This window comes from Schistocerca americana, chromosome 2 (genome assembly GCF_021461395.2).
Source record: "Schistocerca americana isolate TAMUIC-IGC-003095 chromosome 2, iqSchAmer2.1, whole genome shotgun sequence".
Lineage (NCBI taxonomy): Eukaryota > Metazoa > Arthropoda > Insecta > Orthoptera > Acrididae > Schistocerca > Schistocerca americana.
In genome coordinates, this window is record NC_060120.1 from 813,253,300 (window position 1) to 813,325,388 (window position 72,089).

At 37.6% G+C, this 72,089-nt stretch overlaps 1 protein-coding gene across 1 annotated transcript; it reads left to right on the forward strand.

Annotated features, from left to right (window-relative positions):
* The first annotated feature begins 12,850 nt into the window (after positions 1 to 12,850).
* On the forward strand, positions 12,851 to 54,316 carry LOC124594455 (protein jim lovell-like). Its single transcript, XM_047132831.1, is given in 9 exon segments — positions 12,851 to 12,937; positions 16,984 to 17,167; positions 20,756 to 20,927; positions 26,900 to 27,217; positions 30,480 to 30,671; positions 42,601 to 42,786; positions 42,875 to 42,947; positions 47,000 to 47,131; positions 53,592 to 54,316. Coding segments are annotated over 9 exon segments (2,007 nt in total). The 5' UTR covers positions 12,851 to 12,912.
* The last annotated feature ends 17,773 nt before the right edge of the window (positions 54,317 to 72,089 follow it).

Genomic DNA, 72,089 nt, shown 5'->3' on the forward strand with positions numbered 1-72,089 from the left:
ATTTAGTACACAGCCACGGAATGTCAGTTTTTGACAAAATAGCATTGACTAGTATTTTCTTTTCACGAATAAATATTTTGCTTATTTTCAACAAGAGAGCATTTTTGAGAAATATTTGTAAAATAAAGCCAGAAATTTTCGGCTAATATTTGTAGAATAGGTCTGTTACATTGTGCTGCTCAAGTCGTCACCAGTCCCTCAAAAGTTTTGCCACTATTTATCGCCCTCTCAGTTCTACTCTTCACGAACGCAAGTACCTATTCTTTCAAAGTACATAGCATCTGTTAGAAGTCGCACTAATTTCTGTAACATACATTGACTACACAACGAAAGAGTAAGCAAGTCCTATCAATTATTCATTGACTTAGTGAACTGTCAGCAACTGTAGCTTCCAAATATTTTTTAATATTTTAAATGTTGCGCTTGTTGATGTCACAACCATTTGCCCGTAGGTTCCGTAAAAAGCATTTTGTCCTCGCTGAGTATCTCAACGTCTCTAGTAGCCTCGTTTCATGGGAGCATGTTTAGCAGTACTCGAGTCGGACGAGCAGAATAAAGCTGCTGTCAGAGTGACTGACGGGAAAATAAACAAGATGGGAATACAGAAACGCCGGAAACTAACCTTCTGCTCGTCGGCGCGGAGCTCCATTCGAAGAAGTTGAGAGTTTACAAGATTCAGTGACCTGTTTTTCGTATCACGTCTGTGAGACGTGCCTCTATCTTAAGAAGAGAAGCACTGAAAATGTAATACCCGAATTACTACGATTTGAGCTCTCTTTCTTGCGATTACCAGTCTAGCGATTTGCTGCCTCTTCAACTAAGAATGAGAAGACAACTATACCGTTTAGTTCTCGTATAACGCTTCTATTTCATTGTCATCGAGCTGAGATGGCAGACTAGCGGAATCTAAATAATTCTGATAAATATGATCCTGATTTTACAATGACTTGATTCTAATTTAGATTTACAAGCAGTTCTCCATGTCACTATCCGAAAATTATTCACACTTGACAATAAAAGTATTTTCCGTATAAAAGTATCTAATATCATAGATGTTGAAAAGAATAACGACAGCGGAATGGTCTGTTTTTACTATCATGGAAATTACTGATCATCATTCGCTCTTTGTCAGTTTGATGTGCAGTCGCATTTCGAGAAATTTTAACGCGTCCGATAGTTTACATGTGTTTAGTATTTAGTCGTAATCTATTATTCCTAGTACACTATCCCTGACAACTTTTCATTTCCATTAATATTATCCATATGTTCAAATATGTCTTTTAATTTACAGAGGACAGATACAAATGTCGCGCGCTCGTGCGTGTGTGTGGAGGAGAAGGGAAGAGAGAGAGAGAGAGAGAGAGAGAGAGAGAGAGAGAGATGGAGAGAGAGAGAGAGAGAGAGAGAGAGATGCAGAAAGATTAGACTGAGGAGGCAGAAAGAAAACGCTGTTTTTCTCTGCACCCTCAGTCTAATCTGTCTCTCTCTCTTTCTATTTCTCCCTCCCCTAACTCACACACACACACACACACACACACACACACACACACAAGCAGTTTAAGAGATTTTTTTGTTTTGTTTTGAAATCTGTCACTTCCATGACCCCGTGGGATCCAAGAATGTTCGACGCACAGCTGTACAAGAAAAATCGAAAAATGTTGAATACATTTGGAGCTACACAAGCATTTTCTCAAGTCTGCAACCTGTCGGTACACCTCCGACTACCTGGGTAATATCGACAAACTTACAGTATGAAATACAGACAGAACTAAATTCCTGTTCTAAGAATGTAACACGTTTCACTATTTTAACATGTATCAAAATACGCACACGGCATGTTTTCCGAAAATGGTGTTCAGGTTGGAAAAAAGAAATCAACTTCAGTTCTATTGAAACCTCAAACTCTGTTTATATTGTATGTTTTTGGATAGGGTCCACCTTTAACACAACACATTTTTTTGTTTTTTAACCCAAACATGTTTCACTGCAGTTGCACCATCTTCAGTGGGCTTTTATTTTCCATATATTAAAGATAAAGAGTGTTCTTTGCTGTTTGTATACATGTGACTATTAGTTTTTGAATCGTAATTACAGATATTTGGAAAAAAAACACATAAATTACGAATTCATACCTTTTTACCACATGATGTGGTTTTTCTGAAGTGTTGTGTTTCTACAGTGACCGCAACTGCAGTGAAACATGTTTGGGTTAAAAAAACAAAAAATGGGTTTTGCTAAAGGCGGACCCTATCCAAAAACATACATGTTGTTAAAGCAAACACGGAAGAAAAGAGCTTTATCTGTTTATATTTGTTGTTGATGATTTTTTAAGCTTATTTTAGCATATATATCGTTTTATTTGGAAAATTGCAAAATTTATAATGAGATAAAAACCCGAAAATGTGAAAAAAAATTTCCCGTTGTGGCTCCCCTTAAGACGGAACAACGAATAATAATTGCATGTTGAATAAAAACCGCGGAAGCTGTTGTAAATCCTTTATCAGAGACACGTCCGTTTTCGTAATTTAAATTACATCATCAGGCGCAAATATGAATAAATACAAGAAAGAGACAGTAAACAATTCTACGTGAAGACCACATCGCAGTGACAAAAAGTGTCTCCAAGACTGAATACTTACGTTATAGTGGTCAAGCCACTTGTACAGTACAGTCCCAACACTTTATAGTCATTGATCGAAACGGGTCAATGACTATCGCTGCTATCGAAATTTCTCAAATTTTAAAGAAAGGGTTGGGATCGAACTGTGAATGTGGCTTGATCATTGTAATGCGAGTATTCACCCTTGGGGTTACTTTTTATCACTGCGATATGGTCTTTGCGTAGTACTGTTTAAGGTCTCTTCCTTCTGTGTAGCTTACTGACTGCTTGGCGCGCTGCTGTCCCAGTGGAGTATCGCGATGGTATGCGGGACAGGAGTGGTAGCACACTGAAAGATTTTCCTTTCACGCTTCGTGTGAGAGCGCGGGCAGAGCTACCACACTCACGGCCTCGGCGAAAAGCACGTCCGGTGGCGCGGAAGAGGTGTGCCTGTGGAACGTGCCCGCTGCTCCCCGCGACCACACGTGCCACACCGGAGGAGCGTTGCCAGGAAACCTGCGACCCGACATGACCGTGACAAACGCCCCTGGAAATAGCACAAAGGGCCGGGCGGGCATGTGGTCACTTCGAAGTTAAGGACTCGGCGGGCTGCCGGAGGGAGGCAAGGGGTGAAGTCTGCCGTTCTGTTCCCTAGCACGCGGCAGCGGCCGCTTAGGGGAGGCTACGCCGAGGGGAAGGCGGCGGGCTATTGTCTCGCGCATTACCTGCGCACTCTCCGTCTTCGCTCGTATATACCGACAGCGGGCACGCACGCGCGGCGCGAGGGGGCGCGTGGGGTGGCTGCAGACGGCACCGCCACAGCAGCGGTGCTCACATCCAACAAGCAACGACCCCAACTGAACGTCATTTCGCTCTCGTCGCGAAGTCTTCGAGGGAAATTCGACGAATGAGTACAATTATTTCGGGTCAAATTCGTTTCCGCAGAAAAGTCAAGACGGTAGTTTTAATGCTTCAGGGGTTCTATAGTCTTCCCGCACTTGACTAGAACGCACAGAACGTTCTTAAAACCCTGTGAAACTGTCAGAAAAGTCCTTCTTTGTGATGTTCAACTCGAAGGTCACCTTAGTACCTTCTTCGCTCTAAGCGAACGGAAAAGAGGCCCACTCTGCACTTCCATCTACATCTACATCTACGTGATTACTCTGCAATTCACGTTTAAGTGCTTGGCAGAGGGTTCATCGAACCACAATCATACTATCTCTCTACCATTCCACTCCCGAACAGCGCGCGGGAAAAACGAACACCTAAACCTTTCTGTTCGAGCTCTGATTTCTCTTATTTTATTTTGATGATCATTCCTACCCATGTAGGTTGGGCTCAACAAAATATTTTCGCATTCGGAAGAGAAAGTTGGTGACTGTAATTTCGTAAATAGACCTCGCCACGACGAAAAACGTCTTTGCTTTAATGACTTCCATCCCAACTCTCGTATCATATCTGCCACACTCTCTACCCTATTACGTGATCATACAAAATGAGCTGCCCTTTTTTGTACCCTTTCGATGTCCTCCGTCAATCCCACCTGGTAAGGTAATACGTACGTGTTGATAGCCTCTAGTCTCATCACCGTGGCGAGACAAGAATTGTCGACAGGTAGCTTCTATTCCGTGTAAGTATCTCTGCTTAAAAACTGGTAGCCAGTAAAAAATAAATAAATAAAATATAACTACACTACTGGCCATAATACACCATACGTTTTTAGAGTGGTTAGTACCTCCAAGTATATGCGGCAAGAGTAAGCCATTAATACTTATTTTTCCTTCGGCAGCATGTCAGGTGCTGAAGTGTGGAGACGTGGATGACAAACAATTTGTCTACACTACTGTCCATTAATATTACTACACCGAGAAGAAATGCAGATGATAAACGGGTATTCATTGAACAAATATATTATACTAGAACTGACATGCGATTGCATTTCCACGCAATTTGGGTGCATAGATCTTGAGAAATCAGTACCCAGAACAACCACCTCTGGACGTAATAACGGCATTGATACGCCTGGGCATTGAGTCAAACAGAGCTTGGATGGCGTGTACAGGTACGGCTGCCCATGCAGCTTCAACACGATACCACAGTTCATCAAGAGTAGTGACTGACATATTGTGACGAACCAGTTGCTAGGCCACCATTGACCAGAAGTTTTCAATTGGTGAGAGATCTGGAGAATGTGCTGGCCAGGGCAGCAGACGAACATTTTCTGTATCCAGAATGACCCGTACAGGACCTGCAACATGCGGTCGTGCGTTATCCTGCTGAAATGTAGGGTTTCACAGGGATCGAATGAAGGGTAGAGCCACGGGTCAAAACACATCTGAAATGTAACGTCCACTGTTCACAGTGCCGTCAATGCGAACAAGAGGTGACCGAGACGTGTAACCAATGGCACCCTATACCATCACGCCGGGTGATACGCCAATATGGCGATGACGAATACACGCTTCCAGTGTACGTTCACCGCGATGTCGCCAAACACGGATGCGACCATCATGATGCTGTAAATAGAATCTGGATTCTTCCGAAAAAATGACGTTTCGCCATTCGTGCACCCAGGTTCATCGTTGAGTACACCATCGCAGGCGCTCCTGTCTGTGATGCAGCGTCAAGGGTAACCGCAGCAATTGCCTCCGAGCTGATAATCCATGCTGCTGCAAACGTCGTCGAACTGTTCGTGCAGATGGTTGTTGTCTTGCAAACGTCCCCATCTGTTGACTCAGGGGTCGAGACGTGGCTGCACGATCCGTTACAGCCATGCGGATAAGATGCCTGTCATCTCGACTGCTAGTGATACGAGGCCGTTGGGATCCTGCACGGCGTTCCGTATTACCCTCCTAAACCCACCGATTCCATATTCTGCTAACAGTCTTTGGATCTCGAGCAACGCGAGCAGCAATGTCGCGATACGATATACTGCAATCGCGGTTGGCTATAATCCGACTATTATCAAAGTCGGAAACGTGATGGTGCGCGTTTCTCCTCCTTACACGAGGCACCCTCTGGCATGGGTATGTGTATTGTCCTTAGCGTAAGTTACTTTTAAGTTAGATTAAGTAGTACGTAAGCCTAGGGACCGATGACCTCAGCAGTTTGGTCCCATAGTCCTTACCACAAATTTCCAAACTTCCGAGGTCTCCTACTCAACAGGCAGGTCCGTAGGAGACCCGTGTTCGAATCGCGGCCTTGGTACAAATTTTCGTTGCCTCCGTCTGAATGTACGCATCATAGATAATTGTGACTTGAAAACGTCTCTGGAACCATGTAGCTTCATTTGGCTCTGGAGAATGTCTGGGACACTTGATACAGAAATGTTCTGTTTGTTCCTCCATTACGTTTCGTGGAACAAAAACGTTGACACACTACAGTCGTTCGCCCACTACTTAACACTGCCTGCTCGCGACTGACTGGTCGACTGCAAATCTGTTGTTTAAGAGTTTTAGTTTAAGTTGCCACCGTAGTTGCTGCGCAGATGTTACTTGTACGCCACAATAAAATCAGTCTATGAACTGAAACTTCCTAGCATATCAAAATTATATGCACGACCGAGCTTCGAACCTAGGACCTCTGCCTTTCGCAGACAAGTGCTCTAGCGAGCGAGTTATCCAAGCGCGACTTAGGACTCGCCATCAAGGCCTTACTTCCGCCAGTACTTCACCTCCTACATTTAACACTTTACAGAAGTTCTGTTGCATACCTTGCGGGTCTATCGTTCTTGGGAGAAAGGATAATACGGAGAGACGTCTTAGCCTCGACCTGGGAAGATTGTTTCCAGAATGAGCTTCCACTCGGCGGAATATGCACTGACTTGAAACTTTCCGACAAATTAAAACTGTGTGGCGGGCAACATCACACTGAACTGTCCTACAAATATAGCTATGCGCACTAGTAATGTCGAGTCGTATAACTGGCCTGAAGACGGATGCCTCGTTGTAAGCCGAAAGGTCAGATTTCACCATCCGGTTCTAGTTCCGAAATCTCATGGAATACTTACACACAAAACTTGTCGAGATCGTAGTGTACTTGTTACTTTCTATGACACGTTTCGTCAATACCATCATCAGATCTTTTTGAATACTGTCTTTCATCCTACATGCTGCTCTGATTTCACTTTTGATTAACGTAATTTCGAACCTATGTTTTGTATTCTGGGGAGTTTGCAAGAACTAGAGCTTAAATTGTTGTGTAATTGGGAATCACTTCGAGCTGAGACAGCACGTATTAAATTTAGTTCTCTTAATACAACTCATTATGTTCCTTTTAACTTCATAAAACAACTTTACCAGGTACAATTTTCACCGAACAGGATAGGAGATCATTATAGAGGTCGGTGATAGTACTTAAAATTTATGCACAGAATTTGTCTACATAGCAATGTGTTCATTATTTCGTACGTGGCTTGCCAATTCTAATAATGGCTACGGCAGAAATGAGTCGTAAGAAATAATAACCACATTGCAATCCAGACGAATTCTGCTTGTAAGAACTAAGAACTATCGGCGACCTCTATAGGGATATCGTTTCCTACGTAATCTCATAGAATACACATTATCCCGCGGAAATTTTCAAACTACATATCAGACTAGGTGTTGGTCTGTTAGCTAAAAGCAACGTGTGGGGACCTCCATACCATGGAGACATCTTCAAGCGTAAGTCGATAAATATTACAAAGGTAATGGTGTCGAATATGCGCTTGCAGAGAAGGGGTGCACGCTGGAATGCACTAAGGGTGCAGAAGGAAAAGGGTCATAACATTTTCAAAGGACTGTCCCGGCACTCCCTAATCGGATGACAGAGCGGGGATTTAGTCTGCTCCTTCTGAATGTGAGACCAGAATCCTAATCACAGGTTAGACACTCGGTCGTAAGTGGGTACCACTCTCATTGTAATATTTGGGGCAGTCAGTTCGAGCAGTTGAGTGTGATTTTGTTTGTTTCAATTTAGCATTAGTTTGAATAATAGTGCTGTTTTAAAGTTTTTTTGCGTATATTGACGATTGCAGTAGGTAATTTGTAGCTTTTTCATTTTATTTTGTATTTGAATCCCCTTTGCTTCAGATTTCGAAACATTGTCGATTCTTCAAATATGTATTGTTGCTTATGGACTTCAACTGACAAAACGACGCAATCCTCAGGTTTTTTTCTGAGCGAGCGAGGTGGCGCTGTGGTTAGCACACTGAATTCGCTTTCGAGATGGCGACGGTATAAATTCGCGCCCGATTTCCCTTTTCATCCTTCCTTAATTCGAGCTCCGTGTCACCTGATCACATTATCAATTGGATTTTAAACACTTACCTTCTTTCCTTTCTTTTCAGTGTTTTCGTTTTTTTTTAAAACAACAGGGTCGTACTGTAAATTGGATTCGAGTGTAACACTTAGCAAGCTACCTTGTGGGATACGAAAGTGAACCTGACTCGGATCAGCTTGCTACGCGCGCCAGACCAGAGATCGTTGGTCTGGTAGATTGGCCAGCCTGGACCCCGTTTCAGGCAATTTCCCCCTCTCGTCTATGCACACAGCGGACAAGTACTTTCCACAGTCTCAAAACACAACAAACAGAGGCAGAATTTATCGACTCGCAAGCAAATGGCGTGTACGGAGCCCTCCTATTTTACTTTAGAAATGACATTTTGGTGGCAGAAATAGCATCCAGCAATAGAAATATAATAACGATAAATTCCTTTCCCATTAATATTCATTGTCTTCTCGCTCTATGAATTCAAAGTGTTTATAGATCGTTAATTATATTCATTTCACGAATTGCTGTTATATGACGAAATTCTAACTTCGATATATCAATTCGTTCGGTTTATTTCATCACCACTTGCGTCAGTAAAAACCGCGACTCTATTTATACTGCGCTCGTGTAACTTTTAATCTCCAAAACTCGACATCAGCGGCAGAAAATTAATCTGCATTGTCGGTAGCCTTACGTAATTATTTTAGCACGTTTATTGTACACATTTGTGAGCGTCTGAGATTCTTTAAGCATGTTTATTTGCACAATATAATCGAATGGTTTTAAGCCCCAGAAAACTCTTAAATGTATACATATGATGGTTTAAAATAAGCACATAACGGCATTTACAATTGCAGTGTTTTCTGGACGCTGGCTGTGCTTCAGGATATAAAAAGCGGAGAGCGTTTGGCGTAAACGAACATTGTAAATTTTGCTTCCGCAATGAGCGATAACAGAAAACCAACAAATTATTAACCGCGAAAAATTAAGATAGGCCTCTAACAGGTAAGCCTGAGAAAGTAAATTTATTCGTACAACAAAAAAAGAACCGAATGCTAGTCATAGCATGCAACAAGTACATAAAACCATTTTTGAATGCTAATGGACTGATAGTGCCTATGGAGGCTTGAGACGTGACGTAGTACGAAAAAGTATGTTTCTTTCACATATGGCCCAGCTGCTGCGACAGTAAAATGCAAGAAAGTGTTAAATTAGACTGATTCCCGAATCATTGGCGTCTATTATTTCTCTTGTTTAGTCAGTAACGTGACCATTTAAACGCATGTAACTGGTTAAGCCACAGCAATTCAGCAAAATTTTCTGTGTGGTGTCATTCTTCCCGTTAAAATATTTTATATACCACAATGTAATCAAAGTATGATACTTGTAACATCGGTGCCTGTGTAACCACTGACAGGCAGTGTCAAGAACAGCCCAAGGAACAGTAACCACACCGAACAAACAAACATTCACAAAATTTTAAGAATAGGTTTATCTCAGTCCTCCTGACGGGAAGGCAATCAGGTATTCGCGCAGACGTCGTGAATTCATGAAATAAAAGTAACTGATCTTACTTACTTTCCCGCTTACACACCAAACCTTAAACTACTTGAACTTGCCCACATTCTGCGCTAACATATTCGTCTCGACTGTTTATGTTTGGTTTCACGTAAGTTGTGTTCATTACGTCCGAATCCATATTCTGGTCTGTAGTGTGCTTCGCAAAGAAAGTGATGTACGAAACTACCTCCGTATTGATGTAACAATCGCTACAATTTTTTCGTCTTCCTTTTAATTTCTTCAATCATCATCTAGCGATGTCGCTCTGTTGTTTTCTTACCGAGAATAACATCCTCTGATTTGTTAATTAGGAAGTTATTCTACTGTAACACTTTACGAATAGAGTCGCGCATTCTTGTCTGGCCAGTTAACTCTTTTTATTGTGTGTCATTTCATTTTTCTTAATAGTTGTTTGCAGGTCTCTTCATTTCGTTTACTACAGTTGTACTTTCTAATTTTCTTTAAGAGCCTATATATATGTCTGCAAATTCAATTTTTGTTTTCTGTACACACAGTAACAAAAACACTGTTAATTTTTGCCTCCCATAAGAAATTAATTTACTTTTTTTCTGAGTAGGCTTACTGCATTTAATTTTGTAAATTTGGTAAAAATCTCATACATTCTGTAGCTTCGACGTGTAAACTGCGGTATTTATTAGTTTATCTCCGTTGATTCTAACAGATCCTACATCTAGAAACACTGTCCGTTTTTCTCTACTGGTGGTTACAAATATAGTACCATACATACTGATAATTGTTACAGTTGATTAAAAGCAGTAGATATTTTTTATTTTCATCTATTTTTTTAAGCTTTAGTTAAGGTGAGGAAGATGGTCGCTGAAGTATAAAACTGCACATAGTAACTCTTCTGGCTTCTTTTGTTTTCTGCTCAATTTCGGTTAGGAACGTTCAGCGTTAAGTCAGACATTTTACTAATAATGCAGCTAATGAAATATTTTCAAAAGTTTCAGGGTAAATGGATTACCATTAATTTTTTACAGGACTTGTGCTTATAAATTCAGTATTTCTCACAGAATTCCAAAATCTGTATCTAATATCTGTCGAAACGATGAAATACAAGAATTAGATAGCATTTAGTGTTTAGGGCTACGAACTGATCACCACCCGAATTGGAAATCCAAACACTATACTTCATAAAGTCCCTTAACTTCACACATTTCATGTTGGGTGCTGTGACTGCGTTTTCGAATTGAACTAAAAGCAATGTCAATCTTCTAATGTATACAAATAACTCACAATCGGCTCTTATGATTAATGAATGTCTGACAAGACACGATCTACTCGGTCTGATTATTCGATGAAACTGCCGAGAAAACGGGACGAAGTTTTGTGCAAAGGGCTAAAAGTGTACATAATTTGAAATATGGATCTCAATCAATGAGTGGACGAAGACAAGCAAAGAAAGAGCCAAAACATTGAAATTAGCGTTCCGGATGAGGCATTTTTAAAAGGGCAAAACACAGATTAAAGAGCGGTGGTGGAAACTGTGGAACTATAATCCCCGAAGTGTCTTAAACCAAATAATACATAGGAGATGCAAAAAACGAGAGAAAAAAATCTTGAAATATTGGTAAAAAAAATAGGTTACATAAAATTTCATATAATATATCGGAGAAGAAGTAAAATGAGGACTATACAAGCATACTTAAAAGATTACTGATAAAACGGTAACTTGGAAGTAGCAATTCTGTCGTCATTGAGCAATAATGGATGCAAACAAGCGTTTTCGAAAGGATTCTGTATTACGTTATTAATTAAAAGCAGCTACACCGTGGATAAAGGAAACTAAGAAAGACGCCGAAGAAATTTCGACAAACCACAGATGTAGTGGTCGCGAAGTGTCAGGACGCGTTTAGTAGCAAGTAATGTTATCCGAGTTGCAAATCAAGACTAAAGACATTTTCTGGGAAATAGAAGAATACATGAATGAATACTACAATAGTCTGTGATAGTGATAATTCGTCCGCAACACACGGTTGCCATCATTGTGTAATATAACACAGTTTTATGTAGAACTGGATATGTATAGCTGAAGATTGTCATCCATGGCAAAAAACCAGTTGATGCCATTTAATAGCATTTGCATTCCACGGAGCAATGTGGAAAATTTTCTGCTTCGATAAATCACAAGTAAAACTATTTTTATGCTGTGTTAACATTCTTTTGCTAATTGTACAATCTTCATGGGCTGCTGTCAGGTAATTAGATGGAATATTGTCTCCCATTTCGTGGAACTCGTTCTGTTGTTTAATCAAGTCATTAGGCCTATAATGTTTTCACTTTTTGAGTTCGTCGACCTCGCCCTAATAAATTTTCAGTATCTGGTTCTGTCAACAGAAAAACACTTGTAACGTTCTGCTGTCGTTAATGTCTCTCAAACTTAAACTCTACCGAATATTGGAGTAGGTTATACTTTACACTAAGGACATTTGAACTATGTACGCCTGTTACCTTTTGAAAAATAATGACTTTGATTCCATGTATTTCAACTACTATAAACTATACGAAAAGACTGTTTATGTTTTTCTTTTCAGAATGGGCGTTATTACATATGTTTTGCAATATCGGTACCTTTCTCTAACGCACAATCTAAGACTAGAAAAACATTTTCGACTGCTAATTAATCGAGTAATGCGTACGGAGGTTATACAAAATGCTTCCGTAGAAGTTGGCATGTAAAATTTCGTCCGAGATACGAGAGCTAAAGAGCAGACAGTTGTTTTGTGTTACTCACGTTAAGAAAATGAGCAATTATTACGCGATGTGCTTTCACTCTTGATATCTCTGAAACTCACAAATTTAAGATTTGACACTTAGCATAATAATTGAACACGCGGCGCCTGAGTGTGACAATGTCTGCGCTACAACGTATATGCAAAATTAGTTGATTTTTCTCTCCTTTTCTGCATTCGTAAGACACGGCCTGAACTGCGGAAGGGCTGGCGGGGAGGTTGGTGGAGGGGGAACAGGTACACAGGCGCGCAAGGAGGGGAGAATCGAGACAGTGGTGGGGAGAGAAGTGGTGGGGAGGATATATGCGTGGCGCTCCCCCACCACTAATCGACGGCGGTATATCCAAACCTCCGTGGCCAGCAAGACCCGCTCGGAATGCCGTGCCGCTCGGCAAGATTGTGTTTATTGATCAATTCTACGCTGCGTCAGGGCGCCCCCGCTCATTTCTCACGCAGTTGGCGAAACATTTGCGCAGCTTTGGGGAACGGGAAACGAAAGAACTTCCGTTTCGCACATATGCGCCTCCAGGTCCTTGAAGTATACCCTCCCCTCCATCCCCACGGACGCACAGCTTCAGCCGAATCCCCGTGCTCTTCGTTCGCGCTTTCTCGGCTCTTCGGGGGAAGAGAGAGAGTTCGCCGCGGCATGCGGTGGAGGCAAGACGAAGTGACGTGCGTTGTGTTGTGATGTGACGCTCCACAAATATACTGTAGTGATGGTGAAGTGGTTCGTGCATTGGCTGTGATATGTCGTACTATAGTTTTAATACAGGTAAGAATGACCACTGTTTCTGATACTCAGAACCGGCGCGCGTTTGTAAACCTTGTTTTGCCGGTAGTGACGTTTCCGTCTATTGTTTACGTCGGCGCACACAATTCTGTTCAGCACGTAATGAATTCGTGATCATTGATATGCAGGGGTGTTGATAAGTTAGTTACAAGTGATGTGGAAAACAATGAAATTTCCATAATACTTCGGGCTTACCATTTGTTTATAAGATAAGACTTTTCTCCGAAATTGTCGCAGCTTCGCCTTGCGCGCTCTTTGAAACAAGCGACGTAAGCTGAGCATTGTTGCAGTGCAAGAAAAATCTGTCACTAGCAAACGAAGATAGCACTGTTATAGGATTAGAATTACGATTCTGAAAAAGAAGCTGCTGCAGATGAATAGCGAAACTGTAATTAAATGCAATGCTTGTTATCGTTGTATGTCAATAACTACAGAACGCGCTTAAAAAAAAAAAAAAAAAAAAAAAAAAAAAAAAAAAAAAAAAAACCTATGAAAAACAGAATGTTTTTGTGCCTTTGAGTGAAATAGTGATTGCCTCGTACGTATATTGAATATCTTAAAGTTTTGTTTTCTTCGCTGTTGAATTAACATTCCACATAGCGGTATTTTTGTCAAGCGTCGCTTCAATTTGCGTTTAAGTTGCTTTAGAAATTTAATTGAAAAAAAAAACAAAAAAACGCGCGATTGTCTCATTTGTCGTACTACACGTTTGTTGTCCGTGCTAGAGAGCCGTCGCGCACATTTTTAACAAACAATGAAATCCCACGTTTTTCTTGCCGCTGCGTGGACACTTCATAATCTTAAAATTTATGCTAAAAGCAGTTCCTTGCGTGAATTTGATATCGCATGTTCTTTTTCCAGGAGGCGAGACCGTCACAACGTGACGTTTAATATGTAGCAAATGGATCCTATAATTACTGCAGAAACCGAAGGTATTAATTTTAATAGCTCATATTGTATACCAATTTGTATCATACAATTTCGTGTGTCTCTGAGCTGCGTCCCCGAGAGACAAATTTCCATTGGAAATGTGTATTCGATAAAAAATAATGTATAAAACTAAATTAAGGTTTATCCGTAATTATTTTCGAAATTTTTAAATGTGTATTTGTTGATGATACGAACACTTGTTCCCACGGTAGCCCAAACGATGCTGTAATTCTGAACGGCAGCAAACTTTCTTTTGGCTTTAGACAATTTTGTGATCGCAGTACTGTTACAGCTGGATATTTTCAGTAGTGGTGGTGGTGGTTGTTGAGATGTTTAAGGGGGACTAAACAGTTTTTCAGTAGTAAAAAAAATTATAAAGAGAACCATATTCCACTTAACACTGTTGTTATTAACTAGAACACACGTAGTTTTTCTTCGAAACAGTGTTGCTCACTTTTCTACAAAGCCCCACACATTGTTAACTTCTCAGACGAAACTTGTATTTCCGTGGAAGAAACATATAATAACGCGCACTCCGACTGTTTCCAAACTGTAATTCGTGATAGCTTTTTCTCCTACCAGAGCGTCGCGTTTGCGCTTGTTCTAATAACTGTATATTAAAACATATAAAAAAGTTGCCAGTTATTAGCATGACATCGACTGCTTACAAAGCAAAATTATTTTGTAGCTACAGTAGACAGCCTTGTGTTGGGATATAGTGCACCGGACAGACGAGATATTAGCCGTGCATGTCTGGAGATCGTAGAAAATCTCCGGAGATTGACCACATTTTCACGCTTTCGTCAACTCTACCTTTTTTTTTAAATCTGGTTGCTCGTTTTGTTCGCTTTATAAACATAAGCAATGGAATATCCTTGTTTTTAAATTTAGTATACACCCTAATGCAATTACAGCACAGACTTCAGATTCCAGCTTATTAAACTGCTTATCAGTAACAATTGTTACTGTGGTTTGTCATGTTTAAGACATGCGTAGACAATTTTATTTTCACCAACAGTTGCAGTTCACACATTTAGGAAACGTGACCGCTTGATGTGGTTGTAATACTTCGAATCTTTCATTTGTCTCTGTAGTTCGTTCTTGTTCTTTCAATGTATGTTAATTTTAGAATAATAGAGTATGGAACTGTCAATGCTTTTGCTGCATTCGACTATTTATATTTAAATAATTTTTTAAATTAAAATGAAATGGCGCCAATAGTCAACACTTTTCTTTTTTTATACTGACCATACTTTCTCATCATTCATTCCAACATTGTCTTTAAATAAATGGAACATCTTGCTTCATTACCAAAACGAAACTTCAAATTTTTCCATTAAAATATCAATAAGGTCTATATGGCCCACTACGAACTGCTCATCTGTATTATAGTACTCCATGTAAACAACTGTTTCTTACTTGCCCATCTCAGTAAGGTAGTGTCATATCACTTACTTTTCACGGAAACAACTTTTGGAATTTAGAAGCAGCTACATATTTTAAATATCTGGTGGCATGACAGTGCATTGGGTGCATCTTCTTGTTATTACATGAATGCCGTTAAATACTGATATGTTTTTATGACTGTGTCCATAAAAGAATAAAGTAATATACGGAGTAAATCACTATGTCTGCTGGCAAACTGTACAACATACAGTAATTGGTGGCATACAAACCCAGAATTATAATAACCTGAAATGTGTTTAGAGATTTCTTTAGGAATCTCATTCCAGTGCCACCCCTGTTGTGTACATTATTTGGAACTCTGGTGGATTTCAGATAAATTCAGTAGTCCATAGTCAAGATATAAAATCAAGTTACACAGAGACTTTGTAACAATTCCCAGAGCTTAGAAAGATGTTCTGTACTGATCTAAGACTGCTTGAGTTTATGGGGTTTGTAGTTCCAAATGCTTGTCAGTCCCTCTTCTGATGTACCTATGTGTACTTCATGCAGCAGCTGTCATCACGTCATACAGGAGTGTGAAATGCATCCTTGACAAATCGGCAGTTTTCATTGCCTGAAATGATATATCACTTACTATAAAATATAACACTGAAGATAGTGAAATGGTATATAGCATTTCTTATATAATAAATATGAATATTAGTGATCACTGTCACATCGTGCGGAGTACAGACAATTCATTCTCTCTCTCTCTCACCTCTCCTCCCCCCCCCCCCCCCCAACACACACCCTTCAGTCATTCGTTGCATTTTGTAAATGCCATCCTGAAGGAGACCCTTCACAGGTTTGTGGAACAAATGGAGGTGCAGAATGACAGATAAAAGCAACCACAGTAGGAAACTTTCATAATGTACATTAACAAATTTTGGTGAGTGCATATCTACTTACACAGATAATTACAGGAATACTTTTAGGTAGTTAGGTGACAAGAAGTTAATTTGAAAAATGCCTATGTTCTTACTCTTGACACTACTGAACTGCTGCTTTTATTTACAATTTTGTTCTAAGCATTTATGTAATTTTATTGATCTGAGAAAACTCATGTATTTTGAAAGCTAAAAACATTTTTTTACATGCTTATTACTGTTAGCAGTGATTTGCATCACATGAATCCAAAATTTTTGCTTAAACTATAAGCTTAACCAATGAGGCACTCTTAATTATTTTTAAATACTGGTATCAGAGAATTTCCAGTTTCCTTCCTGCAGTGTGTTACAGGTTTTTTCAACAGAATATAAAAGTTCAACTTGATCCCAAGAGATGGATAATATATAGATTATTTGGATATAATTTTTACTTAGTGTTGTGGTTGTAAGCTGAACAGTTCATGTTAAATTCACTCTTAACTATTAAGTAAAAACAACATTATTAGGTAAATATACAAGCATATAAGTGTAAGATACATTAAGATGTGTGTGTGTGTGTGTGTGTGTGTGTGTGTGTGTGTGTGTGTGTGTGTGTGTGTGTGTGTGGGTTATATAGTTCAACTCTTTGTAAAATCATAAGAAATGACTGCTGTAGCAATTTGCTAGAGAACTATTAAAAACTGAAGGTGTTTATTGATAGAATCACAAAAATACTGAAGCGTTGTATGGTATATATATTAATGTACGTGGGTAATTTTGTTGCAGAGAGGTGTCCTATAATTAAATCTGCCATGGCATCTCCACACTACAGTTTGAGATGGAATAACCATCAGAACCACATCCTCAACGCATTTGACACACTGCTGCAAAATGAAACACTTGTGGATGTCACTCTCGTGTGTGAAGAGACAAGTGTTCGAGCACATAAAGTTGTTCTGTCGGCTTGTAGGTAAGCATTTTTTATAAGTACTGTTTTTTTTTTTTAAAGGAAGGTAAAATTTCTAATGATTGTTAAAAATGACACTAGTAGGAGACAGTTGCTTGATAAACAATTCTTCGTGCCTTATTTTGTGACATTTCTGTCTAATATGTGCATTTTTGTCTCATTTGGACATATTAGTAGATCAGAGCTTCAAATCTACAAAAAGCTTTTTTCTGCCTTTTAACCAAATGTGCTGCTTATATTCCATCCCATATTCCACAAAACAGTAATTTTCAAATTTTAGCTGTTACCTGTAATATGACAGCCTCTAATGGGTAATAAAAAAATTGATTTCCTTACGTGAATATTACTGCACTCAATTTTTAGTTTTAGAAACTAATTAGTTAGTATTATGCACTGATAACAAACAAAATCATCTTTGGTTGTCTTCCATCCCAAAATGACTGTAGTTTCTCTCTCAACCCAGTGTTCTGTTGTAGTTATCCTTTCTGTTACAGTTACTTGTTTCACTCCTTTCTCATCCTGTTTTGAATAATTAAAGCAACCATCTGCTATTTCACATTATTTTTTCTGTCTTCATAAGTAATACACCTACAGATCACTGTGTAAATACAGTTTTTTCTAATCCATTGTCTGCAGCCCACAATGAATTCCTCTTCTGCACCAACCTTTTCATCTTAGAGTAGCACTTGTAACCTACCATACATCTCCATTTACTTGTTGGATGTATTCCAAATATCTGTCTTCCTCTACAGTTTTTACCCTTTACAGCTCCCTCTAGTGCCATGGAAGTTATTCCTTGGTGACTTCACAGATCTCGTGTCACCCTTTCTCTTCTTCAGGTCAATGTTTTCCATATATTCCTTTCCTCACCGATTCTGCTCAGATGCTTTGATTCTCTTCTTCATGGTTGTCCCACAGTCCATATTTCACTACCATACTACACTACTCCTAACACACATTCTCTGAAATTTCTTCCTCAAATTGAGGCCTATGTTTGATACTAGTAGACTTCTTTTGGTGATGAATGTACTTTTTGCCAGTACTAGTCTACTTTTACTGTCGTCCCTGCTCCATCTGTCACGGTTTATTTTACTGCCTAGGTAGCAAAATTCCTTAACTTCATCTACTTCATGATCACCAATTCCAATGTTAAATTTCTCGCTATTCTCATTTCTGTTGCTTACCATTGCTTTCATGTTTATTTGATTTACTGCCAGCCCATGTTCTGTGGTCATCAGAATGTTTGTTCCATTCAACACATCCTGTAATTCTCTTCACTTTCACTGAGGATAGCAATATATAAGTGAATCTTGTTATTCATATCCTTTTACTATGGATTTGAATCCTGCTTCTGATGAGAATAACACCATCAGTAACCCACTCTCTGTCCTTCATTCCTGTTACACCATTTTCTTCTAATGTTGGTATTGCCCAGTTCTTTTACAACCAAAAATTCTAGTCTTCTTTACATTTCACTTCACTGACTCCCATTATATCTAGATTGAGCCTTAGCTTTTCCCTTTTCAGATTTTCTAGCTCCCATAACATATTCAAATTTCTGACATTCTGTACCCTGACACATGACACATTTTCAGTTACAGGCCACATGTCCTTTGTGTACACATTGTGCGTCTTTAATGCATTAGTTTCCATTACCTTCTGCATTCTCATGCCATTGATCAATGCGGAGCCTCCGACCTTTTAGGGACAATTTCCCTTTGCAGAATGAGGGTGACTTACACCAAAAGCATACAGCCACCATTACTTATGATTTTTTGTTCAAAATTTAAGTACTGGTTATGTTTGAACCAGGACCTAGGATGTATTGATTACTAGTCAAACACAACATAAAACTGGCATGTAAGATCACCAAAATTATTTGCTGCCGAGCTTAGGTAGCACTTGGATGGGTCACCGTCCAGGGCTGTCGAGTGCTGTTGGCAAACAGGGTGCACACAACCCTTGTGAGGCCAATTGAGGAGATGGGGGATTAAGAAGTTGTGACACTGGTCATGAAAACTGACAACAATGGATGGGAGAACTGTGTGCAGACCACATGCCCCTCTGTATCCGCATCCTGTGATTCCTAAGACCTGAGGATGACACAGTGGCCAGTAGGTATCATTGGGCCTTCATGGCCCGTTCGGACAATGTTTACTTAGTCACTGTCCCTCATCATAATAAAAATACTGAAATATGAATGCAGCCACAGTTAACAGCTTGTCCTAATTATATCTAACCTGCTGGCAATGCAATATGGTTTATTTTAGGTTTATGTAGTATACTTTTCTTTATGTCTCTCTTCATAATTGTGAACTTGGCTGTTTAATACTGAAAATTCCATATGTGTTTTATGGTAACACACTTTAAATGTATACTGAGTGAGGTGGCGCAGAGGTTAGCACACTGGTCTCGCATTCAGGAGGATGATGGTTCAGACCACATCCGACCATCCACATTTAGGTTTTCTGAGATTTCTCTAAATCAATCCAGGCACAGCTGAAAGGGCACAGCTGACTTCCTTTCCCATCCTTGACACAATATGAGCTTGTGCTCTGTCTCTAATAACCTTGATGTTGACAGGATATTAAACCCGATCTCTTCTCATCCCACTTTATATATGTACAATCCAGGAAGGTCAAAATTTTAAATTCCTTAAAAATGTTTCAGCATGATTTTCTATTAGTAACTCCTTTCACTATTTTTATTGCTCATTTTTAAATTTTAGACATCCGTTTTTGCAGAACTTGCATTTCCCCGTAACATCACATGATTCTATAACAGGCTACACACATCTGCATAGTAAGAACATATTACTGTTTCAGTGTTTCAGCAGTCACTAAGCATTCTTAAGTCATAAGAATATTGACTCAACCTTTTGTTCAGTAGGTTGACTTGCTTTTCTCATCTTAAATGACCATCCAGAAACTTTGATGTTTATTCAGTGTATCAAATAATAGTAAAAAGAAGCAAGGAGAAGTATAATTTATTGAGAATTGAAAATAGACTTGACATTCAAGTGACAATCCTTCAGCTTTAAATAAAGGCAATTAAGGAGGACTAGGGATTGGATTTGGTAGTCAGGGGGAGCATTGACATAGGACAGAAACATTTTACAGTTCTAGAAATGAAATCAGTGAGGAAAAAGTTAGGTGAAACATAAAATAATTCAAAAAGAATAATACAAAGATGATAAACTGCAGACAAGATAGGAGCCTGCATCAGTGTTTAAGTACCTGCGTTACACAAATTTCATGCCAGTTTGTCTAATTTGACGTAATTATTGTGTGCTTCACAAAGCATTAAAATTACATTGTATTCAGCGGCTTTTTGTAAAAATCTGCATGCAAATCTAAAAAGATATGTAACATGAATTGTATGTTTTGGGGGTAATGCAGTAGTTTCCCTGTGGTCTTTATCAAGCTGTAGTCCTAGCTGACTGATCCATTTGACATTAGAATTAGTAAAATGTGAATGAATTTGAGCACCATATTCTAAGCATTTCTAATATCGTGAGTATTAGTGTTTGTTTTTCAGATACAGGCACACGATAATCCTTTGACCTACTTTTTGTTAATTCTTCTTTTTCAGTCCCTACTTCCAAAGGATATTCTCAGAGAATCCTTGTAAGCATCCTGTCATTGTGCTGAAGGACTTGCGGGGATGGGAAGTCCAAGCAATTGTAGACTTCATGTATAAGGGTGAAATAAGTGTCATCCAAGAACAATTAACATCGCTTATAAAAGCTGCTGAGTCATTGCAGGTAAGACATTAAACTGATTACATTTTCGGTTTCATATTCTGCAGATAGTTATTTTTAGTGTTTTGTATGAAACTGGCATAATTGACAATATGCCTTCTACATTTAGCTGTTCAGTTTTCTCTTCTATTTCACAATCAATCATTTTGTATGTAGTAGGATTAAGATACAAAATCTGGCCTTTGTAGGCAAGTCTGCCCAGTTGTGTTGTCCAGGTATGACTAACAACTTTTCCTCACAGTTTCTGTTTTTCCAGTATCTTCATCTAGTTTCAGAACTTAACCAAAATTCTCCTGCATGCCTCACTATACTAGCACTTCTGAATCATCATCATCATCAGTGTTCTGGCAAAAGGCAGGTTTTCACATGGTAGTTCTCCAGGCTGTCTGGTCTTCTGCCATCCTCTTCAGGTCTGCATATTTTCCCCTTTATGTCATCTATCATATTCTATCTCCTTCTACCTCTCAGTCTTCTCCCACAAACCAATCCTTCCAAAGCATCTGCTAGCAAGCACTCCCTTCTCAATGAAGGTCCCAACCAGTTCTTTTTCCTTTCTCTTACAACCTTCAGCAGACATCTTCTCTCACCAACCCGTTCCAATACTCTTTCATTACTCACTCTTTCCATCCAGCTTATTCCCTCCATTCTCCTCCACATTCACATCTCAAATGCTTCTAACCTTTTTTCATCCTCTCATCTCAGCGTCCATGTTTCTGCCCCATATAGTGCCACACTCCAGACAAAACATTTGCCAAGCCTTTTCCTTAGACCTTTATCTAATTTGCCACATAAGATTCTCCTCTTTCTGTTGAATGCCTCCTTTGCTATGGCAATTCGAGTTTTCACCTTCTGGTGACATCTCAAGTCTTTAGTTATCGTGCTTCCAAGATATTTAAATGCACTTTCACATTTATTCAATGATAGTATATGTTTTGGCATGAGATGGTACAAATGTAGATAGGGCCCATTAGCATACTTCTATGCTCCATGCAGCAATGTTGTCAGTCTTCGCAATGAAATATGATGAAAACAAAATGATGTGTTTTGAAAGCTGTTTTCTCAGGTCTCACAATAACCACAACATAGGAAATTGCAACATATTGAAAAGAAACAGCCAAATATTTGTGTCAGACCCGATTACAAAATTCATTGCTTGCTCTATATATAAATATGTTGTATCTCTTCGCACCTCTCAATGGATATATAAAACCATCATCCCAGATAATTACACAGGTGATGATGATGGTGACAAGTATGATGAAGTGATACCACATACAATAAGCTTAGATAGTAATCATAAAAGGATACGAAAGTAAAAATTAATGTAAACCCTTTCTTTTTGTTTATTTTATTTCTCCTTATATTATCAAGATGTAGACTATAATGAATGCTATATGTTTGGAATATCTAGAATTTTAACTTTTTTAGGCTGATACTTTATACAGATAAAATAGTTTGTAATTCTGATTAGCCATAGCATGTTAAAAATAATATTTCCTCAACATGCCTCTTAAGAAAAGGGGTCATCTTGTACTCAGATAAATATGGTACACAGGAGCTATTCAAAGTAAAGAAACTTGAAGACAATATTATGGTGAGGAGGAGAAAGAGTATGAAGATGAGATGCAAAATGCAATACTTAAGAATTTGACTGAGCATTGAAAGACATTAGTCAAAATAAGGCACCTGGATTAGACAAAATTTCCTAAGAGTTATTACAATCCTAGGAAGATCCCAGGCCGGCCGAAGTGGCCGCGCGGTTCTGGTGCTGCAGTCTGGAACCGCGAGACCGCTACGGTCACAGGTTCGAATCCTGCCTCGGGCATGGATGTGTGTGCTGTCCTTAGGTTAGTTAGGTTTAACTAGTTCTAAGTTCTAGGGGACTGATGACCTCAGCAGTTGAGTCCCATAGTGCTCAGAGCCAATTGAACCAATTGAAGATCCCAGTGTGATAAAACTGTTCTACCTCATCTGTAGGCTGTATGAGACAGACATACCTCAGACAGACGGTCATCAAGAAGAATGTAATAATCATAATACTTGACTAGGCAGGTGCTAACAGGTGTGGGTATTACAGCGCCATCACTTTAAAAAGTCATGTCTCCATAATACTCTGAGGGGTTACATACAGAAGTATGGAATGACTGGTAGAAACTGACGTGGTGTAAAACAGTTAATATTCTAATGAAATAGAATTACACTGGAAGCTGTACTGACCCTGTGACTTTTCTTAGAAAATACACAACTGGCCGTTAAAATTGCTACACCAAGAAGAAATGCAGATGATAAACGGGTATTCATTGGACACATATATTATACTAGAACTGACATGTGATTATATTTTAATGCAATTTGGGTGCATAGATCCTCAGAAATCAGTACTCGGAATAACCACCTCTGGGCGTAATAACAGCCTTGATATGCCTGGGCATTAAGTCAAATAGAACTTGGATGGCGTGTACAGGTACAGCTGCCCATGCAGCTTCAACACGATACCACAGTTCATCAAGAGTAGTGACTGGCAAACTGTGACAAGCCAGTTGCTCGGCCATCATTGACCAGACGTTTACAACAGGTGAGAGATCTGGAGAATGTGCTGGCCAGAGCAGCAGTATCCAGAAATGCCCGTACAGGACCTGCAACATGCGGTCGTGCATTATCCTGCTGAAATGTAGGGTTTCACCGGGATCGAATGAAATGGAGAGCCACGGGTCGTAACACATCTGAAATGTAACGTCCACTGTTCAAAGTGCCATCAATGTGAACAAGAGGTGACCAAGACGTGTAACCAATTGCACCCCATACCATCACGCCGGATGATACGCCACTATGGCAATGACGAATACACGCTTCCAATGTGCATTCACCACGATGTCGCCAAACATGAATGTGACCATCATGAGGCTGTAAACAGAACTGGATTCATCCGAAAAAATGACGTTTTGCCATTTGTGCACCTAGGTTCGTCGTTGAGTACACTATCGCAAGCGCCTCTGCCTGTGATGCAGCATCAAGGGTAACCGCAGCCATGGTCTCCAAGCTGATAGTCCATGCTGCTGCAAACATCGTTGAACTGTTCGTGCAGGTGGTTGTTGTCTTGCAAACGTCCCCTTCTGTTGACTCAGGGATCGAGACGTGGCTGCACGATCCGTTACAGCGATGCGGATAAGCTGCCTGTCATCTCAGCTGCTTGTGATACAAGGGCGTTGGGATCCAGCACGGCATTCCATATTACCCTCCTGAACCCACCGATTCCATGTTCTGCTAACAGTCATTGGATCTCGGACCAACGCAAGCAGCAATGTTGTGACACGATAAACCGCAATCACGATAGGCTACAATGTGACCTTTATCAAAGTCGGAAATGTGATGGTACGCATTTCTCTTCCTTACATGAGGCATCACAACAACGTTTCACCAGGCTACGCCGGTCAACTGCTGTTTGTGTATGAGAAATCGGTTAGAAACTTTCCTCATGTCAGCATGTTGTAGGTGTCGCCACCAGCGCCAACCTTGTGTGAATGCTCTGAAAAGCTAATCATTTGCATATCACAGCATCCTCTTCCTGTTGGTTAAATTTCACGTCTGTAGCATGTCATTTTCATGGTGTAGCAATTTTAATGGCCAGTAGTGTAGTTGAAGTAAGAAAAACCTACTTCTATAGTGTTCATAGATTTGGAAAAAGCTTTTGACAATGTTAACTGGGATATACTCCTTGAAATTGTAAAGGTATCTACTGTTTGTACAGAAACCAGACTGCACCTATAAGAGTCAGAGTATATGAAAATGAGGCATTAATTGAGAAGAAAGTGAGATATGCTTGTAGTGTATTGTACATGTTATTCAATCTGTACCTATGGCAAGCAGAAAGGAAACCTAGGAGAAATTCAGAAAATCATTGAATTTTCATGAAAAGAAATAAACACAAATTTGTTAATGGAATAGTAATTCTGTTAGAGACAGGAAAGGATTTGGATGTACAGTTGTTTGGAATGAATAGTGCATAGAAAACTGGTTATAATATGAATGCCAACAACAATAAAATAAGGGAGTGTAGTGGAAGTAAATCAATCGGTACTGAGGGAGTTAGATTGGCAAATGAGACACTACAAGTGGTAGATGAACTTTGCTTGAGTGGTAGAGACTGCAGAAGTAAAGAAGATATAAAATGCACACTGGCAGTAGCAAAGAAAGCTTTTCTGCAAAAGAGAAGTTTCGTAATGTAGAATACAAATTTAAGTTTTAGGAAGTATTTTCTGAATGTATTGTCTGAAGTGTAGTCTGATATGGAAGTGAAACATGGATGATCAACAGTACAGGTAAGAGGAAAACAAATGGTTTTGAAATGTGGTGTTACAAAAGCAGCGAAGAAGTACTAAATGAATTTGGGAAGAAAAGATCTTTATAGTACAATTTGACCTTAGAAAAGGTTGACAGGTCATGACTGGAGGCCTCAAAGAATGTTTAATTTGGTGATGGAGGAAGTGTTTTGGGGGGGGGGGGGGGGGAGGATTAAAATTTTATTTTAGAAGGGGACCAAGGCTTAATCTCAAACAAGTCATTGGTCTGAAGATCACAACCATAACATGGAAGAAACTTGTGCAACTACACAATTTCTTGAACCACAGTGAAAATTTTAGCTGATTTATCATCATAAGCTATGCACTTAGCAGTGGATGAAAGTGAGAACTTGATACAAAAAGAGCACAGAGGAAGATTTCTCATAGTTTACCCCCTGATGTAAGTGGTGGTATTGCAAGTGACACTGAACAGAAAGTACAAATATAATCTATGGAGACATTGGGTGCCACCTCAGCATGTGCAATCTCTGTGATGTATTCCTCCCAATCAGATGGTGAAGTAATCTGGCTAATCAGATGGTAATGTAATCCATCTGATCAGATGACATCCTCAGGGCATGAAAGTAAATGGGAGGCTCATGAGTTTCACAACAGTCAGAGTTAGCTCCTGATGATGACAATAGAGGCAGTCGTCAGAAACTAGGAATTTTATTTGAATTTAACATGGCAAGTATACTGAACACTTGTTATCAGAGGACTCCATTGTGAAAGTCTTTGTAGTCTTATGATTTATCCTTAGGCCTTCTCAGTTGTGGTGCCACAAAAATAAATAAATAAATAAAATAAAATAAAAAATTGAATGTGGCGGGTGATGTGTCCACTTTACATGGCATTCTTGTGTGAACTACAGTATGGTACTTGGAGTCAACAAATTGGCAATTGGACTGTGTCACACTATGACTGTATTAAGAGTGGAAATTGGTGTTAAAAATGTAGTTGATTAGTGTTAGCTACATGTCTGAGATGTGTAACATTTATTTATAAAACATTTAACCCTTATTGGGATCACTGCCATCTTAGTATCATATTTGTGTAACAACGACATTTACATGCATAGTAATATTATGTAAGTCTGCATGGTCACTGGGACAGAGTCAGCTGTTAACAAAAAGACTGGTTTCACTGATGTGTGTTAGCTGAAGCTATCCTGAATCCAAAGATTGCTTTGAATACTGCAGTACTTTACTAGGAATGGTACTGTTGGATGTGGTATATGTATGGTACACCTATGAACTGACACATAGCCAGTTACAGGTGGACATGCAGTTCCACATGGGCTCTAAACCATGTCCTACTTGACAGTTTTCTTATGCCCAAAACACTGAAGAAGTAAAAAAAATGATGAGAGACAGAACAAAATCCTAGGACCAAAGAGGGGCTTCAGAACTTCTTAACAGTGAGCTAATGGTAACATTGTCTGAAGATGTGTTACATTTGGACTGTAAGCTGAAGCATTATTAGAACCTGAGTATATAACTTATACCATTTGCAGCTTCATTTAATATTGTATACTCATTAGATATATTGCTGGAAAAAGAAATTAAATGAAGAAACTTATGACTGAACTTGTTGAACTATATTGTGCATACATATTTTGTTAAATATGTTTTCTAGGTGCGTGGTCTGGCTCACACAGAGCATGCTGTTTCGGAAAAGGATCAGCCACATACGTCACCACCACCACCTCCTCCACCACCTCCATCGGCTACTCTTACTCCACTGGAGAAGCTGGGACTATTTGCGTCAGCACCACCACGTAATTTCTCAAGTTCCACAGGTCATTCAACAGAGAAAGACTCATTTTCTCTGTCACCAGGACTGCAGGGTCCACCTCAGCACTTTGAGTCACCACTGAAACTCCCTCAGTTATCTCACATGCCACATATATCATTTACTGAAAATCCACCTTCACCTCAGCCAAGAAGGAAACAGGTGAGTTATTTTTCCTGCTAACTTACAATGAAAATTTGGATTAATAATTCAATAAAAGATAGGAGAGAAGAAAGGCTGATGTACAAAGATAAGAAGGGGAAGAAAAAGAAGAAAGAAATAATCCAGTTTTCGAAATTTTTACCTTGAGAGAAAGACAGATAGGAAAAATTAATATTAATAAAATATTTCATGATTGACACGGTTAAACAGTTGGCTGATGCAACATACATTAAATGGTTTGTGACATGCTACAGTTGGGCTCTGTTTTATATGAGGAATATTGTTCATCCGTTTCATATGTTTTTCTCAAGTTTTGAAGATGATAATCTGCTTCCATGGAAGAATGAAACAGGAAATTGCATAATTATTTCTGTATTAAAATAATGTATGGCAAAGGTGTAAAAAATAAATGTACAAAGTTGACTGAGGAATGTCTACTTACTCCATTACTGCATAGTATAGAGGAGGTGTGAACCATACATCATCAGTTTCAGTTACAGACAACCAACTGGAATTTTATACAGGTAGCCAGTGACAAATGAGGAGATGTCTATAGGCTGCTAATATGAATCACTCAGCTGTGGGGATGGCCATTTCTTCACTTTGCATTTGCTACATGCTGATGTTTTTGGTACTGATATTTGTGATAGTTATGTACTAGTGCATGTCTGTTTTTGTTAATCATTTTGTCTGAGAAAAAAATCTTTGCTGTAGTGACAGACTGATCAGCAGTAGATTAGTTGGAAGATATTTGTTAATTTGCCACAGGCAAACAAAATGCAGTTTGCTTTTCCTCTGCCTGAGATTTCTTTAGTTACAAATTTATAGTGATTTGGTACTGTGACCAAAAAGATATGAAGGAACTTGTAAGATATGAAAATCTTGTTATGTATGTAGCATGTTGGCAATAAAATGGTATCATTTAGTGCTGAACACTTTATAGTCACTTACTCTTAAGTACACATTAGTTATTCCATTGATGCCATATAAAAGCTCTGCAGGTGTGGTCTATCTTCATTGTCTGAAATATTGGAGTTAATGAATGTTGATATGTCAGACATCTGTTCTGTGAGTAGTAAATTAATATTTACACAGCACAGAAAAGTATCATGGTTGGAATCATGATGTACATTTGATACTAATTTGGATAATTAGTAACCAAATAACACTATTCAGGGCATTGAAGGTGTCATAGCAACAGACTGTCAGCTAGACTAGATGAAACATTCTTAAGTGCCAACAGGCTTTTTGAGACCCTGAGTGAAACATGTAATGATGCTATATTTTATGTTTGTGAATCCTCTTAACAGCCAAAATTCTCTTCTTACAAAGTTCCCATTTCATATTACTCAGTAACAGAAAGACATTCAGTGTTGCTGCTGAGGAAGAAATGGTGAATCTCAAGACTGAATCATCAGTAATGCTATATTTTGGCTTAATTTTATAATAATAAGACCCAATTAGTTAGAGAATTAAAACAATTTTACAGGAGAAATGTTACAGAAATAGGAAACAAATTTGCATTTGAGAGTTACAACTAAAAATAAAGAATCTCTTTCCAATTAATATGACACTGAACCACAACATAGAACACAAACAAACTTTCTTTCTTTCTTGGGGCCTTTGTCCCACATCATGTGGGGTCGGCTGTGTTACTATTGATTTGGCAGTGTTAGTCGCAGAGGGTGGCTGGATGCCCTTCCTGCCGCCACCCCGAACACCCCAGGATGAAAGTAATGCACCCCAGTTGTCTGTGTCTAGTGTAAGCCATGGAATAATGAGAACGTTTTTCAAATGTCTGCAAGTTGTGTAACTGAGGCGGAACATGGGGACCAGCCTGGTATTCACTTAGCAGGATGTGGAAAATCGCCTAAAAAGCACATCCAGGCTGGCTCGCATACCGGCCCTTGTTGTTAATCCACCAGGCGGATTCGATCTGGGGCCGGCGCACCTACCCGAGTCCAGGAAGCAGCGCATTAGTGCTCGCAGCTACTCTGGCGGGTCACAAAGAACACAAACAATGGAAAGAGTAAAAATAACCACTCACTCTAAGATGGGATTTTAAGTGATATACAGAAACATAAACGAAATGAACATCTTATTGAGGTTTTAGCTAAAAACAAAGAAACTAGCATTAGACTTACACATACACATGCAACTACATTGCCCCATTGTTGTGATCCCACAGCGGTGAGAGGTTGTGTAAAGTGTAATGGGTGGAGCAGATGAGAGAAATGAGGAAGGAAGAAGTTAGAAAGGGAGAAAAATGCCTGAAGGAGAGAAGGGTAGCAAAGAAATTAGATAGGTGTGATGCACCAGTGAGCTCACCCTCCTGCAGGTGATGGATGTCATCTGTAGTACACAATGCAATAGGAGACATGTTTTTGTAGGGGGATAGTGAGCAAGATAGAAGAGAAGTAGAGGGAGATTGTGGAGGAAACAGTGTGAATGTAGATTAATAGATGTTGTGTAGCAGTCATTGAAGTTGAACATGTATAGCTCAGAACCGTGCCCTGACATTGGACTGTCTACTTTGTTCTTGACCATAATTTGGCAGAGGCCATTACTTCGAGAGGACAATGGGTTGGTGGTCATACATACATAAAAAGATGTGCAGAATTTGCAGTGAATATGTGCAGAAGTTGCAGTGAATTTGTTACATGATATGACTCCTCACAATTGGCCATGCCTATAATAGGGCAGGATATGTTTTTGATAGGACTGGCATTTGTGCAAGGGTCATGCCTTGCACCTGCGTCTGTCACATGTGTGTGACTCATGTGACAGATTGTGAGTTGACTGGCTTAAGGATAGAGGAGGATATTTCAAGGACTGAATAGAGAACAGAATGTAACTTTGAAAGAGGTGAAGGGTCTTGGGAAGGATCTTCCCATTCAAGGGCATTTTGATAGGTAGTAGGAGCTTTTATGGAGGATGTGGTTAAGTTTTCACAATCTGGGGTGGTGTTCTGTACTAAGGGTACTGCTTTTTTGCAGCTGGCTGGTACATGTGGTTGGACTTTTCTTTGTGAATTAGTATTTACAAGGCTGACATTGGTGCCTGTAACGAAAGCAGGACAGAGTCACTATCTACATTTTATACCCCGCCCATTCCATATTTTATTGAAAGTTTAAAATAATATTCCATCTATATTTTCATTTGATAATCAATCATGTCTTGGCTTTTAGACTTCTTTTTTGCAGCACTAGCTTTACTTGTTCTAAATAATTTTGATAAATAGTTTACATTTCATTTCTATCAGGCTCGGCCTCGAAGACGATCTGGAGACTTTGGTGCTCAAGATTTGACTAAAGGTACAACAGCATCACCACCATTAGAAACTGCAGAGAATTTGTCAATGAAAAAACCTGTGAACCACATGCTTAGTAACAATGTTAATGCATCGGCTCTTCCAGTCCAACATGGTGCATCTATTCCTTCACCACATCAAGTGGTAAGTCATTGTTACTCATTTATAATTCAAAATCTTGTCATTTTTTATTATTTATAGCTCTTGCATGAAATATATATTGCCATGTAGAATTTTCAATATTCACAGGATCACACATCTTGCCTGACACACAGAAAGAAAAAATTGACTGGTCTGTGAACTATCCATTCAGTCCAGATTATGGTACGGTGTAGGAAACCAAAGATTTAGTATAAGATCCAAACAAATGTCCCCTCAGATGAGACTATTAAAATCCTAGTAGTCAACATTTGAAACAAACAGCCAAAGAAGACCAGAGCATTCTTGAACAGTAATGGAGCTCATGTATCACTAGGCACAGAAAGCTGGCCAAAACACAAAATCTACAGCCGTCAGATATTTAGGGTAAATCTAATGGTATTTTTAAAAGACAGGCTAATGATAAATAGAGGCCATGTATTCACTGTAGCAGTTAAGAAACTAGAATCCACCAAAAGAGTACTTGAAGCTGCATGTGAAATTGTTTGGGCAAGACTCAGAATCAAGGGTGGGCAAAAACCAGAATAAATAGGAAGAGTTATGTGTCTAGTAAACTACATACATGGGCAGTAGTGTCATATTGCAAGGAGGAACTCAAGATATTTAGTTCGGGCCAGGAGCACACAGACAAAGTGTGAGTCAATTTTAGAAGAATAATTGACCAAACACTCATGTACATATTAGAACAGTAAGTTCATGAAGACAGGGGTTTTCCACAGTAGACAGTCTCCATAAAGAAGCTGCTTAGGAAGCAGAGATTACTGCACAATAGGTGTAAAAGAAAGTGTAGGCCAATAGATAAAGAGAGTCTTTATGAAACGTGATTAGTTGTCAAAAAGGCAATGTGTAAAGCCTTCAATTACTGTGGCAGAATCTTGTAGAAAGACCTCTCACAAAATCCAAAGAAATTGTGATCATATATTAAAGTGTGAGTGGCACCAAAGCTACTGTCCAGATACTCATTTATGGTATAGAAACTAAAACTAAGGGTAGAAAACCAAAAGGAGAAATGCTGAACTCCATGTTCATAGGTTCCTCTGCAAATGAAGATACAGGAGGACTGTCAAAGCTTCAATTTTCACACCACTGCATAGCTTAATAATTACCTATTAGTGTCAGTGGTAGAGAGAAACAATAAAAACTGCTAAAATTGAACAAGGCATCAGGAATCCCTGTCATACTACATATGGAATTTGCAGTGGAGTTAACCCCACTTTTAACCATAAAATAGTGCAAACAAAAGCCTTTGGCTGGTAGATGGAAAAATGAATTCATCACACCCATCTACAAGCTTAAAATACCATCCACTGTCATCAATTTCCATCTGTTATAGTATTTTAGATCATATTCTGAGCTCAACCTAATGATTTACCTTGAACATGATGACCTCTTCCATGCCAATTACTGTGGATTCCAAAAACATTCAAAACCCATTTCATCCTTTTCTCACATTACATCTTGAAAACTATCAGGTAGATGCAGAAATTCCAGAGCTCAAAGATCATGTGGCTCATTATCTTGCCAACACTTATTAAATGCACTATGATCACTTGGAAGTGTGTGACTGGACTGAGGATTTAGTGATATAGCACATAGCAAGCTATTTTGGATGGAGAGTCATCTCAAAAGATGTAGAAGTTATAATAAATAAACAAATACCATCTGGACCACAATTTTTTAATTACTGACTTTTGGTTTCAGGTTGAGGTGGGAACAAAAAAGCAGTAACAGTAATGATTTTACAGAAGTGCAATATTACGGCTACTTGTATTGTGGGCAGTAGGGATAAAAATGAACTATTATGAACTGACACATTCATGGCAAAGCAAAGTGTAGTTTGTCAACAATTGAATAAAACTAATGTAAAACACATGCATGTGGTGGAGGGGGGAAAAAAATTGTTATAAATGTACTGAGAGCACACTTGTTCTTTTTTTACATATTTTAAAAAGTTATTGCAAAATTACCATCCATTTCTGAACTTTTGTCATTTTAATGAATAAGAATAGGAATAAACTGAGGATTCTTACTGTAAGTTAAAAAAGAGAAAGGAAAAGGAGTCTACCATATTTACTCGAATCTAAGCCGCACTCGAATCTAAGCTGCACTTAAAAAATGAGACTCCAAATCAAGGAAAAAAAATTTTCCCGAATCTAAGCCGCACCTGAAATTTGAGACTCGAAATTCAGGGGGAGAGAAGAGTTTATGGCTGCACCTCCAAATCGAAACAAAGTTGGTCCATTGTAATATGAGACACAATTTAAGTCAAATGAATGACGATACAGCTACAGTAGTTTGGTTTGAGACGTAAGCTTAGCAGTTAAGCTTTACCAGGTAGCCATTGCTATGTGTCAGGCACTCCATCCGTATTAATACGGGTACCCTTCCTTTTTCACGTGCTTCTTCTCGTTTGAATTCATTGCTTATTTTTCTTTGATCTGATAAGTGCCGTTCTCTTTTTTATAGGTGTTTACGTCATTCTAAGCTGGAAATGCCTTATTGTACTGTGTCATCCTTGTTTGTCGCATTCTGATGATGAGTGCTTACAACCTGTCACCGCTCGCGGCATGGCTTGCTTAGTTGCTTTAGTGCGTGCTGCCGCCGCTTATATTAAAAAAAAAAGAGGACTTGTCTCATTAGTGAAACAATGGCAAGAGACTGCTATTTGCTGTTACTTACACTACTGCTTTCTTTGATAATGATCAACAAGAACCAAATAATAGACTGCGTGTGATAGAAAATGTTCTGAACGAGAATTCAGCGAAAATTTTTCTCCGTTTGGAAATCTTTGCAGGCGCCTCTTTAGTACATTACATTCTGCAAAGAAATTAGTCATCTTAGATTCAAAAATCTAGTTAGTTGCCATGCTTCATTTCTAACTACCACTATTTTGCATAAGAATAATATGAATATAAACATGACATGATATGTATATTCTTCCGGGTTTGCTGTTGTCTCACTCTAGTTTCGTAGTTTATTAGGCAGACAGGATTTAAATGAGATAGCAGCAAACACGAAACAATACATGGCAAAATGTTTATGTTCATATTATTCTTACGGTGAAGAGAATACTGCATGTGATTCATAATTCATAAAAGTTCCTGTTAGCAACCATCTCTTCTCACAGGTAGGAAAAAATTCAGAACGTAGAGTTGGCCATATTGTCAAACATCCCAGACAGTCTTGCCAGTGGATTTTCGTAGTGCATTGAAATGCTGCTACATTCGAAGATGAACAATACGGACTTTGTATTTACTTCGTTGGATAATGTATGAAAATGCAGTGGTCGAAACTCGGGGAGGAGAAAAAACCTCGTCTTCCACCTTTTTTTTAAAATTTATTTACTGACGCAGAGGTTTTGGTGCCAGTATTTATCTTTGTGCCCGCAAAGCATGCCTGTGTAGTGCTACATATATTCAACGGCAGAAGTTAGTTGTGGTGTCACCTACCAACATTTTTCAGAATTTCCGCTCGCTTTGCACTCGATTCTAAGCCGCAGGCGGTTTTTTGCATTACAAAATGGCTCTGAGCACTATGGGACTTAACATCTGTGGTCATCAGTCCCCTAGAACTTAGAACTACTTAAACCTAACTAACCTAAGGACATCACACACATCCATGCCCGAGGCAGGATTCGAACCTGCGACCGTAGCAGTCGCGTGGTTCCGGACTGAACGCCTAGAACTGCTAGACCACCGCGGCCGGCTGCATTACAAAAACCGGAAACCAGAAAAAAAGTGCAGCTTAGATTCGAGTAAATACGGTAGTTACAAAATAACCATAACTGTGTAAACATAGTACATTTCAGCATGAGTGATGCATTGCACAATAATAGATAAAAAAAAATTATAAACATACTGACAGCACACTGCATGCTTTATATTTTCATTATTGTGTACATATTTTAAAAAGCCAGTGCAAAATTATCGAGCATATCTGAGACTTTAAGAATTTGCTTTCATTTTAATGAATAAGAATAGAAATATGTTGAGGACTCTTACTGTAAGTTAAAATTGAAGATGAAAAAGGGATCTAGCTATAAAATAACCATAACCATAGCATTTAGAAGTAACTTCAGCAGTGCCTCCATATGTGTTGGAGCCCTTGTTAATGCAGGGTATTAATGGCCTTGTCAATATTAATAGTAACCTCAAGAGTTTTGTGGATGATGTAGCTGTTTATAATGAAAGATTATCGAAAAACAGCTCCACATATGCAGTCAGATTTTAATACGTTTCAGAATTTTGCTAAGATTGTTAACATGGTTTAAATGCTAAGAAATGTAAAATTGTGCACTTCACAAAACACACACACATGCCATCCTATGATGAATGAGTCAAAATTGGCATGAACTAATACAAGTACCTGAGTGTAACAGTCTTGGGATGATATGATCACTTAGGATCAGTCGTAGACAAAGGAGGAGACAGATATGGTTCATTGATAGGGTAATGGAAAAATTTAATGAGTTTGCAAAGTTTGTGAAGGTGTGCTACGAAATTAATGGGTACTTCCTCTGGCTTATTTGACTAATTGATATATGTTACTGACACTCCCCAGAGCCTTTAAGTATGAATCCAAATGAAGTACAGTTTGTACAGTTACTTACATGATATGAAGAGTAACCATAGACTGACAGATACACACTTCCCCTGTGTCAACGCAATGATAAAATTAAGTAGTTCAGAGTGGCTCAAGCCAGCTTGTATGCAGGATTCTGGTATTTGTGGCCCCATCAGAGGATGCTCTTGCTGATAAGTTTCATCTGGATAGTGGCACTGTGGTAGTCAACAGTGATATAGTGTCAGCTAATCAGTTTTCATAGTGATGTCTAGTGGCATCACTGTACTTAACAAAACTCATGGTTGGCTCATCCTAGGTTATTGCTTACATGTGTGGGACCCAGACAAAATGAGATTAAAAGACGGTATTGAATGTACACAATGAAGGGCAGCCTGAATGATGGCAGGTTCATTTGACCCGCAGGAGACCAATATGGAAAGAACTTAACTGTTCAAGTGCTTGACACACGCAGAGGAATGTAAGTAGATGCTCTATTATCATGTGGAAATAACACAGTTCACAGTCTGATCCTATTGTCACAGTGAACATAATTGAAGGTTTACAACCTCTGCAATAATAATTACACATTCACTTCCCAATTAATCATTTAAACAGTCAATAAATCATTGAACAAAGTCCTGTTGTTTGATGAAACAAGATACATTTTCTGATTTGTAACTTGAACTGATTCATCTGTGATACGTTTCACAGTATTGGTGAACGTAGATTATGTACGTTTCATAGCTCTCTGCAGACTGACTAAAATGGCTTTGAACAAGCATCCTTTATACTTTTTAAATAACTGAAACTGAATTTGTCTATTATTGTTATCTGAATTTTCATAAATTACCATTATAGATTAACATTTCTGAGTAACCGAATAGTGAATGGATATTCATTTGAAAATTAACTTTCAGGTACATTAGCAGTTCCAATTCAATTACACCGGTTAGTTTGCCAAAATATGGGATTCTATTTCAGTAACAATATTTTAACTACATAATTTAGTTACTCTGAAACTAAGTGAGTGCAGGTGTTGCTAATATACTTTCATGATTAGCTGTAGAGATATTTCAGTTATTTATGTAGCTTTTTCATTTATGTAATCAGGAAGTTAGTAACAAACTATTTATTTACATATAAGCAATGATAGCAAAATCTGAAATTACTGATATTTTGTAATAAACATAGTTTTTTGGCAAACTAACTGGTTCATTATACTCATGATGACCAAAGAAATGTAACAGAGAATAAAATTAAGTTGGATAAGCCCTGGGTCAGTATTTGCCAGATGGGAGGGAACATAAAAATTGTAAGGAATATTCTTTCTTTTTTTCATTGCCACCCACATTGTGCTTTGTAGACATGTACTATTAAATAGCTAACTATATAATCCAATATCTGGACAATTAGCTACAAACTTTTTACAAAAAATGTCACTCATTCAAATTCAAAATCAGTTTGGTTATCAAAACTGACCATTATGCACGATACAAAGATACACAAACCGTCCCAAAACACATTCAAATACTGTGTCATACACCATACAAGAGAAACCATATTTAATTATCAAAAGTTCTTTTTAAATTCAAATGATTTTCGTTTTAGTGGCTCTGAAAGTCAGAAATTAATAGCAAAAGAAAACAAAATGGGAAGTCTACACACTCTTCATTATTCACAATAGGAAGAACTTCCCATCTTCCAGTCACTTCACTACTTATTGGTCACCAATACACTTTTCGTTGTTGTACTTAGCTGAAGATTGGTCCATGCCTCCTTCAGGTCAAAATGATTGTCCCATGTCCTCTAATTTGACCAATGCCCTTGGAGGTGGTTATTCTCCAGTATTGTATGTGGAAAGGAAAACAAAACATCCCACTCTAGTACAAAAATAATTATGATAACTGAATCTATAAGAAAATGTTTCATTTTTAAAGACATATCCATCATGTAACATTACATATATACTTAAGTATTAATTTTTCATGTTGACATAACAGGTCACCTTTCACAATGTATAGAGAATGGAATCTGTTTCATCTCCTCCTATACCTTAACTCAAATCACTTACTCACTTCACTGCACTCAAAAGTCCAATTTACAAAATATTTCATGTACCCCAATTTCTATTTCATTAATGTCAAATCCAGTCAGCATGTATGAATTAATATTTACTCATTGCAGTGAGCTACTCAATTAATGGAACTTTTGTCCTTTGCTGATCATTATCCTTATTGGAAACACAAATAGCAATTACTAATGGCAAGAAAATTGAATATGCAGCAAAACATGATTAGTGCTACATCAAAATATTACTCTTGTATTCAATTTTTTTGTATGCAGTGCCATAGATTATATACAAAATATGTTGCCTCACTCATAAAAGACATTCCATTGCACAAAAACCATGTGCATCTGTACACAATTCACATGTTATACTTACTTATGCCTGTTATTTCTCTCATTTACTGCTCAGTATCAGCAGTAATGATTTGCTTTCACTCTTATTTCTTGTAAAAACCCTGTTAGATGTGTTATCAACAATTATTCTACTGCAAAGTCAGGCTCCCTACCCATTCATTCCTTACCTAATACATTTCTGCTTGTTACTTCATTTCTACTGCATTTATTATAGATGCATCATTATACCTTACATCCTTGCATGATTATTACCTCATTACTCCATTATCGAAGAAATAAGCACCTGCTTTGCTCATCACATACAAAAAATGAACCTACAGAGCTACACTCTGCAATAACAAATCCTAGTGTTGTATACAAAATTTACTCACATTACATACCAGACAAAATATCAGTTGCTGAAATCATCACTTCACTGGATTCCATCATATTACTTTAAAGTGAGGCTTAAGAGTTACACATATACAGGTCTTGCATTTTAATTCCATATACATTACTGAAGGTAGCTATTTCTTAACTGTTTTCTTTTACTAATGCCAGAAGGGCTATACTATTGACACAGTTTAATGCATATGAGCAAACCTCTCCGTAACCGATTGCACTGAGTACAAAACTTTTTGTATGTACTTTTTATAGTACTAAACCAAATACTCAAAATGTTATTTCTTTCTTTCTTTACTTCTGCCACTGCACAAATTCCTACTGACTCAACACATTACCTGATTAACTTTTGATTTTATATATGATTTTCAGATTTTTTCATGTTTCTCACATATCCTGACTCATCTTTCATTTTCCATTCATGTTACCTTTTCGCTGAACAAAATTTATTACTATTGACACAAAATTCTCCTTGCTATTACTATGCACTGAAAAAAAAACTTCATAAAATTTAGCAAAATTTTCCTGTACTGTATATGCTTCACATTATTTCATTCTATTCTAGCTCTTATTGGTATACAAAAATCCAATCCCAAAATAGTGAACATTTATATACATTTAAGCTAAGCAGTGTAGAAGGTAATTACTGTTCACTTATAATCTACAGACAGGATAGTAGAAGAGGATTGAGTGGTCTATGAAAGGAAGAATAAAATCACCCAGCTTGGGGAAGCATTACCACTACATAATGAATTCAATACAGAGCACTGAACGTCCTAAAGGGTACTAGGGAAGTTTTGAAATACAGCTTTATCTATTTAGTTTTTTCAAAGTAATTTCTTGCCCATTAAATAAACCTCTCCATGCTCTGAACCCAATCGCTAAACCAGTTCTCCCAAGTTTCTGTAGGGAGTAAGGCACACTCATTGTCCCAAGCTTTCAGGAGGCCCTCATCACTTCAAAACTACACTCCTTTCAGCTTCATTTTCACATGTGGAAAAGTGAAAAGTCACAAGGAGAAAGTTTGGACTGTAAGGAGTTTGCTCAAGAAGCTTCAGTCCTATACCTCACAAATATTTTGTGCATGCTTTGGCACAGTGAGCTTGAATGATGGGGGAACCAAGTGTCCATTCTTGACATTGGTTGCAAGTTTTCGAAAGATTGGATGACTTTGGGCAAACACTGCTCTGTGTACCACTTAGCTGTGATGGTCCCCAATTTCATTCCATTTGAAAAAAAAAAGAAAAGAAAAAAAAAGCTATCATTTTCTTCTTTGCTGATAGGGATTTTCCTACAGACGTGTCGTCGTCTTCAAAGACCCAAACTTTGTTCTGAGTCTTAGTCGGCATGTCATAATAGTACAGCCAAATCTTGTTCCCTGTCATGATGCTATTCACATACTGAGATTCTCCCTTCGAAGACTTCTTTAACATCTCCTGGCACCAAGCCACACATTGTGTCATCTGTTCTTCTGTCAGTCTATGCAGCACCCAGAGACGGCAAAGTTTCTTTACTCACAAGTGATCATGCAGAATTGAACAAATTGCTGCTGCATTTAACCCCAAGGCATCCTCTACCTGCCTGTAGGTCACTCACCTGTCTTTGTTTACCATTTTCCTCATAGCATCAATGTTTTCCTCCTTATCTGATGATTGGTGCCTTCCCGTCCTCTCAGTGTCCTCTAGAGTAGTATTTCCTCTTTGTAATTTTCTGTACCACCTGAATATAGTTGTACGATGTGGACACTCATCAACGAGTGCAAGTCATTTCTTCAAAGCACTGGTCTAAGTTTAAATTAGGAGCAAAGTTGTACCACAAAACTGTCTGAATCTCACTTCATGACCACGATGCCATTGCAAGCACCTCAAACTAACCCTGCTAGTGAACGACTGTGCTCACAGACTTGTCACATGTCCTAAAATGCAAGTATGAAGTATTCTCAGAACACAGCAACAATCAGACTCCTGCAACTTACTGTCACATAGTGTTGCAAAGCTTTCCAAGTACCTTTGTACTTGCTTATTGTCATTTACTTTTCCATATAATTTAATGGTATTGGTTGAAAGCCAAACTTCATCTTTCACAACATTTTTCAGATCAGCACAAAACAAAACAGAATTTCTGTACATTCTACCTCAGTTGACATGATTGTGTTGACCATTTTGCATCCCGTAATCACAAAAATAGTGAGCATTGGCAGCACACTAAAAATTACTGTCTATGCATTTATATTGGATACTACCTTTTGCAAATTGTTTACTTTACTGTCAATTATTAAAACTGACTCCACTATCACATCTTGTGCCACCATTTTCTTTTTGTTTGTACACTTTCCACTTCCTAGAGACTCTTCTCCAAGGGATCCATGGAAAACGATAAATGTGCTGTATTGTACTGTACTATCACTTATATTACTATTGTCATTACATGAGTTATCCAAAAATAAGTCACATTTTTATTTATTCCTACTTCTCTCTTATGTAAGTTATAAATTTCATCAACTTTTCCTTCCACCAATTCGGATAAACTCTTTTGCATAAAACTACCAATTTTCTCCACATTGAATCAGTAAATAGTCTATCTCCAACATTTATGCACACTTTGCACAGAAAAGTGTTACTGTATAATTCATTAAAATTTTTTTCTGAGTACTTTTGATAACCAGATTATGAACATAATTTGATTTTGTACTCAAGGTAAATTTGGAAACTTCATTCACATTTTTATTTACTTCTTTCAACTTAATGAAAAGCATGTCCTCTTCCTCTGATAAGTCATCAGCTTTCCCAAGAGAATCATTCACATCTTTATCTGCATCATTCTAAACCTCTTCCTGATCAAAACTGTCATTTACACTACATGTACTAATTACACTATGTGATGAAAAGTATCCGGACACCTCGCTGAATTCGACTTACAAGTTAATGGCGCCCTCCATCGGTAGTACTGGAATTCAATATGGTGTTGATTCACCCTTAGCCTTGATGACAGCTTCCACTCTGGCAGGCATATGTTCAATCAGGTACTAGAAGATTTCTTGGGGAATGGCAGCTCGTTCTTCACAGAGTGCCGCACTGAGGAGAGGTATCAATGTTGGTCGGTGAGGCCTGGCATGAAGTCAGCATTCCAAAACATCCCAAAGGTGTTCTATAGGATTCAGGTCAGGACTCTGTGCAGGCCAGTCCATTACAGTAATGTTATTGTCATGTAACCATTCCACCATAGGCCTTGCATTATGAACAGGTCTTCGATCGTGTTGAAAAACAACAAGGGGTGCAAGCTCCCTCCATGAAAGACATGACCACACCATAACACTACCATCTCTGAATTTTATTGTTGGCACTACACACACTGGCAAATGATGTTCACCGGTCATTCGCCATACCCACACCCTGCCATCAGATTGCCACATTTCGTACCATGATTTCTCACTCTACACAACGTTTTTCCACAGTTCAATCGTCCAATGTTTATGCTCCTTACACCAAGCAAGGCGTAGTTTGGAAGTTACCGGTGTCATGTGTGGCTTATGAGTAGCTGCTCAACCATGAAATCCAAGTTTCCTCACCTCCCACCTAACTGCCATAGTACTTGCAGTGGATCCTGATGCAGTTTGGAATTCCTGTGTGGTGGTTCAGAGTGATGTCTACCTATTACACGTTACAACCCTCTTAACTGTTGGCAGTCTCTGTAAGTCAACAGACGAGGTCGGCCTGTACACTTTTTTGCTGTATGTGCTCCTTCACATTTTCACTTCACTATCACATTGGAAACAGTGAACCTAGGGGTTTTTGGGAGAATAGAAATCTCACATACAGACATATGACACAAGTGAGACCCAATCACCTGACCCCATTCAAAGTCCATGAGTTCTGTGGAGCACCCAATTCTGTTCTCTCATGATGTCTAAGGACTACTGAGGTCGCTGATATGGAGTACCTGGCAGTAGGTAGCGCAGCATAATGCACCTAATATGAAAAACATTTGTTTTTGGGGATGTCCAGATACTTTTTACCACATAGTGTACATCTTCACCTACCATAGAGATACATTCTGTTTCAATCTTAATAACCTCAGGTTGCATCTCCGGCCATCCTGATTTAGGTTTTCCGTGATTTCCCTAAATCGCTTCAGGCAAATGCCGGGATGGTTCCTTTGAAAGGGCACGGCCGATTTCCTTCCCCATCCTTCCCTCACCCGAGCTTGCGCTCCGTCTCTAATGACCTCGTTGTCGACGGGACGTTAAACACTAATCTCCTCCTCCCCACCTCAGGTTGAGTTATCTGAAATTTATTGACATTACTGTCCACTACTGAAGTTCTACATTCCTATTCAAACTGACACTCATCCACATGTCGTATACATTTCTTCATTATGTGCATGTTTCTGCATATCTCCAACATCATAGAAATATATTATGCAGTTTTCCATAAATGTCTCCCATCAGCAAAACAATAAATTTTCTTTTTGTGAAATATCTAACTGTCTCAGTTCTGAAGTAACACTACGTAAGCAGAATCTTACAGAAAGTTTCATTTGTTTTTTGCAGCATCCACCTCCTCTCAAACTGGAAAGTGAAGAGACTCAAAACCTTGAATGCAGCCGTTTAGAGATACACACTCCGGAGAGAGATCGTGAAAGAGAGAGAGAAAGAGACAGGGAAAGGGATCGGGATAGACTTGACTTCTGTAACAGCACTGAATCTGTCAATCTTCCACCACCACCACCACCGCCAGTAAGTAGATTATTAAACTTGCCTGGAAACACTAATATTTTCTTTCCTTTATTTTTATTGATATTTGAATTTACATGTTCTGTTTCAGGATGCATCACTAGATAATTCTAGTTTCCCACCACTCTCATCTGTTTCTGCACTGTCTTTAACTCCACCACACAGTAAGTGCATATTATTCTTTTCAAGCTGCAATAAATATATTAGTTCTAGTGGCAGACTGTTACAAATTTTCTCATTTGGAAATTAAATCCTATTGTAAAGTGTCATCTTTCACAAAACTTTGTAATGAAATGATATGCAGCTCTCTCTGAAATATCTGCTCTGAAAATTCAATTGTGCCCTTGATAAGATGAATTAAAATAAACATTTCATGATTTTATCAGTCCAGAAGCAAAGTCAGAGAACAAATTTCCTGATAATAAGTATTTCATTTGTCAAGTAAGTTAAAAACAACCTAACTTCTCATCAAAAATAACAAAGCATGATGTAAACTCTCAAAATGTATGTCTCTTTATCAGTTGAGGTGGTAATCAGTAATGAAAATGTCTATGCAACAAATATCCTAATTTTAAAACTAATACCTAAAAATTCATCTAAAGTTCCCAAAGCATGTTTAAATTGTTTTAACTGCCACACAAACAATAAACAGATTTGTTTTGAATTTTTTGGCACATTAATTTCAAACACAGTTCAGTTGTTCCATTCTTCACCTTAAGTCCCATACCAGTATCTTTACTCCATTGGCATTGTGATTTTATTGTTTATATACACTTATTGTCTTTTCACAGGCATGTTATTTTACTGTATCCTTTACTTAGTTTTTCTTCTTGTTTCCAATATTGCTCATTGCAAGCAATGTTAGGATTTTTCTTCTCAGTTTTAATTATAAAATTTGTCATTTGAGCCCTTCTCACATAAAGAATAATAAGAAATAAATAAAAGAATCAGCAGCATGTTGATTTCTCCTGTTTCTGTCTTAGAACCACTTATGGACATACATATAGTCAGGTGTAGAATCCAAACCAGGGAACAATTAATTTTACATGCACATACACACACTTTCATTGTTAGCTAAATAAAATCTGCATCTTATTTTACAGACAAGAAAAGATTTTCCTTCTCTTCTGCACATGAATGTGTTAAGCCTCAACTTTCTTTTGTATTACCTATCTTCCTGATTTTTATGATGCAGAGTCTGCCTGTGTATTACACAAGTTAGCGCTTAAACAACTATCTGTTCATGTGTATGTGCGTGTGTGTGTGTGTGTGTGTGTGTGTGTGTGTGTGTGTGTGTGTGGCCATGTGCGTGCACATGGGTTTGTGCACACCTTTCTTCTGTTCCATATAATATTCATATTCCATTTTCACTTCCACATTTTGAATTTTCCTTAGTGATTTATCAATATGTGTAATAATTATGTACGGTGTGAAGCGAATTTCATGCACTTAGGCTTCGCAGCTTGACTCCCCCCAAGCCAGGGATATAAAAATGTCTCTCACAAAATTGCGTCCAGCAAGTACATCCGGCAGAAAAAGGACATTAAAGAGTGGCAATCTGGCAACACTGTAGCCACATGCATGTTAACTACCTCCGTCAGTACACATTAGTCGTGCTGTACAGTTGGTGCAGTGGATATAGTTTTGGGTTAGCATGCAGGAGATCGATGGTTCGATCCTGGGTTGAGGTATATGTTTTTTATTTGGTAAATGTAGTCCTGGCAGTACGGTATCTGGCATCTCAATCATCAACAGCGATTGCAGTGGGTGTTCTAGAAAACATACTACAGTCGTAGAAATGGAGGATTGGTCAGCTTTGAAAGAAGCCCTTTCCACTTTGTGGGTGTGAATTTATGTTTTCTTTGTACCCTCCTCCAATGGTCCCATGGATTAGTACCAACTATTATTCTTGCCTCGTTCAGCTCCACTACATTTTGTTAGGGCCTTATGTTACCAGTAGGACAAGCAACGTGCTTTGTGAATAATGTCCAAACTCTGTTACTATTTGTACACGTTATCATCATGGTCCCACTAATTATGCCTTTCAACATTGAGTCTGGTAACCACATACTGTTTAGCATGTATCTTGATGCATTATTATTATTGTTGTGATTGTTATTCTATCAATGGGATAGTGGAAAGATCACATTTATTACCATTAGGGAAACAGTGTAATTTGAAACCAAACATTTCACAATTAGCAGTGTTGTTATGAATCATGCAGAGCAGTATCTGTCAGAGGGGTAATGCACTTTAGGTGGAACAGTGCATAGGACTGACAGTGTGTTTATACTTTATGCACTGTCCACCAGACAGGGGCTTGTTGCGAGTGGAGTAATGCGCCCATGACAGACTCCAGCGTACTTGCGTACACATATCAAATTTTCTCATTGTAAACCTCTAAGCCATGTGGCAGATGTGTGGCATACACAAACGATGAATATGTGGATATGCTTCTGGTCCTTGGTGCATCTGATAACTGGGCTGCTAGATGTCCTCATCAACGCCATCCAGATAAAAGTGTGTTTCGTCATCTGGAGCTGTGCCTTTGGGAGTCAGATTCTCTCCTTTCACCATCATGTGACAGTGGTCGTCCACAGGCTCATTGTACTCCAACTACTGAGGAAGCTATTGTGGAGGTCATACACCAAGAACCTCAGTAAGTACATGTAACATAGCAAGGCAGTGACGTGTCTCACAAGGCATGGTCATTAACATGATGCACGAGCATGGGCTGGACCCATATCATTATGCTTTCACGCAACACCTGCATCCTGCAGATTGCCATCAGCGGACACAAATCTGTGAATGGTTCCAACAACAACTGGAAGCCAACAGTGACTTCATGAACACCGTAATACGGTCAGATGAAGCAGCATTCACTCGTGAGGGTGTCTTCAATATGCACAATGCCCACTATTGGTGTGAGGTTAACCCGCACATCACCCATAACTGTTAATATCAAGTTCACTTTGGTATCAACGTCTGGGCCAGAATATTGGGCGACAGGTGTCTGAGTCCCTACTTATTGCCTGACTGGTTGACTGCACGAAGGTATGATGTATTCCTCTCAAACTATCAGCCTGATGTGCTGGCAGATGTTCCACTACATATTCGGCAGATGATTTGGTTCCAACATGATGGTGCACCTCCACACTCTGGAATTAACGTGCAACAGTATTTGGACAAAACATTTCCAGGGAAATGGCTTGAACGTGGAGGTCCAATTGTATGGCCACCGCGTTCACCTGGATTTCTTCCCGTGGGGACACCTGAAGGAGCTCGTGTTCTCTACTCCGCCAATGAATGTGAAAGAATTGGTAGCATGTGTTCATGCTACTCTTGTTACTGTGGATGCAGCTTTGCTGTGAAGGGTGCTGTATAATCTGGTGGGTTGCACAAAGTTTGGATGTACAGGGAGGTCACTTTGAGCATCTGTTGTTCTGGTTACAATGTATTCTGTTGTGAAGGTCATGCAATCATTAATATGGACACTTTTATTTTCACTGGTTGTTAATGTGAAACATCTTACTGCTCATATTACATGTAGTATAAATAAAAAGTACTGTGCTATCATTTTTAGCATCTCAAAATTGATATTGTTTTTGTAGTTATTCTGTCCTGTGAAGGTCATTTGTTTCAACTGTCTATTTCTTATTTGTCTAACCACATATTTGTTATGTTCAGCATTACAAAATGTTGTAAATTTATACATGTGACCTAAGAAATAGTGTATATTACAGCATGAAAAAAAAAAAAAAAAAAAAAAAAAAAAAAAAAAAAAAAAAAAAGAATGTACCCCAACCCAGGATCGAACCATTGACCTCCTACATGCTAACCCAAAACTCTATCCATTGCACCAATACTGCACAGCTGAAATGTGCTAACAGAGGTAGTTACCACACACATGGTTACAGTGTTGCCAGATTGCCACTCTTTAACGTCCTTTTTCTGCCGGTTGTACTCACCAGACAAAATTTTGTGAGAGACATTTTTTTATCACTAGCATTTGAGGGCTTGGTCTGTGAAGCCTGAGTGTGCAAATTTCACTTCACCCTGTATAACGTGGTTTTTGGCAATTTGTAAAATGTTAAGAGGATTGGCCTTTAATATTTCAGTAATTATGATCATCAACATGTTATGTACATTTTACACATTATTTGCACGTTGTAAAGCAATATACAACTAACCCACCTTTACATCTTTTGCCTTCCAGTGTTTTCTCTTGATTCTCAACTTGGTTTCTTTCCTGGGATTGAAAGTTGCCGGACACCTCTGTTGAATGATATTCCAGAACAGAGGACGGAAAACCACCATATAATGGGCAAAAGGAAGAGCAAATACCTGTGTAAGTAATGACAATCATGTATCTTGTATTTGTGTAGCTATGATGTATAACTTCATACTGATACCTTCCCTCTTGCTCTCTGTCTGTCTCTCCTTCTCATGTAAAGAATAATATGAAGAAATAAAAGAATCAGCAGCATGTGATCTCACCTCTTTCTGTCTTAGAACTGATTTGTCAACCAGTTATAGACATACATATAGTCAGGTGTAGAATCCAAACCATGGAACAATTAATTACGCACACATACACACACTCACAAGATTTGGCATAGGAGAGCATCACCTTAAGTAAAATGACTTTAATTGCAAACTTTCAGATTACTAATTGTTACACGTAATCAAAGTGGTAAGTTGCTATGTAATGAAAACTCCAGTTTATGGTACTCAAAGTTTTTGTTAGTGAGTGCTCATGGCAAATGGTCAATGTAATGTTGGAAATAACTGAAACAAATAAAAATTCAGAGAGAAAATAATGCTACTCAGAGAGCCCATTTTTTAAATAGTGGAAACGTTGCGGTTAATCCTTAAGATGAAATGTGATCACTTACAAAATAAAATAGCCTTGCAATGAGACTGTGTGAACCATCTCAGTTGCTGTTGTCATTTAGTGCTTTCTGAGATCAGTTCTGAACTTTTATGGGCTGCTGCAGATTGCACAAGGTCAGGTAAGTGTGATATTTGGGCAAAAGCTTGAGTTCATATGATTTCTTTCAACAATTCCACTCTTCAGGTACTTAGTTCTTCCTTTCATACTTACTTCTACACACATTATGTGTGTGCACAATCATGAAGATAAACTTCTCATGCTGCTACTTCTGCAACTAACAACGCTAGTCTTAAGTCTTATAGCCTCATGTTGGGACTACAGAGAGGTTTTTATGATCTGTTAAACACAGTGCTTCTTTGAACTATCACATATGCTTTTACATTTTGTTCATTAAATAGATAATAGAATGACTGTTGAGAGCTGAAAATCACTGAAGAAAATCTGGAGTCATGTGTAAAATGGACTGGCAGTTTTTGGTGGACTTTACATTAATTTTCATTCCTATTCTGAACATATTTTGCCCTTCCTTCATTCTATCTTCAACGTACAGGTTAATTAAAATTTCCTTGACACTACCTGAATTCAAAGCTGTCTTTCAACATATTCCACTTTTATCATTCTTAATAGTTATTTCAGGTTTTGTAAATTATGTATCCTGTGATGCACTTTATTCCTATTCTCATCATAAATATGTCGGTCCTGGAATTACTGACAGTTTTTCTAAGGCCTGCAAATTTTATCTTATAACCAGATGTGCCTAAATTCTCTGTGAAAGTGGAAACTGCTGTCAGCATGCCTCATATTTTCTAAAGACAAACTGATTACCAACAAGCACTTCTTCAAATTTTCTTTCTGTCACAAGAGGTATATTACTTTATTGGCCAGTTCACCAGAATGAATAAATTAAGCTTATTATGTATAGTTCTCATAATTATCTCCTAATGCCTACTGTGGTCCTTAATGATAATGCTTTTCTGTGAATCTGTCTACTTTCACCAAACTGAACTCCAGCATTTCTCAGAAACGATAGCAAAGTGAGGTGGTGTAGTGGTCAGGAAACAAGATTCTCATTCAGGAGGACAGTGGTTCAAATATGGATCCAGCCACCCAAACTTAGATTTCCTTGATTTCTCTAAAAGACTTCATGCCAATGCTGTTATTGTTCCTTTGCAAAGAGTGTACCCTTTTTCCTTCCAGGACTGTCCCTAATGAACTTGTGGTCAACAGGACATTAAACACTGGTCTTTCCTCCTTTCTTCAAAAACTACCTTTTTGAAGCATATTAACAGTGCCTTTTCTTGTTTGAAATCAGATGTTAACATATTCTTTAAAAGTCAGACTACACTATGTAAAGGAAAGTTGCTACTAACCAGATAGCAGAGTTGCTACTAACCATGTAGCGGAGATGCTAGGTCCCAGATAGGCACAACAAAAACACTGTCACAAATAAAACTTTTGGACATTAAGGCATTATTCAACAATAGATGCCACACACGCACACACACACACACACATATGCATGTTACTGCAGTCTCAGGCAACTGAAAACACACTGTGAGCATCAGCACCATTCCATGATAGGAGAGGTGACTGGGTGGGGGTAAGGAGGAGACTGGGGTAGGGAGGGGAGGGATAGTATTGTGGGGAGGGTGGACAGTGAAGTGCTGCAGGTTAGATCGAGGGAAGGGAAGAAGTAAGGAGGATGGGGGGAAGTAGTGGAAGAGGAGAAAAGTAAAAGACTGCGTGTGATGGTGGAATGATGGATGTATAGTGCTAGAATGGAAACAGGGAAGCGGCTGGATGGGTGAGGATGGTGACTAATGGAGGTTGAGGCCAGGAGGATTACAGGAACGTAGGATGTATTGCAGGGAAAGTTCCCACCTGCACAATTCAGAAAAGCTGGTGTTGGTGGGAAGGATCCATATGGTGTAGGCTGTGAAGCAGTCATTGAACTGATGGATGTTAAGTTTGGCAGAATGTTCAGCAACAGGGTGGTCCACTTGTTTCTTGGCTGAAGTTTGTTGGTGGCCATTTATGTAGATGATGGCTTGTTGGTTGTCATGCCCACATAGAATGCAGCACAGTGGTTGCAACTTTGCTTGTAAATCACATGACTAGTTTCACAGGTAACCCTTGCCTTTGATGGGATAGGTGATGTTCCTGACTGGACTGGAGTAGGTGGTGGTGGGAATATGTATGGGACAGATCTTGCATCTAGGTCTATTAAAGGGGTATGAGCCATGAGGTAAGGAGTTGGGAGCAGGGGTTGTGTAAGGATGGATTGAGTATATTGTGTAGGTTCGGTGCACGGTGGAATACAACTGTGGGAGGGGTGGGAAGGATAGTGGGCAGGATATTTCTCATTTCAGGGCATGACGAGAGGTAGTCAAAATCCTGGCAGAGAATGTAATTCAGTTGCTCCAGTCCTGGGTGGTACTGAGTTACAAGGGGAATGCCCCTCTGTGGCCAGACGGTGGGACTTTGAGAGATGGTGGGAGACTGGAAATATAAGGGATGGGAGATTTATTTTTGTACAAAGTTGGGAGGTTAATTGTGGTCTGTGAAAGCTTCAGTGAGATCCTCAGTATATTTTGAGAGGGACTGCTGGTCACTACAGATGTGATGACCAGGTGTGGCTAGGCCATTATTGAAAACTACTTTTTCCAGTGCCCAACAGATTCCAAACCAACAACTTCCTTCGTAGTTGCCATTATCAACTATATGCTCACCCACAATTACTTCTCCTTTGAAGGTATTACCTACAAACAAATCTGGGGTAGGGCTATGGGCACCTGCATGGCACCATCCTATGCCGACCTATTCGTGGGCCATTGAGAGGAATCCTTCTTAAAAACCCAGAATCTTAAACCCCTCACTTGGTTCAGATTCATTGACGACATCTTTGGAATCTGGATTAAGGGTAAGGACACCCTATTCACATTCCTCCAGAACCTCAAAAACTCCTCCCTCATTTGCTTCACCTAGTTGTACTCAACCCAACAAGCCACTTTTCTAGATGTTGACCTCCACCTCAAAGATGGCTACATCTGTACCTCTGTCCATTATCAAACCTATTAACTACCAGCAGTACCTCCACTTCGACAGCTGCCACCCATTCCATACCAAGAAGGCCCTTCCATACAGCCTAGTCACCAGTGGCCGTTGCATCTGCAGTGACAAGCTGTCCCTCTCAAAATACACTGAAGATCTCACTGAAGCCTTCAGAGACCTTAATTATCCTCCCAATCTTGTACAAAAATAAATCTCTCGTGCTTTATCTTTCCAGTCTTCCGCCATCTCCCAAAGTCCCACCATCCAGCCACAGAGGAGCATTCCCCTTGTAACTCAGTACCACCCAGGACTGGAGCAAATGAATTACTTTGTCCACTACCTCTCGTTGTTGTTCCTGCCCACTATCCTTCACACCCCTCCCACAGTGGTATTCTGCCGTCCACCAAACCTACACAATATACTCGTCCATCCTTACACAACCCTTGCTCCCAACCCTTTACCTTGGGGACATACCCCTGTAATAGACCTAGATGCAGGACCTGTCCCATACCCCCTCCCAAGACCACCTACTCCAGTCCGGTCACGAATGTCACCCATTCCATTAAAGGCAGGGCTACCTGTGATACAAGCTAACCTGCAACCACTGTGCTACATTCTATGTGGGCACGGCAACCAACAAGCCATCTGTCCACATAAATGGCCACCACCATACTTCAGCCAAGAAACAAGTGGACCACCCTGTTGCTGAACCTGCTGCCAAACATGACATCCCTCATTTCAGTGACTGCTTCACAGCCTGTACCACGTGGATCCATCCCATCAACACCAGCTTTTCTGAATTGCGCAGGTGGGAACTTTCCCTGTGATACATTCTACGTTCCTGTAACCCTCCTGGCCTCAACCTTCATTATTCACTGTCCTTACCCATCCAGCCCCATCCATGTTCCCATTCTAGCACTACACAGCCATCATTCCACCATCACATCACACCCAGTCTTTCTACTTTTCTCCATTTCCACTACTCCCCCCCCATTTCTTGCCGAGTCGGCAAGACTCACCGGAGGAGAAACACCCCTCTGAAGATGTCCAGCGCAGCTCTGGACGAAACGTTACGAGCTGAAGAGTTTCATGGACCACGACCTTACATCCCGGAAGGTTTACCAGAAGATATGTTTATATACCTCTTCTTAATGTAGTTTATGTATTTCTCCTGCTTTCTTAGGTTGAACCATCTCTTATCTGAGGCCTTATTTGTAGATCATTATGGTGTGTAGTCAGCATTGGTGCTTACGTAGTTGTTTAGTGAAAACATTTCCTAATGTGTTCCTTCTTTTGTGATTTATGAAGACTGTTGGAATTTGAAATCTAGGCAATACCTCAAAGATTCTTGCAACCCCCCTGCCCACTGACCCATGGTCACTCTACTGTGTTACCACAATTTGTGGTCACTGTTCAAATGTTTAGCATCATAGTTCATGATGGTTTCATTACAGTCATAAATGAATATTGCCACTCTCCTGTTAATAGTAATTTTTTGTGTGCATGGGGCTTTTAGTTATTATAGTTCATATGTTTTTTACACCTCTTACTTCTGTGGTACTTAATGATATCTCCCAACCAACTAACTGAATAATTATCTTCTGCATCTAACTGCAGCCTGTGCTGCTCTCCTGATGGGTTCTATAATTTTCTCTGTAATAGCCTGACCTAATCACATTCAGCTGTTCATATTACACATGCTAACTTCTTAATAGCAGTCCTCACCTGGAGATACTATTGAATTAGTTTACCTCTTTAATAAAGGCCTAAGCCATGTGATTTACCAGGGTGTTTGGTAGTGCATGTTATTGATAGAATAAAACCTGGTCAGTCTCTGTGTTGAATGGAAGATCGAGATGGACTGTTTCAGTATGTGATTTTATGACTGTTGACAAGCCTTAAAATAATCCAAGGTACACACAAGACTGGGAAATATCATCCCTGAGCAACTTTAGATGGATTATCCTTACCTTTTTCTAACAACATAATGGAATGGACAGCAAAATACAGTATCACTGCATCAGTCCTTGCAAATAGCAACATGATGTAGTAAATCACTGTGAACTATGTTCACATATTGTTGAAAGTGATCTCAGACCATGTTAGCTTCTTGAGGTGGGCTCATTAATAACAAAATACCACAGTATCTAGATGTGTAGAACATATACAACATTTCAACATCATGATGGTAGAGTGTTGATGCAGATCTGAGTTCGTAATTCGTTTACAAACACACACACACACACACACACACGCACACACACACACACACACACACACGCATACACACACACACACATACACAGAGAGAGAGAGAGAGAGAGAGAGAGAGAGAGAGGGGGGGGGGGCTTTTCCCATGTCATATAATTTGGCCCTAGAATTACTGAAAAATGGAGGATAAGACCCTCCAACTTTTGTTTTGGTGTATGCTTTGTTATTAGTATTTTTCTTTTATTTCATACATGAAAATACTCATGATTTAATGGATAAATTACTCACATGTCATTGCTAACATGTTCTCGAGATCTAAATCATACTTAACATACATAGGATTCACTTGTTGGCTGAAAATAGAACAGCACCTTTTGTGTCTACTAGAACATTTAGAGTGATAAAGAAAAATAGATCTAAAGTAGTTATCAAGATAAGATAAGATAGCCAGTGATTTTCCTGAATAAAAGGATTGTACTTTCTCCATAGTTAAACAAATCTTTAATAATCTCATGTTTCTGAATTCTTGTTTCAAAGAGTAAAGTTTGCAATGAATGGCACCAAACTCTTTATAGTCATAAAGGTGTTAATGTTGTTGTGCATGTTATTTAACTGTGAAAAAATGTGCTTTGATGCTTATTCTATAATTTAGTACAATAATGTCTGTTGTGTGTACATTCAGTGGGCCGACCAAAAGGGCAGCACAGTGCTCCTAGAGGTGGACCACCACGCTCTTGGACGAATGCTGAATTAACTGAAGCACTGCAACATGTATGGAACAAGAAAATGACAACCTCTCAAGCTTCCAGAATTTTTGGAATTCCTTATAACAGTTTGCTGATGTATGTTCGTGGGAAATATGGAAAATCATTGAAACTGGAACAACTCAAGAAAGATTGCCTTGGTGGGCCAACTGGTCCCTTGGAACTCTTAGGACTTGGACCTATGGGACCAAGCCATGGAAACAACAACAACAATAATAATAACAACAATAATGCTTCTGGTAAGTCCAACAACCCAGAAGACATGTTGGGACCTCCAGTCTCAGAGCATGACTTGGTTTCAATAGGACCGAGTTTTAACCCATACACAGCTGCAAATTTCTACCCTGATTTTGCAGCATCATTTCCTGTACCTGTCAGCATGATACATCTCCTCCCTCAGTCAGAAAAGAACCGTGAATTGTTTGGCCCATCAATGCCCCTTCCCTTGGACATCACAGCTGCAAATAGGGAGGATGACTGCAAAAGTGGTAGTGGACGCAAATCAAGAGAGAACAATAATAGTAACGTTGATGAAGAACATGAAGTGATGCAACAACCACCACCGCCAAGAGAGGACACTGCACAACTTGTGGAACAGAATGGTCAAAACTAAGAATCTTAGGTAGTGACTGAGTGCTCCCATGGCCATTTTACTGTTTTTCGTAGGGCAGTCATTTCAAGATATGTTTCCTGGATGTGAAACTGAGACCATCACATTTTTTTACAGAATGCTGTGTGTCTTGAAATTACTGTAGCTGTTGAAGTACATTTTCTGCTTAAATGGAATTAATCTATGAGCCTACCTCACAACCTGGAGGTCTCTGCATTTGACTGAAATCCAGTTTATTCACAGCCACAATAAACTTGGGTGCTGAAAAGAAATGGTGTGCATAAGAGGTGCAGAAATATTGTGATGGGTTTGGTGCAACATGAAACACTTTGATAGATTTTTGTCTTTCTCTTGTGCTTTCTATATATATGTTAGGAAGTACACACAATCAGACAAAAAGATAGAAAATGTGTCAACATGAAATTGTCATGTTCCATGGTTGATTGTTTACTTTACAAGACTGACTTCAAATGCCAATGTTCCAAGTAACTTATATTTAATTATAATTAATACATCCTAATTAAGTTAATTCATAATAACAGAAACAACAGTTCCTGCAGAGATTTATACCAAATATTTGATAATTTTAAGTTTGAAGACAAATATGAAATGCTTTTATAGTCTATATTAATACTTCAGTAAATACATAGTAGAGGTAACATCCTTTTTATATTAGTTTTTTTGTGGTGAGATAAGTGAAAAGGCTTGTTAAGAAATGTTGGACAGCATATGGAAGTGCTAATATATTGCTTGGGATGATTAACAGAATCTTTCCTCCATAATTATGGATAATACAGATTTTCAAGTGAAACGGAAGTGTTATTACTGTTGTGATAAATGTTATAAAAGCATTTGAAACATTGCTTTAACTGTAAAACTGTTGTTTGTTATCAGCAAGGTATCAAGAAAATGTGGTTACTTGACATGTGCTAAAAAGTTTATCTGTAAATGTCATGAGCTTGTGGTATATGAACAAGCTTCCACAGGCAATTGTGAAGGCTTATGTGAATATTTTGGATGGAATGACACTACCCACAAATGCAATTCTTATAGACATTTTAGAAAATAGGAAAACACATCTGAAAATGAATATTGCTTATATGCACACATACACAAAACACATTATTTTAGGTACCATGATTCATAGAGTAATTTTCTTTTATGTCCAGGTTTTGCTAAAAAAATATGATAGATTGTAATAGCATTAGTGTTAGAGTATTTTTTGATGACTAAAAGATGTAAGTACCATTTAAAATTGACCATGCTGGAAATCTGCTTTCTGATATCTGTCTCCTGCCCACAGAGAGAAAAAAAAAAAATCAACATTCACACTTTTTTGAAAAAGTTTAATGTAAAGACAAGGTATTTGGTGAATAAATGTGCTGAATGCTGTATAATAAATTTTAAAAGTACAATATTCATAAGGAACTAAATCTTTTTAGCTAATTATGTGGACATATCTGCTTTTCACAACACTGTTGTCACTGAAGGTACTATTCTGTAGTTGAGTGATGCATGATACACACAAATCTGTGACAGCACAAGGACTTTATTAGTTTTCAAGCTACTGCCTTTTTTTTCTAATGTAAGTGCATACCCTTACAAACCCATCCACACAGACACTCAAGTACATCTACTGAAATGCAGCATTGTTCAGAATTAAGATGATTTTTCATTATCAGTCCTCTTCTAATTTCTTCAACCTGAGCTCCTCTTTTACTCTACTAGTATTTTTGTTATAGCATGAAATGATCCATATTGTCATATTGAAGTGTGCTAGCCACTGAAAAGCTGTGCAGGAAGCAAAGCTTGCATTCTGTTCTATGGATTATGGTACACTGTAATGTGAATTCCCTATTCCAATACCATTTGACTTTCCAGCACAACATTTAGGCATTTTGAATCTGTCACTACGAAGTGATATAAAACAATAAAATGTCTTAAGGTTTATGTGGTTGTGAAGGTGAAAAAGATTCTCTATGATAACTGTTTCATACCACTATTAAAAATTTGAAGATTCTGGCTGATAAATAGAAATAGGTTATGTGTTCTGTTTTATTGTACAGCTTAATAAGGGCTTAACATAAACCGCATTTCATACATAAAATGCATTACTTTCATTTTATCTACAATCACAGTATGTATGCAGGAAAATGAAATACGGTATTTAATTTATGTCTCTTGACACTTCAGTGGCAGCAGTGCAGAGAGTATGAGGCTCTACTTAAAAAAAAAGAAAAAAAAAGAATCAGCTTATTGACATGTATTTAAATGCAGCATTCCTCCATTTTTCAGCCAAATTCTTTGTCATTTACAGTAAAATATGTTTCACACGTGTGTGTGGTTGTAAAATAAGGGCATAAACAGAGGCCAAATTATTTAAAGTGCTATATAGTCTCAGGAATATTTTAATAAAGATTTCTGAGGACATAATAAGTTTATCCAAGATTTTCATATGTTTGTTTCACAGCTATTGTGGTTCAAGAAGTAATTAAAAATTTAAATTCAAATATTCTTTGTTAAAATGAACAAACATTTAAATGCTAAACTATTTTGTTTGGAAAATATTCTTTTTATTATGGAACAATTTTCAAGCATTTGAAACTGACATTTTGGTCGAGTATATATAACTGGCCACTAAATAATAAATTGTCTCTTTCCAAGAATCTTATATGTCATGTATTATGTTGCCTGATTTACATCGGCCTCTGTTGAACCCTTTTGTATATAGATTTGAGAGAACAAATTGTACAAATTACTGTATGTAGTCTGTTGAATGTTTTGAATCTTAAAATTCTTTCACTACAATCAGGTTTAATTTATGAAAAAAAGAACTAGAACTGATGAAATTTGGATCAAGAATCACAATAAGAATTTACATATGCTAAATTTTTAAGGGAGATAAAATGATTGGCATTAAATTATGTTGGCATTATAGTGACTGATTTGAATACTTCATTGTCCACAGAACATATTTTATACCATATAGACTATTCTTTCAGGAGACAGTTATGTTTTGTGACAGTTTTCACAGTAAATGCAATGGACATGTTATTGCAGAGTAAGAAGAATGGCTGAAAATGTCAAAGAGGATTTCCCTTACTTTCTTTTCCATTGATGTAATCATTTCAAGGCAAATTGAATGATCCTTTGATTTTCAGTATCACTTCTCATAACTATTACCAAAATTATATAAAACTTCCCAAAATTGTGTGTTGCCACCTTCCTGAACTACAATTTGGGAGTCTATTTTTTTAGGAAGTTGAATATGTCAGTTAATATGTGAGGATGTATTCTTCACTATCACAAGAAAAAAGTATGGATGGTTGCTGATAAAATTGAGTAAATTAACCAGTGTAAAATGGAAACATTAATTTTATTCTGTTAGGAGATTTAAAAAGTATGCTGACATAAGATGCATCAATGTACTGCAGTTTTTTCATCTGCAGAAACAAGCAGTATTCATGATGCCAACAAAATTGCAAAATAGAAGGAACATTGCATATACTGTGACATAATTCATTTATCAGTTAAATTAATTTTTTCTCACACAAAATTTTAATCATGGTACAGAGTAAATACTGAATTTTAATGTGGATATTTTTGACAATTAAAACAGTTTCAAATGTGGGATGCTTTAACATTTTATATGAGGTATAGATTTTTCACATGAACAGACATTAATCTGCATCTAGAAGTGTTTTCATGGATAACATATTTTAATTACTTACTTCCCAAAACAATTGCAGGGTAATGTTCCATTGAGAAGGAACAGCTTTTCATACACGTACATTGTGTGTGCATATGTATGTATATAAATACATGACACATCAAGTAATGTTAGTTGACTGTTCTAGGAACTTTACACATGACATTACTTCAGGCTTCCAGATTAAGGGCATGCAATTTTAGAAACAGTGATTATATTAATAATGATGTGTTTTTACTGTTTAAAAGTGTGGTTCAAGTTTTCACATTAATTTACATGTGATTTGTGAAACCGAGTATTCTGAACTTTTTTTCCCATTAAACACTACAGACTGTTTTCTCCACTAGTCTGTTTTGTTGTAATTGCATACAAGTTACTGTGAAACAGGGCAGTAATTCACTATTGATGTAGACATTTTCCCTATCATAGTCAAGTTACATAATTTATTAGTGCTGAAATTTACTGAGTTTTAAAATGGAGATTATGTTTCCTCCAGCTGTCCAAGTTTCTTCCCCAAATAACTTCATGTATCAAGAGTGATGATGTCTTGGCATCAGCTTTCTGACTTTATTATGTAAGTTTGATGCCTTTCAGTTACTTGTATATAAATTTTTTTAAAAATTATTCTTAATTTGAACACACTAATTTTTATTTCTGTATATTGATAAAATAAGAGAAATATGAAGCGTTGTTATATGTATACTTCACAGTACTTTAAATAATAATTTATTGATACTAACCAAAGTTTTAAAATTGTCCATAGTTATTTATTATGCTCTCATTTCAAGATATATTTATTGTAATTATAAATGAAAATTTATGTATATTTGCATTAATGATTTATTGCTTCTTAAATGGGCCATTAATGTTAGCTGAAGTAAGGCAGTTTTTCTGAGTATGGATGATTGCTTATTAGTGTAAACTGCCCAGCACAGTATAAATAAAATGTGTTTGTTTTCTTATGTTACTTGTTCACTCAGGTCACTTGATGAAAAAGTATTGCAAGTTTTCATGGTGTCCATTTAGATTTGTATACCTCTTCATTTTGTTTTCATTCGATACTTAGTGAAGATTGATAAAAGGTTGTGCACTTTAATATATATTGTAGATATATTTAACTGAGTGTAAACATTTACCTATAATTTATCTGTATGAGGCTTTGTATTACTTTGATCCTATGGCATCGCATGAAGCACGTTTGTAAAGTTCCTTTACATGATAAGTACAACATTACAGTTCTGTATTTGTTTCTGGATATATTGACTATGGGGCAAGGTGTAATAGAATATGTTAAACATGTCTTTTGTGTTAAATGAACAGTATTAAATGAAACATTCCAAGCATTTGCATTTAGTGGCAGAATTTCATGTAATTTATGCAAACATTAGCTGCCACTCTGTAGTTTGTTTTTACGGCACCTTCTAACGTAATTTAATTTCTATCATATTTGGCAAACAACTGCTTTAAAGGTATTGTTTTGCATGTATACTGCTAGCAATAATGTGTAATGGACCGATCCAGCTGCGCAGTTTTGTGGGTTATCAGTCATTGCTATCATTTACAATTATATCTCTTCTGCTGTTCCAGAATGTGACACTTAATAAGCAAGTAGGGACCTCATATTCAGTGAAAATGAATAAGCTGCAACTTTAAATCTACTCTGGCAGACATTAAATCCTCATTGTTGTAAGCTGCATCTATTTTGTTTCACAGAAAATGCTCGGATAATATGATTCAACTTTTTTTTAATCCATTCTACCGGTTTGTATTGATTGATTTTCAACAGTGAATTATTTAATGGAATGCAACCCAATATACATACTGTGGACAGTTACATATTACAGTTTCAGTATGACACCAATGTACTTCCAGAGTGCAGTAACTGTTAATCTGTGAAAGTTCAAGTGTAATACTGTTTTGTAATGTTTCTGTGTGTTATACACCTTAGCAGTAAGGGGAATCATTTTGTACACATGTTTTCATAAGAATTACATCACCAAAGGACATCTTGCAAGTTTTTACACCAACACTGTTGCAACATCAACTGAGGCTTGTTTTTCACATCCATTGACTCGGAATCAGGGTATTTACTCATATTTTCAGTAAGCTGTGGACTCCTGTTTGATTGCCGTTATATACGATAATATTATCAGTGACCCCATGGCCAAACCACTTGTTATTGTATGATATAACAGAATGAAAGTTAATGCCATATGCGGAAGAATAGTTGTGTTTGCTTTTTTTCCACAAACGTACATATTTGTGCAAGACATAGTATTGGTGATAGACTGAAATGCAATTAAAAAACATTAAAGCTTAAGGAGTTTTTGTGGATTTAATCAACCCACATTGTAATTATTCCCTTCTGTTTTTGAGATAGGTCACATAGCTAAGGGGGTGCAGTAATTTCATAGTCAGTGAATAATATGCCTGTCATATAAATCACAGCATATGAACAATTACTTTATCTAAACTATAAAAAAGTTAAAAGTAAGTCCTTCATTACTTTATTTATTACTGCTTTGTAGTAAAAGTTAATTACTTTTTATAAAACTGAATAACTGAAGATAATGTAGACCCCCATACATGTTACCATATACTCACCAAGAAAAATTATAGTACAGAAAAAATAGATATCACATGTGAAAAAACAGTTATGTAATAAGCTATGTTACAGCTGGTTGTCCTGAAATTGTGAAGTTGCCACAGAAACACCATTTTGTGATTTTGTTAACAATCAGTAGAACTTACAGGGAATTCACAAAAACTGTTAAGTAGTAGGTCACAAATGCTAATCCATTTTGAAATTTTTTGAGATCTGTCTGCTGTGACAGACATAGGGATGCAAGAGACTGAAATATTTGTTGTCACTGCCAACTTCTACATAACAATTATTTTCAGTTTTTGAAACCACTGTTATTATTTTGGGAACTGTGTTTCAAAACTTTATAACCTTTGAATTTATTTCAGCTTGTTTGTGTATTCTGCCCTCTTCTTTTAAGGTTAGCCAGGGATTTTTTGTGTATCATGTTCCCACTTTTGGTGCAGTACAGTGCTGAATTAAAGGAGTGTAATCTTTTGCTTGTTACTGACTTTCATGTAACACTCCATAAAATTGTTCTGTTCATCAGTTATGATGTAGACCTATAAGATTTTGTAATTTGCATTTTAACATTTTTTTGTGCTCTTTCATGATATTTACTGGTTATTAAACTGTTCTTTGATCCAGAAACTTTGTTATGGTGCATTACCAAGCATGACCAAAATGGCATGTCGATTCATGAAGTTACATCACTGTGAATCCGCAAGGCACCAGCACAAATTTTTGAGACATATCACGATTTTACCTTGTTAGAATACTGATTTTCTTTTTTGACTGTTTGCCATCTATTGAAATTACAATGTTAAATATATGATTGCTGCATCTCCTTACATCAGTTTCTATTATGTTCACTGTTTAATTGTTTCTTCTTTATACAAACATCTTACATTAAATTGTGGTATTGCCTCTATATGATTTAACAGCAGAAACAAGTATTTTTTTAAAGTATTTTAATCATCAACATAGAACTGTACACAGAGGTTCTGCCATTCACAATGGATGTTTTGAACACCGTGGTGTCTATAGCTCCTTGTAACTTTCTAGTTACTAATGAAGCACTGAAAATGTGTATGCTTTCCCATGTATTTTACAAAAATTGCAAGATATAGTCAAGTTCAATGAAAATTATTATGTTTGTAATAATGAAGGAAATAAGAAATATGGGTGTTAATATTAAGGGAAAATGGTGAAGTTCCTCACAGATTTCCTTTTAACTCTTCTTCTGCTTCAGCTGAAGAAGAAATTACATTTTAATAGATGTTGAACAGATAATCTTAAAAGTTTCTGTATAGAAGTTAGATTAACAGACCAGCCCATGCTTCAACAGTGCTGAGTATTGAATGAAACATTCTGCCATGAAATACTACATACATCCAGTTCCTACTTTATATTATCAGGTCATTGAAAGAAGCTGCATGTAGTTGAATTACATCAGATCGATGCAGCTTTTTGTCTTATATATTTTTCCCATGTTTCAGCATGTATGCAGATGTTAACATTTGGTCTAGTGATAATTATTGTAAAATAGGAAGACAGTTGAATACATGTTATGTGTGTTCTGTTATTGGTGTTGTTATGAAATTGTTGATGAATCAGCAGTGCTATGGACATATTTTTAAATTAGTAGTACACAGAATGTCCATCAGAGTATTTGTATATAATATTTAATAATAGATAGATTATTTTCCATTTTCATGACATGAACTAGGAACTACTTCTGTGCCATTGCTTAATTTGAGAGTAATAATACATTCATCAAGCACTTCTGACTCATTCATGAAATATTTCAGGAACTCTGCTGTAGCCATAGAGCTGTTCCTATTTCCTGTCTAGGTAATTGAAATGTTTAAGAAATATTTATCAGGTGGAAACCTGCAAAACTGCCATTACTTATTACAGCAGCTGAGACTGTAATGTTTCCTACGCTTCACAATAAAATATAGAAAAGCTCTGCTGTTGAATGCCAGTACCAAATTCATAATGACAAGTAATATCTCATATACTGTAGAATTCTTATAACATTGTAATTGCTGACAACTGTGCTGTAAAAAAAATAAAATGTATCATAACGTAGCTACAACAGCAAAAATGTTGGTGATTACACACACTATATACAAGAAATATGGTATTCAACATGCAGAGACAGTTCATATTATATAAAGATTTTCTACCTCAGCTTAGTTTCATACAGACATTGTTAAGTAGTTCCTAGAAGACAGTACTTACAAAAGTGCAGAAAGAGGTTTATTACCAGAAATTATATTTCATAAATTTTATGACATAAATGAAAGATTTTTTCCCTCAGTGTCATTGTTCATTCCATTGTAGTGCCATCCTACTTTAATCAGTTTGTGACATTCTTCATTCATGTTATTTATGTCATGATTCCACTCAGCTGGAAAAACTTCTTGTAACATGTATGTAATGTACATATAGTGCGATGTTTATTTGTCAATGAATGAGCAATGAAGATTGCTAGTAAGGTGACATGTAACCTTTATTTTCGCTCCATAACTCATTGTCATAGAATCTACAACATGCCACTAAATATGCTGGAAGCCATACAATCTTTCTGTTGGGTGTATCGGCATTATTTGTAATGCTTTCACTATCATTCTTCTGAATGAATTTATACACAGTAGAGTCTCTTCATCCAGAACACATATTGCATTAGCAATATACAGTACATTAATTTTACTACTGTGGTGGCAGACTGAAACCTCTCACATCTCTAAAACTCTTTTTGTTTTGGTCTGATTTCATGCCAATAATATATCAGAAAATTTTCATATATACAATCAACAAAGAAAGTAATGGTTTACACTGCACTTGTTGACAGCCATATCAGATTTAGTATAGACATTCTAGATGAATTTTTGTAATGAAAAATTTAAAAATCGTGTTATGACATGAAATGAATTAGCAGTCATCTTCCCATAATCCCTCCCAAACTGCTATCATTTACACATCTTTCTCTCTATGGGCCTTTCCTCAGATTTTGATAGATTTAGTTTATTTTAGTTGTTTCTAGAAATTTTAGTATCTTCCTATTTTTTGTACTTGGGTATTTTCTATCTATAACTAACCAATCACACCCTCAAAATATCTTTATTGTGACCCTGTTTCTCTCAGGAGTTGTGTGATCAGCGTACAACATTTAAGATATTGCTTAAAAAAATGCTGTGCAGAATCCAGAAGAATGTTCCACATAAAAAAATAGTGATTTATATAACCTTAACAATTTTCTGCACTCATAACAGTGCAATAGCTTCATTGTGATTCTCAAAAATAGGAACTTGAAACAGTTTATGATGTCTGTATGCATTTAACTGGCTTGTTTCGATTATCATCAGAATATTAAGTTAGTTACAACAAACGTACATTGTGAGGACGAGATTTCCAGCATTTACATTCAGAAAATTGACAGGGAAATTTTAAGATTTTTCTTCTCTCTCTGTAACTGTTATTGTTATATTTTATCCATACCATTAACACGTAAGTCTCAGATCACAGGAAAGGCTCAGATGATGTTTGGAAGAAATATGTTGCTTGATAAATTGTTTTTTAATACTCCTTTCTCCAAACTAATGCTAAGTCTGCTACAAGATTAGCTAAGACTTCACATAATTTCACCTCAACACTCCTGCTGCATCAAAACATTTTTCACATAATCGCAATATAGGGAGCAGAAAATTGTTAAAGAATCTTAAATCTGTTGGGAGTGTGTCACTGTTATAGATACATACCTCATTCATAAAATGTAACTATGTTTTCATATCAGTCTAGTTTTATCATCACTGTGTAATGGAATTGCGATTGTGGGTGAAGCAGACTCAGTAAATAGCTATACATATGTAAGTGTGTGTGTGAGTAAAGTAAACAGGTGATTGGTTTGTAGTTCCTGTACAGTGGTTGTTTGCATTGGAGCAAAGACATGCAGGGCATTGATACTTGACTATATCATGCAATCTATGTTGAATTCGTTATTATGCACGTCTTAGAGGGACAGGAGGGATGACTATGGGGTTAAAATGGAGGCATATAAGACCATTAATTACGTATAATGAATGTTATTTGAAACTATGCATCAGCAATATTATTTAATAGCCTATGTTGAGATGATGATCTCATATGATTATAATGTGAAATATAGCTAGCTTTTATTTCACTACTTGGTTACTAAATTGAGTGGTCTGCAAGAAAGTATGTATTGTATTGAGTCATACTGATTGTCAGTTTTGTAATTTATCTTTTTCCTTTTATTTTGTTTGTCGATGATTTCCAAATGTATAAAATCTCTATTTATGATGATGTATCAAATAAAAACATATTTTAATTTGAGAAATGTAAAGTTATTTTTCATTTCATGTGTGACAAAATACAAATTTATTGCTCCAAAAGTACATTGTTATGTGAAAACTATACCATTGATTCACATGACCAGCATTTAAATTTCAAGATACACTTATTCATTCCAACAATTCTATGTTTTATATAATATTTGCCTCAGGATGATTATGCTATCTTCTCCAAATAAGTAAAAATCAATAAAATGGTATTAGAGAAATGATTCACAAAGGAGTGCTTGGTTAATTAATCTAATTATTATCTCTAATGACCTTAGGGTCAATAAGAAATTAAAAGCTAATTTTATTTACTTCCTATAAATATAGAGCAATAAACATTGTTGTAAACAGATATAGGTAATGAAGTATTGAGTTCTTAAATGTTTCACTCTCCTGATGTCAATAATTAGTCAGAGAGCAGATGTGATGACAGAGTATTCTAACAGACATGATTTTCATTATTCATTGTCTACTGGTCTGAATAGTAACAGCTGGACTGAATCATTGTTGGATGAGGATTTAGGAACACATTATTGTACTTTAAAGTGTACAGTGATGAGATAGTACACAAGCCATAATTTAGTAATAAGAAAGCAAGGCTGAAGTTGAAAAGGATAAAGGAAGGGACGCACTGTCCTACAAATACCAGGTGTACTGGTATGAAATGAGCGTTACGATAAAAATGTGTCAATAGGGAACATTTGTTGTGAACGAGCCTTAATTTTTGTTTGTTTGTTTGGTATGACATCTATCAAAGATATTTAGTATACATCAAGTCATGGAAAAAACATCATATGTTTTCATCCTATTAACAATGTCGAATTTTGTACCAGAAAGCATTAATTTTTTGTTTTCATTTGAAAAAAAAAGGCTGCAGAGTCACATTGAATGCTTGTCGAGGCATATGGTGATCATGCTCTATCATAAGCAACATGCAAAAGATGGTTTCAATGGTTCAGAAATAATGATTTTGATGTAAGAAATGAAGACTGTGGAAGACCACCAAAAAAGTTCGAAGATGCCGAAATGCAAGCAATATTGGATGAAGATGATACTTTGAGTCAGAAGCAAATTGCAGCAATGCTAAATGTTGCACAACAAACAATTGCTGACCGTTTGAAAGCTATGGGAAAGATTCCAAACTGTGGAAAATGGGTGAAAAATGAATTGAATGAAAGGCGATGGAAAACCGAAAAACCATTTGTCAAATTTTGCTTCAAAGACATGAAATAAAATCAATTTTGCATTAAATTGTTACTGGCAATGAAAACTGGATTTATTTTAAGAATCCTAAATGGGAAAAATCCTGGGTTTATCCGGGACAACCATCAACATTGACTGCAAAACCAGATCGATTCAGCAAGAAGGCAATGCTCTGTGTTTGATGGGATCAGAAAGGTGTGGTGTATCATGAGCTTCTATGACCCAGTGAAACTGTGAATACTAATCACTACAGACAACAAATGATCAATTTGAACTATGCATTGATCAAAAATAGACCAGAATGGGCCAGAAGACATGGCAAAGTAATTTTTTTACATGACAATGCACCTACACACAAAGCAAAACTGGTTCAGGATACAATCAAAATACTTGGCTGGGAGCTGCTACCCCACCCATCATATTCACCAGACTTGGCCCCTTCCGACTACCATTTGTGTTCATCAATGGGACACACATTGGCTGAGGAACACTTCGATTCCTACGAAGAAGTCGAAAATTGGGTGTCTGATTGGTTTGCTTCAAAAGACGAACATTTCTATTGGCGTGGTGTTCACAAATTGCCATAAAGGTGGTCAAAATGTATAGAAAGCAATGGTCAGTACTTTGAATACAATGTTTTTACTTTTCAATTCAAAATTAGTATTTCATTTTCACAAAAAAATGCTCATTTCATACCGGTACACCTGGTAATAGATTAAAAAATTATGAATTTGAAAGTACCATATGCAATAGCTGTTGAACAAAACAACTGCATAGATGACAGAACTATAGCACAGAACTAAATGTGTGAGTGACATATTGAGAATGCCCATGACTGTGTAGTAAGATAAGTTTTTGTGAAAATATTTCCAGTCACAAAAAATATTTACAAAATATTTTAATGATTGTATTGATGCCAGTAGCACCAAACAATCATTTCATTCTCAGATAACTGCTGTGCTTTTTATGAGAGATACAGATTGTCAGTTAATGCTGAAATGTGCATATGGCATTTGTGGCTGAAATCCCCGTCCTGGGGATTTGGCCACCTGGTGTAAGGCTTTTTAGTTGACATTACTTCAATGACTTGCACACAATGATGAAATGATGATGAGGACATCACACATACCCAGTCCCCATTGGAGAAAACCCCAAGCCAGCTGAGAATTGAACCCAGGACATGGAGATTAAGAGAAAGCACTGCTAACCATAAGATGGCAAGCTGCTGACTCTGTTAATGTTATTACCATGTCATGGTGCCAGTGAAATATCTCAATTTTTTCTGAGGCTCTGTATACATGTGTAACCCTGCAGCACTATCCTATGGTGATGAGGCACAATAAAATGTGTAACAAATAATCAGTGTGACTTCAGCTAGTGTCTGTTACCTGTTTCACAACATCCTGTGATAAAAAGTGTTGTTATTTTTACATAGAGGCATCTGTCAAAATATACCATGGATCACTGGAAAAATACTCTGACTTGTGGGCAACGTAAGGGACTAACAAGAATGTAAAGGATATGATGAGTACCTAACAGTGTATGTAGATGAGAAAGAAACTCAATGAAAGGTGCATGGGAACAAAGGTAAAACAAAGTGACCAATTTAACCCTCGAATAGCCATGTAGGTGACATAAATCCCAAGTGATTTCCTTTTTGTTATATTGTCTCTGGTATGGGTTGTACAAAGATGTGAATTTGTGTGGCTTTGAGTTCCACTTTAAAGGTCAGTATGTCACCATTGTTGTTCGAACGTGGCTATTTTTAGGGAGTACAAAAATGAGTCTATCCACCTTGTGTGCTCTGGTTGACAATTGTCACTCTTGTGACCATTCGTGTTACCATTTTGGTTCCTATTTGAATAGGTAAGTTATTTATTTTTCAGTGTTTAATGTCTGTATTATTGGGTTTGTATTAATACTGTATAATTGTTTTTGTATTTCTATTTATTTTTGCATTTACTTTGAATCTTTAGTCATGATTACTGGTTGTTGCTGTTGTGGTCTTCAGTCCTGAGACTGGTTTGATACAGCTCTCCATGCTACCCTATCCTGTGCAAGCTTCTTCATCTCCCAGTACCTACTGCAACCTACATCCTTCTGAATCTGGAATCTGCTTGGTTTATTCATCTCTTGGTCTCCCTCTACGATTTTTACCCTCTACGCTGCCCTCCAGTACTAAATTGGTGATCCCTTGATGCCTCAGAACATATCCTACCAACCGATCCCTTCTTCTAGTCAAGTTGTGCCACAAACATCTCTTCTCCCCAATCCTATTCAGCACCTCCTCATTAGTTATGTGATCTACCCATCTAATCTTCAGCATTCTTCTGTAGCACCACATTTTGAAAGCTTCTATTCTCTTCTTGTCTAAACTATTTATCATCCATGTTTCACTTCCATACATAGCTACACTCCACACAAATACTTTCAGAAATGACTTCCCGACACTTAAATCTATACTCGATGTTAACAAATTTCTCTTCTTCTGAAACGCTTTCCTTCCTATTACCAGTCTACATTTTATATCCTCGCTACTTTGACCATCATCAGTTATCTTGCTCCCCAAATAGCAAAACTCCTTCACTACTTTAAGTGTCTCACTTCCTAATTTAATACGCTCAGCATCAGCAGACTTAATTCGACTACATTCCATTATCCTCGTTTTGCTTTTGTTGATGTTCATCTTATATCCTCTTTTCAAGACACTATCCATTCCGTTCAACTGCTCTTCCAAGTCCTTTGCTGTCTCTGACAGAATTACAATGTCATCGGCGAACCTCAAAGTTAATTACTCAACTCCATACTTTAATGTGCTATATTTGTTTTAAAATCCACTTATAACATTTTAATGAAAACAAAGAAAAGTATAGCAGTAAAAATGAATAATAAGTGCAGTTTCTGAACCATACCCTACAATACCCGTATATGTGCCTCACTTTAGAATTTACAAACGCAAAAGGCATTTATTGCAGTTAAGTTTAGTAGATTGTAAATATTGCTGGTAATATTTGAATTTCTCTGTCAAATAAAAGGAAGAATGTTGAGAAAACTTCAGACCCAGCAGCACTGTCGACTAGGGTTAACAAACTTCGTAATGTAGAGGAGAATCTCATCTCTGATGATTCGGAAGGTGAAAAAGACAACGTAGTGCTCAGTGACCACCATTCATTTTCTGTGGAAGAGATGTCAGAGGATCAGAAAGAGGATATTTTATGGTGCAAATGGAAGATATTTCTTGGGTAAAGATAAGACCACAAAATGGCCGGAACAGAAGCCCTCAACAAGCTTACATACTCGGGCACACAATATAACCGTGAATCTGCCTGGACCTAGAAACAGAACCTAATAAGTAAATTCTGAAGCTGGCTTGTTTTGGTTTTTATATACTGATAGTGTCATTAGAATAATAACTGATAGTAAAAGTATTTAGATGGAAATGGTCAGGTCACATTTTGGCAGGGACCAAATGCCCGTAATATGGATGAAAGAGAAACCAGAGTATTGTTGGGTTTACTGTCTCGTATGGGCACAATGAGATTATCTAACAAAAACAATTATTAAATGTGGGACAACTGCAAAGGCAATGGCATAGAATCATGTTACTTATCAATGAGTGAACAAGACTTCACTTTCTCTTACGATGCTTATGTGTGCATGATGTAAGAGACAGAAACCTAAGAAAGAAAATTGATAAATTAGGTACCATAAGAGAAGTGTTTGGAGTAAAAGCATATAAGGTCCAGAAACACTTCTTTCTAAGTAATTTCTTTACTGTAGCTGTACAACTATTAGCATTTAGAGGTAACTGTCATGTTTTGCTGAAAACATTTTCTTTTGTTGATGCTAAGACAGCATATACAGTAAATTTAGAACCCTGTGTCAGGTAACAACCTGTTGAACATTATAACAAAGCAATATTCCATAGGACGTAGTAATAAGAATGGTGGAGCCCATTACTGCGGGCAATAACAAATACAGGAGATGCAAAAAAGTCTGAGCTCATAACATTTTACAACATGATAAAAATTGGTGTGAACTTGATTGATGAGTTGCCTCAAAAAAAGGATGTGGTTTAAAATGCAAGGTACTAGCCTATGGTAATGTTTTACAATCTACTAAACTTAACTGCAATAAATGCCATTTGCGTTTGTAAATTCTAAAGTGAGGCACATATACGGGTATTGTAGGGTATGGTTCAGAAACTGCGCTTATTATTCATTTTTACTGCTATACTTTTCTTTGTTTTTATTAAAATGTTATAAGTGGATTTTATAACAAATATAGCACATTAAAGTGTGGAGTTGAGTAATTAATTGAATCCTATGTCATTATGCAAGCATATATCCTGTTTCATTTCATTGTTGTAAAAATAACAATGAAAACAGAGTTGGATGAAAGCTGTCACACACACAACCAATAATGTAACAGAAAGTCACATGACTACTGGAGGGTGAAAAAGAAATATTTGAACATGTTTATTTCTGCATGTAGATTTCAATATAGCTTATACAACAAGAGGTCCCCTTGGTAATAAATCCATTTTGTTAGTATGAGAAATACTGTTGGACTTTTTGGATTACTACAGTTGTCATATATTGATGAGCCAAAACATAATGACCACTGCCCACCATGAGATTGCGTGTTGCCTGGTGGTGTTGCAGGTATGTGATGTGGTAAGGAAAGTATGTAACCATAGCAAAGACAGATAGGAATCATACTTGTGACAATAAAGCCTGTAAAGGGGGGAATCAAGTGGTAAGTATCATGTCTAAGAAAAGATACACCAAAGTAAGTAAACAAAATGTTAACAATCTTGGTACATCCTTTGTGGTAGTCAGAAATTGCAGGACAGATGCAACACACGTATACAGACTTTTTCTTCTTCTTTGTGAATAGCAATATTTACACTACTTTATCATAACTTTTATCCATATTCCCAACACATTTTTACTGATTGTCGAGAGTTTTAAGTAACCTTTTATGGTAAATTTGAAAAATGAAACTTCCTGCTACTATATACAAGTTGTAATGGATATAAGTGCAGACATTTTTGTTGTACCTTGATATGTACACAAAGTGTGTTGGCAGGTTTTTCATTGCACTGAACAGTCTTCACACAAACATGTCACGAACTTAATGCTCTAATGTTTTCTACATGGTCATAATTGCATCTCTAACTAGACTAATTCTGTCAGTAAAGACTTATCATTTTGTGTTCACACATCCACATTACAGTACCTGATCTACTGCACAGGGGAAAATAAACACTAATGGCTTGCTCTTGCCACATGTACTTGGAGGTACTGTGCAACCTAAAAACATACAACTTGCAAGAACTATAATTATTAGAATGCAAATGACATAAATACTGATGGATGTTGTTCATTACTCTATCCTCAGTCACCATGAGAAATATGTGCAGTTATAACTGTTACACTGTGTATTTATTATATGGCTGATGTGAGATACCTAACATACCGGTACCAGTATCTGAAGGAGTGGTAGAATGTGGGGTACCAGCAGAAATGTCAGGAACATCCAGCAGAGTTGAAGAGGAAACAATTTCTTCAGATGAGAAAGCCTACAAACCTAGTGTAAACTCATGTGCACCTGAAACCTCCAAGGATGAAGCTGTCAGCACATTCGACACACTCAATGCTTCATGCTCACTTGTAAGTAGGACTGCAACCACACCAACAGCCAAGAACCATTCAATTAGATCCAGAAACTCATCAGCTGCTCTGCAGACATCTCAAAGGAAGAGCCTCAGGATAAGAAGAGCTGCTGTGCGTAGTGACTATTTTTTATGGGACCTTCACAATTTGAAGAAGAAGAAAAGGCAGAATCTTTACAGTGTCAGCAACAAGAAAGTACAAAGGTAAATAGTGCAGCAAATCCACTACATGAAACTTT